The 70,612-nt window shown below is 51.9% G+C and overlaps 2 protein-coding genes and 2 pseudogenes across 4 annotated transcripts in view; 2 read left to right on the top strand and 2 right to left on the bottom strand.

The window, feature by feature from the left end:
- Positions 1–20,333: 20,333 nt before the first annotated feature.
- LOC309600781 (olfactory receptor 14C36-like) lies at positions 20,334–37,427 on the top strand (the record flags this gene model as incomplete). The annotated part of the gene is made up of 2 exons (XM_082333369.1): positions 20,334–20,428; positions 36,734–37,427. The coding sequence occupies 2 exons, from the start codon at positions 20,334–20,336 to the stop codon at positions 37,425–37,427; spliced, it is 789 nt and encodes a 262-aa protein (XP_082189495.1).
- On the bottom strand, positions 25,054–25,990 carry LOC309600815 (olfactory receptor 14A16-like; annotated as a pseudogene). The gene has a single exon. The product of its transcript is annotated as an olfactory receptor 14A16-like (transcript).
- A 22,972-nt stretch (positions 37,428–60,399) lies between the features above and the next one.
- LOC309600782 (olfactory receptor 14C36-like) lies at positions 60,400–61,320 on the bottom strand (the record flags this gene model as incomplete). Its single annotated transcript, XM_082333370.1, has 1 exon — positions 60,400–61,320. Exon 1 carries the CDS (start codon positions 61,159–61,161, stop codon positions 60,400–60,402), a length of 762 nt encoding a protein of 253 aa, XP_082189496.1. The 5' UTR covers positions 61,162–61,320.
- A 9,152-nt stretch (positions 61,321–70,472) lies between these two features.
- Positions 70,473–70,612, top strand: part of LOC309600783 (olfactory receptor 14C36-like) — a 1,709-nt pseudogene continuing 1,569 nt past the window's right edge. The window contains exon 1 of the transcript in view: positions 70,473–70,612. This exon is cut by the window's right edge and continues 792 nt beyond it. The product of the transcript in view is annotated as an olfactory receptor 14C36-like (transcript).

Genomic DNA, 70,612 nt, shown 5'->3' on the forward strand with positions numbered 1-70,612 from the left:
CTTAGTACCTGCGGAGGGTGGGGGGAAGGACAGGACTCAGCAGGGGGTCTCTGTCCTGCTGTACTGCTTTTGGCTGGCATAGAGTTCACCACAGATTTGACCAGAGTGTAGTAGAGGGAACTTATAATTGTGATAGCTGTTGAACAGTTGCTGGTTATGATATTGACTTCTCTCTCCCCAACATTAGTTTATCGGATCTGTGCCATGCTCCCTTTTTTGTTGTATATGTTAAAGGCTGGCTTTGGCTTTTGCTGTTTGCTGTGCTCTGTAGCGCTTGGTGGTGTTTTCTCTGGCAGGTATATTATAAAAGTAGTGGCCTTGAGCTTAATCTGGTCTTTGAGCTCTGCACTGATGCCACTACTCTACTTTGGGAACCATCTCATGGGGACAATCAACAATTACACTTTTCACCTTTTCTCCTCCAAGAGCTTTTTGGTGGAGGAAACACAGAATGGCACCTTCACCACCTTTCCCTGTGTGGCAGATGTTTTCTCCCTCGTTACAACAACTCTTCAGTATCTTGGACATCCTTGGGGAACCAAAATACTTCTATTGGTACTTCTCAAGACTAGTATTTCAGCTTTCTCTAAAGTTAACCAACTATTTTGGAGCAACACCCAGGCCCTGAGGCAGTGTGGTTACAGGTTGCAAGGCATGTTGGAGAATATGGGCAGGTACCTAGAAGGGTTGTCACTTTTGACGGTCTGGGACTTCAACCCAAACGAGTGCAGGATCCTGATGAAGTACCAGAATGTTTGAAAAAAAGGTGCCCTGGCCTTGGCTATGCCAAAGAGACACCGCTTGTCGCACTGTGCTGGGGCCTGGCCTCCGCCTACTGAGCACAATTTAGCTGGTTTGGGCCAGGGGTGCTGTGAGGGACTAAATTACTCTATTTTATTTTACTTTACTTCAATTATTAAACTATTCTTATCTCAACCCACGAGATTTCTCACTTTCACCCTTCCAAGTCTCTGCCCCATCCCACTGGGGCGGGGGGAGTGAGTGAGCAGCTGTGTGGGGCTTAGTTGCTGGCTGGGGTTAAACTGCGACACAGGTAAATGCTGCCTTGATGTCCTGTGGGATATCTGAAAAACCAAGGACATGTAGTGAGCAACCCAGACTCAGACTATGTGGACTTAATCTGCATTTAACGCAAGAGGAATTCAAGGATGCTGTGAAGGTTGACTGCGGTTTGGAAGACATGAAACAAGCAGATTAAGAGGAAGAATCTATTGGTTTGCAATGTTGAAAACAAGATATGGGAGAAGCGGGCGGTGCGTGTGAACTATTGTTATGAACGAATCAGAATATTGCTCGTAGCTCATGAACAGCATATTGCCAACCATAGTTAACCAATTAGCGATAAGTTTATGCATGATTAGGAAGGCAAGAAACTATATTAACTAAGCTGTGTATGTAATAAACTGACATTTTGCTTGATCACATTGATCGTGTGCTGTGTCCGTGACTTCCGTGTCAGCAGGTGGCGCCCGAACAGGGACCCTCAGATCGGAGTTGGATTTTCTGACGAAACCGAGAATGGAGGGGGCGGAAGCCGGCCGAAGGTGAGTGCTGCCCCGGCACTCGGGAAACGCTAGCGCGAAGGGTGGAATCTCACCCTGATCAGGTGAGCGGCCGGGGAGGAGATGGGGGCTACCATGACAAAAGAAGAGTCAGCGGTGGTTAAGCTCCTCCAACATATCCTCTCAACGAGAGGTATAAGTTGTGACTCGTCTACTCTGAAAGCATTATTGCTCTGGGCAAAAGGAAAGGATTTGATCCCCACGGTTGGAGTTGCCTTTGATGCTATGACATGGGAGAAAATAGGGGCAGAACTGTGGGAAGAAATAAGTAAAGGATCCAAAGAGGCGAGCAAATTCCCCACTGTGTGGAGACTGATTCATGAAACTTTAAAAAGCGTGGGGGAGGAGCGGCAAGTCGCTGCATCGGCATTCGCGGCTTTGACTCCAGGGGGCGGGCCCACCTCTGCAACCAGTATGTTGTTTTCGGGTCCGACAATCCCTGCAGCGACCCCAGCCCGCGTTGCAGGAGGGGTCCGGATCCTAGCAGGGACTGCAACTGCAGCTCCCACCACCACCGAAGTGCAGTCACCAGAAAAAAACGCTGCGGAAGCCACTCCACCATCGCCCGATGTACCACAGTCGGACCGCCCTCCGAGTTATGATGAGGCCGATCCACCAAATCGACCTCCCTCACCGGTGGCGACCTCACTTTACCCTCCTTTGCCACCAGGTGGCAAAGAGGAGGAGGAAAACAATGGTGTTCTAGAGGAGAAAGCTGAGTTACAGGAATTGATAAAAAGACTAGAGACTTTAGAAGCGCAATTGGCGGCCCCGCCAGAAAACCCACCAACGTCACTGTCCGCATTATACCCAGGACGGTCAGCACCCAACGTTTTTGCTCCAACTAGGACACCGGTGGAAACTGGTGCTTTTCCGTCTTTGCCACCACAACAACCATCGGGGGGGGGGGGGAGTGTGTATTCGGGCAAGGGATGTTGGTGGGAGGAGTTGGGGATCCGTCAATGCGATGGAAAGGTGTTATCCGAGATGCCATGATAGAGGGACAGGTGTTACCCATGGCTTTTCCTGTTGTAGTTGATAATAATGGGACAGGTGTATGGGAAGCACTGGACTGGAAAATATTGAAAGAAGAGAAAAGCGCTGTTACTCAATATGGTTTAAAATCACCATATACTCAATCTATATTACAGCACATTTTTTCAGCACAGTTATTAACTCCTTATGATTCTAGAATGATTGTCCAGATGCTACTACCACCATCGCAACAACTACAATTTTTCCAACATTGGCAAACTGCCTGTGATAGGGCAGCTTCAATACCTCGACAACAAGGTGATCCGTCATTCGGAATCCAGGCTCAAATGTTAATGGGCGCAGGGCCTTTTACGCGACCTGATTGGCAAGCGCAGTTTGCTACCGAGGCATTGCAATTGAGTCAGGAGTTAGCTTATAAAGCTCTTATTAACATGCATGATGAGAAAATTAGACCTGCTTTTACCGCTGTAAGGCAGGGACCCACTGAATCATACGGCAAGTTTAATGATCATTTGCACGCTGCAATTATGGCTCATCCAGATATGGATGAGGGAATGAAAGTAAAGTTCTTAGATATGCTTGCTTTTGATAACGCTAATGAAAAAACCAAAAGAGCACTCAGTGTGTTGCCAAGAGGATCCAGCACAGGACAGTCGCTAGAGGCTGCTGAGCGAATGTTAGAACAAGAAAAGGCTGCGGTTATGGCCGCAGCTGTAGGTGCAGCAGTGAAGCCGTTGGTATCAAAAAAGCAAGGGGGAAAAAAGGACAAGAAGTGCTTTAATTGTGGAAAACTAGGCCATTTTAAAAAAGAATGTAGGAGTCCAATTAATACGGAGGGTCGGAAAGAAAAATGGTGTACGAATTGTAAAAAAGATAATCACGACACCCAAGAGTGTCAAAAATCGGGAAACACGGCACGGAGCGCGCCACACCCACGCGTGAAGACACAAGTGCAGGGTGCTTGGACCGCTGCGCAGCCGCCACAGCCGGTAGCGCCGGAGTGGACCTGGCAACAGCAGTAGACATAACCTTAACAACGTCTGAGGTTAAATTAATTGATTCAGATCAACAAGGACCTCTAGGGCATGGGTTGAGTGCATTGCTCATAGGCCGTTCTTCAATACCACGAAAAGGTATATTTATAGTACCAGGACTCATCGATGCGGATTTCTGCGGAACCATAAAGATTATGGTATATACCTTAACGCCACCACTTACGATACCAGCACAGTCTAAAATAGCTCAATTAATACCATTTCATGCGTGTGTCCCTAAAGCGCATTCAATTGTACGTGGGCATGGAGGTTTTTGGATCCACAGGAGTACCAAATGTGTTATTAGCAATAGATATTGCCAAGGGAAAACCTGAAGAAAGGGTAACATTAAGACATCCTAATGGACAATCTTTAGTACTGTCAATGTTAATTGACACGGGGGCAGATGTAACTATTGTCCCTATCACAAAATGGCCTCGTAATTGGCCACTGGTACCTGCAGCTACCAGTGTTGTGGGAGTCGGGGGGGCACAATGCACGATGATTAGCAAATTACTGATAGCATTCAATTTTGAAGACGATGCCACTGTTACCACAAGGCCATATGTAATGCACTTGCCTGTAGCTCTTATAGGTCAGGATATATTATCCCAAATGGGAGCCAAACTTGTAACCCAGCATTTTTAGGAGCGGCCATGGTTGAGCAGCCCATCTTAAAACTCACCTGGACTACGACAACGCCAGTGTGGGTAGACCAGTGGCCGCTGAAACAGGAGAGGCTGCATATTTTACAAAATTTAGTTAAAGAACAGTTAGGAGCAGGTCACATTGTGCCTTCCACAAGCCCTTGGAACACACCCGTTTTTACCATCCCCAAAAAATCTGGAAAATGGCGATAGTTGCATGATTTACGAGCGGTGAATGCTGTAATGCAAAATATGGGGGCATTACAGCCAGGATTACCCTCCCCTGTGATGATCCCAGAAAATTGGGACTTCCTCATCATTGATTTGAAGGATTGTTTTTTTACTACTCCTTTGCATCCTGAAGATGCAGAAAAATTTGCATTTACAGTACCATCAATCAATAAACAGGAACCGGCAAAAAGATACCATTGGGTGGTACTACCTCAAGGAACGAAAAACTCACCTACTCTGTGTCAAAATTTTGTAGCATGGGCCTTACAACCATTCCGAATGAAACATCCATTTTTACTAGTTTTTCACTATATGGATGATATCTTAATTGCTGGAGAAAAAATGGACGTGGAAGGAACTTTACAAAGGTTAATAGAAACCTTAGAACCGAAAGGTCTTAAAATTGCTCCAGAAAAGGTACAAGGACAAAATCCATGGCAATATTTAGGATGGACAATTACTGGGAGCGCAGTCAGACCACAAAAGATCATACTCAAAACAGACATTAAGACGCTCTCAGATGTTCAAAAATTAATGGGAGATTTACAGTGGGTAAGGTCAGTTAGTGGAATAACTACTGATGATCTAGCTCCCTTGATGCCTCTGTTGGGAACCTCAACCAGAGCCGATGAACGACGAAGCCTGACGAAGGAACAAGAGCAGGCATTGGATCACATTATAAAAAAGGTTTTGACAACAGTTGTACAAAGAAAAATTAGTGATTTGCCTTTGCAATTTTTAATTGTTAACTCATCACCCAACCGAAAACACTTAATAGGACTGATAATCCAAATAGATAGCCCACGCATCAACATTTTAGAGTGGGTATTTTTATCCTATCAGCCAAAAAATACCGTCTGTACACAGATTGAACTATTAGCTAATATGACCATCAAAGGTAGAAGAAGGGTTTGTGATCTGACAGGACAAGAACCTGAAACCCTGTTTGTACCTATAGCACAGAATTATTTAGATTGGCTTTTAGCAACATCAGAAATGTTTCAAATTGCTTTAGCCGTATATCCAGGTACTGTACCCAATAACTATCCTTCCACGAAAATTTTGCCGCTTTTACAAAATCAGGACTTTGAAGACATCCCTTATAGATCAGAAGTACCAGTTGAAGGGCTTACAGTATTTACTGATGCTGGTAGAAAATCGAAACGAGCTGCTATTGCTTGGTATGACAATAATCAATGGAATCATCAACTTCTTACAGGTCATACCGCCGACTCCTTACAAACCCTCGAGCTGAGAGCGGTGTTATGGGCCTTTCAACGCTGGCCTGACAAAACTCTAAATGTAATTTCAGATTCGCTCTACGTAGTAGGAACGGTACAGCGCCTAGAACGCGCTATGATCAAATCACTAAAGAATAACACCTTATATATGTTATTAATGCAACTTTTATTTTTATTGAATCAACGCACTAAACACTATTTTGTGACACATATTCGTAGCCATCAATATGATCAAGGCTTGTCAATTGGAAACAACATAGCCGACAAGTTGGTTGCTACCATCTGGAAAAATCAAAATATTAACCTGTTTGAGCAGGCCCGTTTATCTCATGAATTTTTACATCAATCTGCAAAAGTATTGGTGAAACAATTTGATTTAAAAGTATCAGATGCCCGAGGCATCGTCCAATCCTGTCCTGCCTGCCAAAAATCAGGATTTGGTTTAGGTCTAGGGGTCAGCCCTCGAGGTCTGGGAGCCCTACAATTATGGCAAATGGATGTCACCCACATCATAGAGTTTGGACGGCAAAAATATGTACACGTTAGCATTGATACTTATTCGCCTGCAATCTGGGCCACTGCTCAAACAGGGGAAACAGCCAAACATGTTGTAAAACATATGTGTGCAGCCATCGCTGCTTTGGGGATTCCTCAAGAGATAAAAACAGATAATGGTCCTGCATATATCTCTAAAACATTCGAACATTTCTGCCACTTGTGGGGCATTCGCAGAATCACAGGCATACCACACTCTCCTACAGGACAGGCGATCATAGAACGCGCACATGCTACGTTAAAATCGCTGTTGCAAAAACAAAAGGGGGGAGAAATAGCCCCTGCTGAACGTCTTGCAAAAGCGATTTACGTTTTAAATTATTTACGGTTAACAGGGGACTGTGAATCTCCTCCAATTGTTATACACCATATGTCATTTCAATCGGGAATACAGAAGATCGATTCAGCATCGGTAAAAGTACGATATCGTGACTTAAAAACTGGAGAATGGAAGGGTCCTGCAGAAATTAAGATGACAGGTCGAGGATATGTTTGTGTTTTGACAGACAAAGGTCCGAGGTGGGTGCCTAGCCGCTGGGTGAAACCATGGAGAGAAGAGTCGGGACCACAACAGGAGTTACCAGGATAGGTTTTCTCACGTCATTCTTCTCCATCATTGGTAGTGGTCACTCATGGATTTCAGTACAACCACGTACAAATGTTTGGGTAAGTCTAGCTAATAAAACAGGGCAAGATTCAATCTGTTTAGTGGCAGCAAATGCAGGCAACCCATTTATGACATGTTTAGTGGGGACTCCGATTGGCGGTAAAGAGTGGGAGTATGTTTGTAACTCCTCCACCATCAGGCATGCATGCAGAGATATAGCTAACGACGTCAATGATTCTGAATATTAAAAACCAAACCCACAGATCTTGAAGAAGTATTGAAAAATATTCAAAGGATTGTAAGTCAGATTTAGATTTCTGGACAGCAGATAAAACAACTGTAGAAAGACTAGCTTTTTAGGTTTTAATTCATCGTTAGCTGGGTTAGGCATTTCAGGTTGGGGAAAAGATATAGTTATCCATGGGTTTATATTATTATTGGGATTATTATTAACTATACTTATATTAAGATGTGTTTTTAAATATTTCATGAAAGCTGTGGAGCGTATGATGAATGGAGTCTGGATTGCTCAAAAACAAAAAGGGGGATTTGTGGGATATCTGAAAAACCAAGGACATGTAGTGAGCAACGCAGACTCAGACTACGTGGACTTAATCTGCATTTAATGCAAGAGGAATTCAAGGATGCTGCGAAGGTTGACTGCGGTTTGGAAGACATGAAACAAGCAGATTAAGAGGAAGAAACTATTGGCTTGCAATGTTGAAAACAAGATATGGGAGAAGCGGGCGGTGCGTGTGAACTATTGTTATGAACGAATCAGAATATCGCTAGTAGCGCATGAACAGCATATCGCCAAACATAGTTAACCAATTAGTGATAAGTTTATGCATGATTAGGAAGGCAAGAAACTATATTAACTAAGCTGTGTATGTAATAAACTGACATTTTGCTTGATCATATTGATCGTGTGCTGTGTCCGTGACTTCCGCGTCAGCACAGGTGCTTTCCCTGGAGCAACCCCCTGGTCTCCTCACTCACACAGCAGAGCCTCTGCCCTTAACGGCATGGGGACTTGGTCATGAGTTGCCCTACCCAGCAGCCTGACCATCAAAGAGGAGAAAAACTCAAGTGTGTGACAGAGTGTCCCTCTCCTACCTCCCTTGGCAGGGCTCCTTTGGCATGTTCTCCTCTTCTCCCTAACGCCCTTGTTCTCACTGTATACACTCACTGGTGTGGGGGGGTGAGGATTCACGTGCAGCTCAGACACCAATGCTGCGTGTGCTGTCATGCACATATGGCCTTGGGGAAAAAGCATCCAGCTCGCACCCTGTTAACCTGTGGGGCTCTGGGTACTGCAGTGTGTGTGGCTGGCAGCGATCTCACCCTCCCTTCAGGACATAACAAATTCAGGAGAGTTGACTCTGTCCTTGGGAGGTCCTGCTGGGCTGCAGGCTGCCCTCCCATAGGGCTCAGCTCTCCCAGGGCATCTCTGTGTTTTGCAGGAGCCCCCTGGAGAAGACACCTCGGTTCTAAGGCCATTGAGATGCTGGTGGGTGGCTGCATACAGGCAGCTGTAATCAGCCCTCTGTGTCCCTGTTTGGGAGGACAGAGCTGAGATCCTCCTCAGGTACAATGAGATGGGGTGAGGGTTTGGAGATCTGCACTTGGAAACTGGATACCTCTGCTCCCAGCAGTGGCCTCTTTCTTTTGGGGGGAACACCTGAGTGCGATAGTCCTCCAGGTGGAAGAGCTGCCAGCACAGGGCAGCTGAGAGCAGGGCTGATGGACAGAGCGGCTGTCCTCACTCTGCACTAAGGGACAGTCCCTGTGCCCAATCTCAGCACCCACAAGGTTTCCCTTGCAGTGCAGCAGAAATGCCAGGCATTGCTGCATTCAAACCACTCCTCAGCTGTGCTGGGGCAACTAGAACAGAAGACAAAAAAAACCCCACAGCTCTGCTCTGCAGTCAGGTGAATTGGGAGTGACAATGCTGAAAAACTCCTTGATATCAAGATTGGATTTAATCTGAGATCACCCCGTGTTCCTGTTTACCTATTGCTGTAGGGCAGGACTGACCCCTGCAGAGCCCCCAGCAGAGCCTCCTGCTCCCTGGGGCACCCTCAGCCAGCACCAACCAGAGCTCACCAAAGCTCTTCCTGAAAAGTGAAAGGCAGTTTGGGGGCTTTCTGTAAGAATTTGAATAGATTTTTCTGAAAGCAGTCAGCCCTAACTTCTCCCTTCCTTTACCTCCTTGAACAGATCCCGATGCCCAGAGGGACAAAATGTCCAATGACAGCTCCATCACCCACTTCCTCCTCCTGGCATTCGCAGACACACGGGAGCTGCAGCTCTTGCACTTCTGGCTCTTCCTGGGCATCTACCTGGCTGCCCTCCTGGGCAACGGCCTCATCATCACAGTCGTAGCCTGCGACCACCGCCTCCACACCCCCATGTACTTCTTCCTCCTCAACCTCTCCCTCCTTGACCTGGGCTGCATCTCCACCACTGTCCCCAAAGCCATGGCCAATTCCCTCTGGGACTCCAGGGCCATTCCGTACTATGGTTGCACTGCACAAGTCTTTCTGTTTATCTTTTTTATTGCAGCTGAGTTGTATCTTCTCACTGTCATGGCCTATGACCGCTACATTGCCATCTGCAAACCCCTGCACTACGGGACACTCCTGGGCAGCAGAGCTTGTGTCCACATGGCAGCAGCTGCCTGGGGCACTGGGTTTCTCAATTCTCTCCTGCACACGGCCAATAGATTTTCACTCCCCCTCTGCCAAGGCAACGTTGTGGACCAGTTCTTCTGTGAAATCCCCCACATCCTCAAGCTCTCCTGCTCACACTCCTATCTCAAGGAGCTTGGGCTTATTGTGGTCAGTGTCTTTGTGGAATTTGGCTGTTTTGTTTTCATTGTGCTGTCCTATGTGCAGATCTTCAGGGCCATGCTGAGGATCCCATCACAGCAGGGACGCTACAAAGCCTTTTCCACGTGCCTCCGTCACCTGACCGTGGTCTCCCTGTTTATCAGCACTGCCATGTTTGCCTACCTAAAGCCCCGCTCCATCTCCTCCCCATCCCTGGATCTGGTGGTGGCAGTGCTGTACTCAGTGGTGCCTCCAGCAGTGAACCCCCTCATCTACAGCATGAGGAACCAGGAGCTCAAGGATGCCTTATGGAAACTGATCCAATGCGTGCCGTTTCACTGACAATAACCTGCCTCCCCTCCTCCGCATGTCTCCCCGAGTTTCTCTTAGGCCACAAGCTTCCTTTTTTTCTCCTGTGATAATTCTACTTAGGGGTAGTTTTCTGGTTTTATACTCCTGTGGAAGTTTGATCCTGTTGTGTCTGACCCTTGCACAACACCATGTCAGATGTGGCCCATCAAATTGTAGCTTTTCAATTAAAGGGCACCTCCTGGGTGCAGTGCCTGAAGGCTGGGCTCTTCTTCCAAAGTTCATTCCAAGAAAATGTCCAAGGAATTGGTCTTTTAAAGTTTCTGTTCTCCTTTTGTTCTCAGTGGTTTTGGGGTTAAGCGCATGGTAACACTGGGTTCCACTGGACCAAGTGTTCTGATTTAAAGGAGCTCTTCTTGGTGTCCAATGGCAGGGGAGATGCTCCATCAGCTCCCCATTCTTTCCTCAGTTTGCTTCATGTATGAGAGGACTGATGGCATGTACCAGACTCTCTGGAAATGAATTTGGAGGGGTCAGAAGAGGATGGGGACTCACCACATAACTGATGTGGGATTGGAATGACTGGAAACGCAGAAGATGGAACACCCTCAAAGGTGAAGTCTGTTCAAAAGTAAAGCACTAAACTGACATATGCACGAACATGGACTCTGCAGTGCCATGGGAATAAGAGGGGACTCAGCAGGCACAGGGAAGGAAGAGTGGAGAGCTGCAGGAGCTGCCTGAGAACCCCCAGGGCCAGGATGCTGGTGCTGTCCTGGGGAGTCAAGCTGGTGGGAGCAGAGGAGGGGGCAAATTCAGTTGGGGCTTGGGGATCAGCTAAAGATGAATTGAGGAGAGCCAGAGAGTGCCTAGCCTCTGGTTCCTCATGCCCTTGTGGCCAGCAGCAGCCGTGGGGGCTGATGGGGAGCCTGAACCCCGCTGTCTGCCCCCCAGCAGCTGCTGTGCCCTTCAGAGGGGCTGGGGCTGTGGGGTGAGTGCCCAGAGCTCTGCAGCAGCCTGCGCTGGGCAGTGCCATGGAGCCAGCCCAGGCTGGGCTGCTCTGCTGGGCTGGGCTGGGCTGGGGAGTGGGCAGGGGAGGTGGGGAGAGGTGGGGAGGGGCTGGGCTGGAAAGAGCCCGGGAGAGAAAAACACCAGTGTAGAGCTAAGGTGTGTGAGTGTGCAGGGTAGGGGCAGCCAGCACTCACAGTGCGGAGCCAGGTGTCATGGTGAAGGAAGCAAGGCACCAAAGGTGCAGAAGAGAGGGGCCTGGTCTCTGCCATATTTCCAGGACACCCTGGGGAAACTGCCCCAGGAAATTTGTCCCAGACCAGTCCCACCCACCGGCCATTTCCATCTCTGGCCATACACCCCAGCCCTGAGGAGGATCCTTTGCTGCATGGTCACCCCCATCATCCTGTGGGTCTTAGTGATACCCAACTCCACTGCCATTAGTAATCAAAAGGAAACGAGTTTCCTCCTGACACTCATTACACACCAAGTCCCACAGCTCTTGCCGCAGCTGGACTCTCAGCCAAGCCTCTTCTCAGACAGCTCCAGCCCAATCAGGTGCTTGTCTCAACCAATTTTGAAAATCTCCATTGACTGAGATCTCCCCAGCTGGCCTGGGTCCTTGCTCTGGTGTTTGGCTCTGTGGGATTTCTGATAAACCCAGCTCTCTCAGCCTCTCCTTCTCCATTATGTGCTCCAGGCCCCAGCCATCCTTCCGGCCTCTGCAGGACTTGCTTCAGTCTGTCAGGATCTTCCTTGTGCTGCTGAGCCCCAGGCTGGACACAGCAGTCCTGCTGTGCTGGTCCTGTAGTGGGTTAGCCTTGGCCAGCAGCCAGACACCCACCCAGCTGCTCACTTGCATCCCCAGCTCAAAAGGACAAAGGCAGAAGATAAGGTGGACTAGCTCATGCATCAAGATAAAGACAGGGAGATCACTTACTCATTACTGTCATGGGCAAAGAAGAGCTGACCTGGGGAAGATCAATTGAATTTATTGCCAATTAAAAGAGATTCAGATAGAGAGAAAGCATAGCAAAAATATTGAAGACCATTTCCCCACCCCACTCCTTCTTCCCAGGCTCAAATTACTCCATTGCTCCCAATTCTTCTACCCACCCCAACCCCAAGAGGAGCTGGGGGGATGGTGAATGGGGCTTACGGTCAGCACAGAACATCTCTGCCACTCCTTCCTCCTCACACTTCTCCCCTGCTCCAGCGTGGGTCCTCTCCACAGAATCCTACTCTGTTTGCCATCAAGACTGTGTGTTGTTCCTTTCTTTCCATCTTACTTTTCTCCTTCACACTCACAGAATGACAGAGATGTTGAGATTGGAAGGCACCTCTGGAGTTCATCAAGTGCAACTCCCCAGCTGAGACACGGTCAGCTAGAGCAGGTTGCTCAGGACCTTGTCTAGGAGGGTCTGGAATACCTCCATGGATGGAGGCTCCTCAGCATCTCTGGGCAACCTGTTCCAGTGTTTGACCACCCTCACAGTGGAAAAAGTGTTTTCTTGGGTTCAGATGGAATGTCATGTGTTTTTATCTGTGTCCACCACCTCTTGTCTTGTCAGTGGGAACTACTGAGAAGAGTTTGGCTCCCTTGTCTTCATTCCTTCCCATCAGGTATTTATGCACATTCGTAATACCCACCAAGCAATGTTTTCTCCTGGAAAATTAGTGAAAAAAAATATAGTTTTTCTAATTTTTCTCCAGAGCGCTCCATACAGGAAAGATATGGACCTGTTGGAGCTGGTCTAGGGAGGGCCACAAAAATGATCAGAGGGATGGAACACCTGTGCTGTGAGGAAAGGCTGAGAGAGTTGGGGTTGTTCAGCCTGGAGAAGAGAAGGCTCTGGGAAGGCCTTACTGCTGCCTTTCGGTAATTAAAGGGGGCTTAGAAGCAAGATGGGGACAGACTTTTTAGCAGGGCCTGTAGCGATAGGGCAAGGGGTAACGGTTTTAAACTAAAAGAGGGGAGATTCAGACTAGATAGAAGGAAGAAATTTTTTACGATGAGAGTGGTGAAACACTGGAATGGGTTGCCCAGAGAGGTGGTAGATGCCCCATCCCTGGAACCATTCAAGGTCAGGTTGGACGGGACTCTGAGCAACCTGATCTAATTGAAGATGGCCCTGCTCACTGCAGGGGGGGTTGGACTAGATGACCTTTAACGATCCCTTCCAACCCAAACCATTCTGTGATTCCATGATTCTTTCTGTGATTCTATGATAAGTAAGTACAGTGCTGGGATATCTTAGGTGACTGAGAAGCATTAGCTTTGAAAGCAGCTGGATGTGTTGCTTGGGGATTCACAGCTTTGGCAAATCCCCAGAAAACCACAGCTTTGTGTTAGAAGCAAAAGGCAGGGAGCACAAAGAGACATTTGTAAAGCCTAGGTACACAGTGAGGTGGGGAGTCTGGGGGGTGGCCAAAGTCTGCAGGAGAACTGCTGCAGGCATGGGGCAGCATGGGAGAGCTCGTGCTGGGGATGACTGAGGGCCTTGGTGGGGCTGGGGCTTGCCCAACACAACCAAGGTCTCTCTCCTCTCAGCTATCAATATTGTCACTGCCACCAAGAGCCACGAGGGGACACCATTTCCTTACAGCCCCATGGCCTTGGTGCCTCCTCATCCCCCCACAGAGTCCAGGCAGTCCTAGGGTTGTCCTGCACTCATCATCGCACACCCCCACATCACACTGCTCCATCAAGAGTCCTGAGCAACACAGGAGGAAAAGGATCTCCCTTCCCAGGTGCCAGGGATCAGAGCTTGCCCATCCTTCTGGATGAAACCCATCAAGGGCTGACGTGGCAGCAGAGCCACCTGCACATTGCCTTGGTCACCTGGAACCAGTGCTGACCTCTTGCCAGTTTAAGGCAGCCCCCAGGGAGGGGTACCTCCACCCGTGCTTCCCTTCATGGCTTCATCTGTGATGGCCCTCAGGGCGCCCACTGACACCCTCAGAGTCCTGGAGATTTGAATCACATTTTAAAGGCTTCTTCAGGGGCTTGTTCAATCTCCTTTCAGTAGCTGCAGTTCAGGAACTTGGCAGCAGAGGGCTCATGGAAATGCAGATACCCTAACATGCCATGGCCCTCTGCAGTTTTCTTTAATGCCTCCCTTCTTGTGTGGTTCATTAGGGAGAGTTCAGGAGTATAGTCTAAATGAGAAGATGTCAAAAAGAAATAACACTTTGAAAAGATTTATGCATTTTCATTATTTTTCTGCTTAGAGAATAAACAATACAGACAATCTCCAAGGCATATTGATCCCGAGGGTCTCATGATGAATTATGAACATTCAGGAAAAGCAAGACGCTTTCTGTCAGACACTCTAGAGACACTCTTCATCCCACCCACCCCCCTCCAACCTGCCATTTCTCTCACCAGTCACCTGAAACTCACACCACTCACATTAAAATCGAAGCTTTTCCCACTCAGGCTGGAGCTGAATGTCTCAGCCTCCATTTCCTTCTGCTTTCCTTGGAGAAGTGGCTGCACAGACACACGGCATTTCTCTTAGTTAACAAGAACAAAAACAAAAAAAGGAAGAGCGGTTCAGTGAAGAAGAAAAAACATTCCTCTGGTGTCCATGAAGTCCAGGTTGCCTCCACTAAATCCCACTTGTACTTTTGAGGGGAAAATCTGCAGTGAGATTAGTAGGAAAGGGCAGAGAGAAAGGCAATGAAGGAGTTGGCTACAGAGACAGTCAGGAGACAGGAGCAGCAAGCTTTCAACTGCCTGAAGCTCCAAGCAGCACCTGGGTACTTGGGAGGGGTCTGAGGGAATGGAGAGTAATGGGAGGAGGAAAACCAGAGGGACACTCAAAAAGGCATCTGTGCAGACAGTCTGCTGGAGAAGATGACTTGAGAAATGGTCAGTTGAATCAGGACATGTGGGAATACCTAGAAGATTAGTGAGATTCAGCACACTCCATACTGGACAGAGCAGTGGTCAAGCAAGTGCCGGGAAGATCAAGGTTTCTTCTCCCGAGAGCAGTACACATCCTGGAGAGTTTCATGATGGCAGCACAGGAAAACATTCTCTCTCTATGAAAAGTATTCAAACATTTCAGCTGATGAAAATGTTCCCGTACTACATAATTGTTGAGAAAATGTTCTCATCTTTGCAGGCCGATCTCAGTTCCTGACCACAAGCCTCCAGTGCCACTTCAGGAGGTCCTGGTGTGCCTGATACACTCACCTGGGACTGGGAGTGACCAGAAGGGGCCATGGGAGACCTGGACCCTCCAATGGAAACTGCAGATGGAGGGTGACACCAGGCATCTCTGCTCCTGTTACTAAACCCTGGTTTCCAAAATTGTTCTTTTTTTAAAAAAAAGGCACTCCTATTTCTAAATTCCTCAAACTGAAGTGAGTCTCTGCACCCTCCTCCTCTCTGCTTCCATTACCTATGGAGCTCCCTCATCCAAGAAGTTCCCTCTTCACCCAAGCTGGTCTTGTCAGCTATGTACTCACTGCTGCTCTTTGTGGGTGATTCTCTCGTTAAAGACCAGCTGTACTGAGTTGTGCTGCCCTTCCCTGCTGCCCATGGGATCCCCACTAAAAGCCCCCTGAACAGGCCAAAGTCTTCCCCTCTGAGGTTTGACACCTGCACTCTGCTCCTCTCCCTCCTCAGGCTGCTCAAGAGCTGCACCCCCCTATTTCATGGCCACTACAGTCAAGGATGACCCTGGTTTTCACATCCCTGACCACTCCTCATGGTTTGCAAGGACCTGATGCAGGTGAGCATCATCTCTGTTGGTCCAGCTGGGGGCTTTGCAATGAAATTACTCCAACACCCTCCAGAAACCTATTGGTCTGTTTTCACAGTGCTGCGTTCCCCCTCCAATGAATGTCAGGGTCATTGAAGTCCCCATAAAGAGCCCCATGTCACTGACCTGGAGACCTCCTTGAGTTGCTTAAGTAAGAGCCTGTCCACCTCCTCCCCTTGATCACCAGTTCTTTATCTCCCATCACGATGTCACCCTAACGCCTCTCCTCCGATCCTCACCCACAAGGGCTCACCCAACCTGTTGAATTCCCAGCAAGGAGCTCCACACATCCAAGCAACTCCTTCACACAGAAAGTATTCCTCTTCTGATGCTCCCAGCCTGTGTCTCATGAAGAACCTTTATCCATCCATTGCCGCACGCCAGCTGTGGGAGGTGTCCCACTGTGCCTCAGAAGTCACAGCTTGTGACAGACCTCGGGGCTCCAGCTCCTCCTGGCTGTTCCCAGAGAGTGTTGCACATCTGGGCTGCAGCCCCCGAGTTGTGGCTCCAGGCCAAGCTCAGCCTTGTCATGGTGAACAGGGACACCAAGCACCCAAGAGCCCACGTATGCAAAAGCTTTGCTGCATGGCAGAGACATGCTGGAGTGGATGGCAGATGGCATTGTAAGAGACATGAGGTGCCCCAAAAGAGAGCAATGCCTGCTGTCCCCAAGGTCCGAGAGAAACAGGGCTGGGCTGGGCAGCCCTGGCAGGAGAGGCCATTGCTGTCTGCGGTGTCTCTGCAGCCCTGGAGGGCCTTTGGTGGAGAGAGGCACTGATCTCCTGGAAGGACAAGGTGCTGCTGAAAGCGTCCTTGGGTGTGGACATCCTGTGATCTAGGCACACTCAAAATTCACTGGGATCTTTGAAGACTTTATCGTCCAGAGGGTGAGTAAAGAATGGGGCAGAGGAGAACTAGAAGAAGCTGAGAACATAGGCCCACAAGTGGAGAGCCCAGTGCAATGTGCTTCTTATCATGCAGTGCCTTGCATCTGCTGGATAGAGATGGGACAGCGCTGGCCTCACTGCAGGGGTGGCAATCAGTCACTTGCACGCAAGCACCGAAGGAATCTGAGATGGTGCCTGGGGTGTCTGTCACGCACCCGCTCTGAGGGGACGTGGCTTTCCTTTAGGTCCTCTGCTGTCCCTGCCAGCCACACGCAGTTTTGGTGGAGAGCCTTGGCGTCTCACGTAGCCCTACAGGCCGGTGTTTGGCCATTCAATGAGCAGCTGCCCTGAATTAGGTTAGGCTCCGTGGGGCTGTGTGAGACAGCTCTTGTTACAGGCAACGGACAGCTAGTCAATACAGGTAAAGGAGGGGAGAAAGAGAAAGACTTCCCTCTCCCTCTGGCACAGACCTCCATTTGGTCAGCTGGACACCTCTCTAGGCGGCCCTGAACAGCGTGAGTAGGGACAGGGCATGATGTCCTAAATGTGGGCATCTGCCGTCATTTCAGCTGGCATCCTCACCAGGCTGCAGGATGATGCCCCCAGATGTTTCCCAGTCTCTCAGTACTGCTCCATTATCGTGGACAACATCTGGCACCTCAGATGTCACCAGGTGTTTGTGTGTGAACTCCTGGTCTCCATCTCCATCAGTGACCATGGGACCACAGAAAAGGAGTGCAGGTGCCGATTTTTAGCAGACACCATGACTGAAGCAAGAGGAATCCCACCTCCTGGGGGTTTGTGGCAGGCATGGGAGGGAGCTGAGGTCCCTTCCAGCCCCAGGGCTACAACTCCAGGAGGAGATGCCTCCATTGCCTCAGCTGATTGCCTTCTCTCAGCATGGGTAAAGGAGATGCCTCCCTGCCAGTGCCCAGGTGTCCTGTCTCATGATGGGCCAAGGAAGGGGGATTCTCAGACCTAACTGTGTCTCTGAGAGGAGAATGGCCACCGCTGCAAAGAAACATCTCTGCAGAGGTGAGACAGGCAACATCGGTGATTCCTTCAGTCTCTTCCCAAGGAGGTTCCTGGAGAGCCCCAGGGACACCTGGAGGGAGCGCCAAGTGGGGTGGGGGGCAGAGCAAGTGACGTCTTGGGCAGGTCCCCTCCTCCGGGGCTGAGACAGGCTCCTGGGATGGAGGGAGCTCATGGGTAGCAGGCAGCAGTGCAGAGAGACAGCTCGGCCAAGGAGCAACTCCTCTGCCAAGCGCAGCAGGGCTCTGGGCAAAGGAGTAGGGCAGAGCGAGATTAAAGGCAGCCTGGAGTGGGAGGAAAGAGGAAAGCTGCAAGGGAAGAAATCTTTCCAGCCCTTGTCACGGTGAGTCTCTTGGTGCAGGGCAATGCAGCTGCCGTTCCTGGAAGGGTCTCCTAAAGCTATCATAGCCTACAGCCTATGGGATCTGTCAGGAGACCTCCCAGCCCAGCGGCTCATGGTAGACAAGGGTGAAGGGGTGAAGGCAGGGTGTGCAGCCAGAGCTGCCCAGGGCATTTCAGAGGGGACTTTTCCAGAGGAAGAGCAAGGCAGGGGATCCCTGAAAGGTAAAGAGCTTTCCTGAAGCTGTGCTTTCAGTTTCCTGCTGTTTCAGGAAAAAGGGGAAAGGTGCTGCTACCTTTGGAGAGGGAGGCTGAGAGTCCTGAGCTGCTACACTGAGAGATCAGTAGGTCTGGTGGGAGCCAAGTCAACTGCTTCCATCCCCGCCTCTACCTCCAGAGAGCACCAGCATCTCCTTTGCTGTCCTCATCAGGGTTTGTCTGACCTGCTCCTCACTGCTTGCAAATGGGGAGTACCTCTAGAGAGTGCCTGGAACGGGGAGGTTTCTTCAGGTGAGAGCTGAGCAGACAGGAGTTGGTGATGGGGTCTGTGATCCCAGACAGGGAAAACTTGGAGGGAGAAAACAGTTCCCAGCAGGGATAGCTCCAGGCTGCAAACACATGGGGAGAGTGTTGTAGGAAACTCCAACCCGCAATGTCATGGGAGGGAGACTTTGGAAAGCTCCCTGTCATCCCCTCCAATGCAGACACCTTCCTCTGAGCAAGACCCCTGCTCTCGTCTCCCACCCAGCACAGCCTCTGCCCTCAAGGCTGTGTGGTCCAGGGCAGGAGCTGCCTCCTCTGCAGCCAGAGCTCTGGCACAGCAGAGGGGCATCTCCCCTGACACGGGGCCACTTCCCTCTGCAGGGCAAAGGGGCTGAGAGCGACTGCCCTGGGCTTTTGCTAACCGGGAGGTGCTGTGCTCTGCTGGGTGAGGAGAAGGCTTTCCTGAGTGCCCGGCTGCCTCTCCTCTCCTTGCTTCCCTTAGGAGGAGAGTCACAGAGCTTTTCTTTGTTTCTCCACCTGCTTGTGCTGCTCTTCTTCCTGCTCGTGGGGTCCCTGGCAGTAACAGTGGTGGTGTGGGGCAAGGGGTGGGGGTGCTGAGTTCCTGCTGTGGCACTGACCTGGAGGGCGCTGCCCTGGAGGTGTTTCCATGGGACCAAGGTGCCCAAGCTCTCTTTTCATTTTCCAGCCTCGAGACACTGCAGTGAGTGGTTGGGCAATGAGACACTGCTTCCCTTAGCAGACATCACCTTCAGACACCTGATCATGCTGGAGAGGGAGTCCTGCGGGGCTGTGAGCATCCCTCCAGAAGGGCACAGCTCTCCTGTAGGACCCTGGTGATAATCTGAGAGCACTCGATCTGCCCATGCCAGTCAGCATCCTTGTCCTGTGCTCTCCATCCTACTCTGCAGAGCTGTGCTGGAAAGGAGAGGTGTTTTGAAATCTGCACCTTGAACAGAACCCCTCTGCTCCCAGGACAGACCAGGGTTTTTTTGAATAACCTCTGTATGCAGTCCTCCTCTAGCTGAGAGCGGTGCAAGCACAGAGCAGCTGGGCACCAGGCTGATGGACAGAGCAGCCCTCCTGGATGGGAGCACTGACGCAGGATTACACTGAGAGCAAAGGGGCAACGGGGGAATTTCACCCTTTCCAAGAACATCTCCCAAGTGGGATGGGGGTGTCTGAATACTAAACCACAGCGTAACGAGACACATTCGCTGCACCTCAGCTCCCACCTTCCTCGGGGGAAGAAAGTGTCCTTCGGAGCTTTCACCCTCCGCTCTAGTGCAGCACAGGGAACTCCTCCCCAGGAAGCCTCCCTCCAAACACACTGCGCTGTTGCTGCCTGCATGGGTCATTGCTGTAAAGCAGGGCTGACCCTCAAGGAGCCCCTGGGGAGAGGGCACGGCTCTGCACAGCACACTCAGCCAGCACAAACCAGAGCTGAAGCCTCGGAGCTGCATAACAGTCCCTCAGGAAAGAAAAGCTCCCTTAGGTATTTCACAATGAAGGAATCAAATTTTGCTCAGAGAAGCTTCTCTGAATTTTTCTGTTTTGTCTCCTTTGGCAGTTTCCATGCCCAGAAGCAGCAGATGTCCAATGGCAGCTCCATGAACGAGTTCCTTCTCCTGGCATTCACAGACAGGTGGGAGCTGGAGCTCTTGCACTTCTGGCTCTTCCTGGCCATCTACCTGGCTGCCCTCCTGGGCAATGGCATCATCATCACCACCATAGCCTGCAGCCACCACATCCACACCCTCATGTACTTCTTCCTCCTCAACCTCTCCCTCCTCGACCTGGGCTGCATCTCCACCACTCTTCCCAAAGCCATGGCCAATTCCCTCTGGGACACCAGGGCCATCTCCTATGCAGGATGTGCTGCCCGGGTCTTCTTTGTATTCTTCCTGTTTGGTGCAGAGTATTCTCTTCTCACCATCATGGCCTATGATTGCCATCTGGAAACCCCTGCACTATGGGACCCTCCTGGGCAGCAGAGCCTGTGTCCACATGGCAGCAGCTGCCTGGGGCACTGGGTTTCTCCATGCTGTGCTGCACACTGCCAATACATTTTCACTCCCCCTCTGCCAAGGCAATGCTGTGGACCAGTTCTGTGAAATCCCCCACATCCTCAAGCTTTCTTGCTCCGATGCCTATCTCAGGGAAGTTGGGCTTGTCATATGTAGCACCTTCTTCAATTTCGCTTGTTTTGTTTTCATTGTGCTGTCCTATGTGCAGATCTTCAGGGCCATGCTGAGGATCCCATCACAGCAGGGACGGCACAAAGCCTTTTCCATGTGCCTCCCTCACCTGGCCGTGGTCTCCCTGTTTGTCAGCACTGGCACATTTGCCTACCTGAACCTCCTTCCATCTCTTTCCCATCCCTGGATCTGGTGGTGGCAGTGCTGTACTCAGTGGTGCCTCCAGCAGTGAACCCCCTCATCTACAGCATGAGGAACACAGACATCAAAGAGGCCCTGAGGAAACTGTTTGAACACAGATTACTGCAGCATCAGTAAGGTGGCCATCACCCTCAGGAAAAGCTCGCATGCTCTTTTGATCATATATTTCTTGGTTTTGTTTATTTTGCGTCATATATTACTTCCACTTAAATAATATTATTATTACCCCCCTGCCAGTGTTTTCTGATGCAAAAGACCCCACATAGATATGGAGCCAGGCTCCCTGTCTAGGGAAACACAATAAAGAATCCAGCAGAAAATTCTTTGACTCTGCTTCCATCCCTTACAACTCCTCTGGAGCTGGGGGTGCAGCCCCAGCATACAGGAGGGGTCAAGGAGCCACGAGCCCAGCTGCCACATGGAGGAGCAGGCACTCGTGGACCTCAGGGATGCCCCTCGCTGCTTCAGTGGGCAGATCCTTTCTGCCACCTTCACGTTGGGGCTGCTGCTTCCCTGGAGCCATGGCTGTGGACAACAGCAGGACCTGGTCTCTTTAGAGCAGCACTGCCAGCTCAGGGGCCTGTGGAGAGCACGGGGTGGGAACCAAGACAAGTTGGCCAGGGGAAAGGGATGGCCAGGGAAAAGAGCAAGGGAGCATTTCTGTGCCTGCAGGGAGGAATCCATGAGAAAGAGAAACCTCTTTCTGCAGGCCTCGACTTGGGGCACACTGCTCTCTGCCCTGACCAGGACTCTTGTGCTGGCCTGGGGAGGGGGACTGGCAATGATGGGGCATGGTCAGTCTGTGGCATCTCCTGGACCAGAGACCATGCTTCCTGCAGTTTCCCTAACCTCCATTTCCTCATGCCAGGGTGAGCCTCCAGCCCTGGGGCTGATGGGGAGGCTGACCCTTCTCTGCTCCCTTCAGAGGGGCTGGGGCTGTGGGCTGCGGCGGGCACTGCTGTGGGGCCAGCCCAGGCTGGGCTGCTCTGCGGGGCTGGGCTGGGGAGAGGGCAGGGGAGATGGGAAGAGCCAGGAAAGGTCTGGGCTGGGCTGGCAAGTTCCCAGGAGAGGACACCACCAATGTTAGCTGAGCTGTGCGACCAGTTCGTGGAGAACTGTCTCCCACGGGAGGGACCCCACGCTGGAGCAGGGGAAGCGTGTGAGGAGTGCCCCCCTCCGAGGATGAAGGAGCAGCAGGGACAACGTGTGATGAACTGATCACAACCCCCATTCCCTGTCCCCCTGCACCGCTCGCAGGGGAGGAGAAAATCGGGAGGGAAGCTGAGCCTGGGAAGAAGGAAGGGGTGGGGAGGGAAAGCCTTTTAAGATTCTTCTTATGTCTCATTATCTTACTCTGACTTTTGATTGGCAATAAATGAAATTAATTTCCTCGAGTTGAGCCTGTTTTGCCCATGACAGGAATTGATGGTGAACTCCCTGTCCTTAGCTCGACCCACGAGCCTTTTCTCATATGTTTCCCCCCCTGTCCAGCTGAGGAGGGGGAGTGATAAGAGTGGCTTGCTGGGCACCTGGCATCCAACCAGCATCAACCCACCACAGAAGTAGAACATTGCCTTCCCTTTAAATTGTTCCCTTAATTTCTTCATTGCTTCTTTTTATTTTTTTGACATTTTCTGAATTGTTCTGTCGTGATCAGGCCTATAACATTAAAAAGAGTATGTTTGTGTCTCACATGGAGTTCAGTGCCCTCAAACACTCCCTGCCCAGGACTGGCCTTGCCACTGCTCGCCCTTTCACACAGCCGGTCACACTCTGAGGGGCTGAGCTCTCTCAACCGTTCCAGAGAAGAAGGGTGACCGTCTTCAGGGAAACGCTCTCTTTCTGCATGGCCAACATATTTGTGTTACCAGCACTTCTGGAAGGAGTCCCTAAATCAGCAAGACACACTCCCTTCATATTCCCTCCGCGGTGCATGAATTGTCACTCTATTTTAGGTGCAGAAAGGGACAAGGTTGTCCTTACCCAGCACCAAACACCTCAACGCAGATGTCTACCTCTAATCGAGTTGCCTAGGCTTCCCTTGGCAGTAAATGGAGAGACAGAAGATGTCTCAACCGAGATGCCTGGAGGTTTCCTGGTGACCAACTAATGCTCCAGAAGGGAGCCCTGGGTCACATTTCCAAGCACCTTATGGGTACATCTGTAACCCCAGGGCAGCTCAGACAGCAACAGCCTCTGCATGTGGGCAAATGAATCCAGACCTGAACGTAGGTCTTAGTCTTGAGTTAAAACCTACTTAAAACTTATTCTCGGCAACAACTCAAAACAATCTTCATTTGCAGAATGTCAGGTATTTTGGCTGAGTGCTAATACTGTTTTCCTCTTTTTATTTTTGTATTTGGGAGGACCACGTGAGCACAGTACCTTACTTCCCCTCTGCCAACATATTTATATGCAGCTGTTCATCAAAATACATTTCCTACCAGTGCTCTCAGTGGAGAAATTTTCTTCTGAAAAACTACTCTATCTATAGTGACCTATTTCCCATCTCTTCTTCAGCCTCTCTGCCCTTTCTCCTTCCTGTACCTCGTTTGTCTTTACAGAGAACTCCAGGTAAAGATTGATTGAGTAATTCAATGTGGGAGATATTTCTGGCCATCATCCAGTTCCCCTCCCTGCCCCCTACTCAATGGAGGGCTCCCCCCAGTTATGTGCCGTCCACAAACACGTCAAGGGTGAACACTGTCCCATTGTCCAGGCCACCACTAAAGATGTCAGACAGCATTGGCCCCAGCACTTCCCCAGGAGGGACGCCTCTAGAAACTGGCCATCGGTTGGACTTTCTAACAAGGATCCTTATGTTCCCCCCAGCTGCCATGACATTTCAAAGCCAAAGGGCAGCAGCCTTGCAATGACAGCAGGCATTTCCCCCAGCCCCCTTGGCTGCATCCCCTCTGCTCCCAAGCATTTGCCTGTGTCCAGCTGGCACTAGTGCTCCCCAGCTGCAGCTTGCTCTCACATGGCTGAAGCTTTGCTACCCCAGAGGCTGCTGGGGGCCTCAAAGACCAGGGAGACTTGGGGGCAGACCTTACCATACAAGGGGTGGGGAAGTGAGGCAATGAGATCCTCAGCCTCTTCCATGCCTGTGCAAGGCCTTTTTGGACAGCACTGGTGGTTCAGGTAATTGAATCTTGCTGGGATTAATCTGTCCCTCACTGTCAGGAGGGTATCTCGGGCCAAATTAGCCTCAGATCCACACTTGGGACTTCATCTTGGGAAGAAGAGCCCAGGAGTGAGGAGCTCAGCCTCACACTGAAAAACTTTTCTTATCTCCAGGCTGAATGCTCATTGTTTTTTTCCTCCCAACCATCACTAAGAACACAATCATTAAGAGCCTGGCTCTGTATTCCCCATGACCTCCTCGTAGGGACTGGCAGGCTGGGATGAGGTTCCCCCTCAGCCTTCCCTTCTCAAGGCTGGACAAGCCCAGCTCCCTCAGCTTCTCCTCACCAGCAAAGTGCTCCAGTCTCTGACTATCCTGAGGGGTCTTTGCTAAACCCAATCCAGCTTGCCAATATCTTTCCGGAATTAAGGATCTGAAATCTGGATGGAATATTCCAGAGAATCCCTTCCCTCCATCTGCTGGCCATGCTCCTGATCACACAGCCCAGGATGCTGGTGGCCTCCCTTGCTGCCAGGGCACACGGCTGCCTCCTGTCCAGCTCGCTGACCACCAAGACCAGTCCCATTCCCTAACACATCGCCCCATGCCCTCCTCCCCTCAGCCCATGGAGAACACCAGCACAGCAGCACGGCCTTGTGGGGGGCAACTACTTCAGGCTGTTCCTGACCTCAGCTTTGAAAAAGAGCCCAACCTCCAGACACCAGCATTGAGGAAATCCCCTTTTATTACAGAGATGCGAGACAGGAGGCCAGCTGTACCATCGGGCCAGACAAATGTGCAAAGACCTTTGAGTCAGACAGACTGGGTTCATGCCTCTGGAGAAGTGGAGTGCATGCAGACATTCCTGGGGAAACACAGTTATCACAGATCAAATGCCCAAAGCACAGGAGATTCCCCAGATACATGGGAGATCATTTGTGAAGAGACACGGGCAGCTTATTGCTGCTGAAAGACTACGGATTGAATGAGCTTCTTCAGTGCATCTTTGAGCTCCTGGTTCCTCATGCTGTAGATGAGGGGGTTCACTGCTGGAGGCACCACTGAGTAGAAAATAGCCACCATCAGATCCAGGGATGGGGAGGAGATAGAGGGGGGCTTCAGGTAGGCAAACATGGCAGTGCTGACAAACAGGGAGACCACGGCCAGGTGAGGGAGGCACGTGGAAAAGGCTTTGTGGCATCCCTGCTGTGATGGGATCCTCAGCACAGCCCTGAAGATCTGCACATAGGACAGCATGATGAAAACAAAACACACAAAGCCCACAAAGACACTAACCACAAGAAGCCCAGCCTCCCTGAGGTAGGAGTGTGAGCAGGAGAGCTTGAGGATGTGGGGGATTTCACAGAAGAACTGGTCCACAGCATTGCCTCGGCAGAGGGGGAGTGAAAATGTATTTGGCAGTGTGCAGTAGAGAATTGAAAAAAGCACTGCCCCAGGCAGCTGCTGCCATGTGGACACAAGCTCTGCTGCCCAGGAGGGTCTCGTAGTGCAGGGGCTTGCAGATGGCAATGTAGCGGTCATAGGCCATGATGGTGAGAAGACAATACTCTGCTCCTACCAAGAAAGCAAAGATAAAGATCTGGGCAGCACATCCCAAGTACGAGATGTCCCTGGTGTCCCAGAGGGAATTGGCCATGGCTTTGGGGACAGTGGTGGAGATGCAGCCCAGGTCAAGGAGGGAGAGGTTGAGGAGGAAGAAGTACATGGGGGTGTGGAGGTGGTGGTCACAGACTACAGCAGTGATGATGAGGCCATTGCCCAGGAGGGCAGCCAGGTAGATGGCCAGGAAGAGCCAGCAGTGCAAGAGCTGCAGCTCCCGTGTGTCTGTGAATGCCAGGAGGAGGAAGTGGGTGATGGAGCTGCCGTTGGACATTTCGTTCATCTGGGAATGGAGCACTGTCATGGGAAGAAAAGACAGTGACAAGTTACAGTAGACTTTTCTGAGAACAACCAATTCACTTTCATAGAAACACTTCTGCCCTGTCCCCACCTGCCTCTCCCATTTCAGAAAGACCTTCAGCAGGTCCCTTGCCATAGCTTGGCCTGGTGCTGGCTCAGGGTGCCACTGGGAGCAGGGGGCTCTGCAGGAGTCAGTCCTGCCATATAGACAGAGGTAAATAGGAACACAGGGTGATCTCAGATTGAAGCCACTTGTGATATGAGAAAGCTTGCCAGCATTGTCCCATCCAATTTACCCCACTGCAGAGCACCACTGTGGGGATTTTGTTTTGTTCATTTTGTTATCATTTCCTCACCACACTCGAGGAGTCTTTTCAAGGCAGAAATCCTTGAAGTTTCTGCAGCACTCCAAGCGAAACCTTGTGGGTCCAGAGTGGCAAAAGGGACTGTCCCTTAGTGCAGGATGAGGAGAACCAGTCTGTCCATCAGTCCTGGTCTCAGCTGCTCTGTGCTGGCACCTCTTTCAACTGGAGGGTGATCACACTCATACATTCCCTGAGAAGAAACGAGACACTGCAGAGAGCAGAGGAATCTCTTTTCCAAGTGCAGATCTCCAGACCCTTCATCCTGTCTCATTGCACATGAGGAGGATCTCAGCGCTCCCCTCCCAGCCAGGGACACACAGGGCTCGTTACAGCTGCCTGCATACACGGTTCAGCAGCATTTCCATACCCTTAGCATCGAGGTGTCTTCTCCACGGGGCTGCTAGATAACACAGAGAGGCCATCAGAGAGATGTGCCCTTCTGGAGGGCAGCCTGCAGCTGAGCAGGACCCACCCCCAAGATCCAGGGAAGCAGCTGAATGTCATAAAGATGGGGTGTCCTGGAGGAAGGGTAAGCTCACTCCCAGCCCCATACACTGCATTGCCCAGGGCCCCAATATTAGGAGGAGACGTGGATGCTCTTCCTCCATGGATCCATCTGCACGAGACAACATGCAGCATCGCTGTCTGAGCTGCACCTTAATCCTCACCTGCCACACCAGTGATTGCAAAGGGAAGAACAAGGGCAGCAGGGACAAGAGGGGAAAATGCCAAAGTACTCCTGCCAAGGGAGTCAGGACAGGGAGACACAGTCAGACACTTGAGGGTTTCTCCTCTTCTGTGGTTGGGCTGCTGGGAAGGAAGCTCATGATCAAGTCCCTGTGACATTAAGGGTGGGAGTATCTGCTGGGTGGGAGAGGAGACCAGGCATTGCTCTGGGGAAGGTGTCAGCACTGCAGGGAATGGCAGGGAGATGCTGAATCCCCCCTCCCATGGCATTTCTGGTAGAAGCTCCCTCTCACTCCCTGCCCATGCCTCCGCTGCCTGGAGCTCCCCCTGCCAGCAGCTGTTTCCTCATCCCCATGTCTCCTCCCTGTCAGTGCTCACAGAGCCCATCCCACCCACTGTGTGCTCAGCTCTGCCCTGCAGGCACCTCCTGGCAATGGGGCACTCCCCGGACACAGCTCTGTGTGTGCAGAACCTAAGGAGCAGCTGAGAAAAGTTGTAATGAGAACTGGGGTCTCAGTGCCCTCTCCAGAGTGGAGAAAAAAATTCCCATCTCCTAATGCCCACCCAGCCAAACAGGAGGAGAAAACTCAAAGCACAAACTCGTTCCCTTTCATGTGTTTCTGTCCTGTGTTTCTGCGAATGACCAGAGAAGGAACTGGGTGATGGTGCTGCTGTTGGATGGTTGCTCCCTCTGGGCATGGGGTCCTGTTCTTAGAGGAAGAGTCAATGAAGAGTTAAGGGAAAGTTCGCTGAGAAAAATCAAAGCTTTCTTTTAGATTATCACTCTGATACAGTCTGCCTCATCCCCCACCCACCCAATTCTTTTTCCAGGAGAACTTACTTCAGCTCTGTGGCTGCAACTCTGGCTTGTGCTGGCCGAGCAATCTGTGAGGAGCTGGACCTCTTCCCGCTGCCTGCCGAGGAGTCAGCCCTGCTCTGCAGCAGTGAGTTCATGGGAACGGTGGGAGAAGGGGACAGTCCTGCTGTTCGACTTTGAGAGATGAAACTGCTCCTAACTTAGAAGGGCTTGCCAGCACCTGCACTCCCAGTGCTAAGAAACAGGGATTGATGAAGGCAGCTTGAGAGGTTTGGGTTTTTTAATACTCCCCCCATTTCACCTGTGGAGTTTTCTTGGATGTCAGAAACCCTCAGCATTTCTGCTGCACTCAGGGAGAACAAAGGGAGTCCTGTGAAGCAAAAGGATTGCCTGTGGCTTAGTGTAGAAGGAGGGGAGCTGGTCTGTCCTGATTAAGGGAAAACCAGCTTATTCCCCAGCCCCACACACTGCATTGCCCACAGCCCCACAGTTGAGATGAAAGCTGGGACACTTGTTCCCATGGTCACAAATGCATGAAAGGACCCACAAAATCAGTGTGTGAGTCTGCAGCGGAAACTCCACCTCCCCAGAGAGCCTGGCAGGAACAAGATAACAGTAGCAATAACACAGAACAGTGGAGAAACAAGGCAAAAGACAGTGAGGGTGTGGCTTAGAAAGGCCAGGGCAGAGGCATTGGGGCACTCAGACAGCGTTCCCCTTCCCCAGCTGTGCACGCCACCTCCCAGACACCACCATTGCCGGGCAGCTGCTCTCAGCCCCTGTGCTCTGCACAGGGAACTGGGCCCGTGGCTGCAGAGCTGCACCCCGGCTCTGCTGGAGCTCTGGCTGCAGAGGAGGTGGTTCACGCCTTGGAGCCCCCAGCCCTGAGGGCAGAGGCTTTGGTGGGTGGGAGAGGAGGCAAGGGGGCTTGCTCAGAGGAAGGGGTCTGCATTGGAGGGGATCATATGGAGGTTTCTGCATTCGTCCTCCCACAGCACTTCTGGTTTTAGTTTCCTCTCATTCCCAGATCATATCCGTGCTGCCTTGAGATTTTCATCCTGGGAGGTGTTTCCCTGTGCCATGTCTTTTCCCTGTCAGCACTCACAGACCCCATCCCAACCTCTGTGCACTCACCTTGGCCCTCCCGAAACCTGCCTGTTTGCAGGGCACTGGCTGGGTGCATGTTCCTGTTTGCTCATGGAAAAAAGGACAGGTCCCTAACCCCAATGTGTCCAGCAGAGGTGATTCTGGTGCTGCCCATAGGCAGAGGAGTGACTGAAAACACATCAGAAGACTCCTGGAAGACCTACTGATCACTCAAATTTACAGTTCAGCAAGTCCCCTGCCATTTCCCTCACAGCAGGAAATTAAAACACAGACTCAGAAAATTTCCTTATCTTTAGAGTAATTCTTGTCTTGCTCTTCTCCTTGAAACCTCCTCTTGGAAATATTCTGGAAGTGAGCTGAAGCTCTGAGCAGCCCTGACCCACACAGCACCCTCTTAACAGCAGAAGGACCCTGCCTTGCTGGGGGTCACTCTTTCCACGCACTGCTTCTCCCTGCAGAACCATGAGGAGCTCCCCGGGCAGGCTGAGTGCTGACTCTGGCAGGCGGCAGAGTCCCTGCCCCAGCACACAGCCCCTGGGCTGCAGGGACCCTGCTCGGAAGGACAGCCCTGGGCACCCCTGGCTGCACACCCACCTTCACACCCCTGCAGCCGTCCCTGGGAGAACGCAGCCATCACAGCCAGTCCTCTGAGGGTGCAGCAGGGAATCCCTGCTCTGGAGCATGTCCTCCTCCTCTGCACTAGAGAAACTCTGAGGGTCCTCCTGACAGATTCCATAAGCTGTGGCATGTGCCAGCTTTAGGAGGTCTTTCCAGAAACCGCAGCTGCGCTGCCTTGCACCCAGAGACTTACTGTATTTAGGGCTGTGATGATTTCTCCCGTAGTGAGCTCTGAGCTCTCCTTCCTCTCCAGATTGCCGTCTCTCTCTTCCTCACTCCTCTCCCATCCGTGCCTGCAGGCAGTGCCCTCAGCCCTGCTGCCCTTTGCAGAGGAGCTGCTCCTGCGCAGAGCTGTCTCTCTGCAGGGCTGCCCACTTGCCAGCAGCTGCCTCCATCCCAGGAGCCCAGCCCAGCCCAGCAGCAGAGGCCCAGCCCAAGGCAGCACTTTCTCTGCCCCTCTGGGCTCCCTCCAGGTGTCCCTGGGGCTCCAGGGGAACCTGCTGGGAAACAGGCTGAAGGCATCACTCATGTTCCCTCCCTCAGCTGCAGGGAGACGCTTACTTCTAGCAGTGTCATTTCCCCTATCAGGAAAGGACTTGGGCATGAGAATCCCCTTTTTTTGTCCCATCATTAGGCAGGACACCCAGGAAGGTGACAAGGAAAGATCTAATTTCTTCAAGCCTGGGACTTATCCTCAGTTCAATGAAACAGGCATTTCATGCTGGGTCTTTAGAGCTGGGGCTAGAAAGACATGCAGCTCTCTTTTGTTCTTGCCTTCTCTCTGCTCTGAAGAAAAGCCTTTGCACCCATGGGGTCTTGGACATTTGGTACCAGGGTTTCTTATGGCAAATATGAGCTTGCCTGGTTGCACAGCTGCAGTGCTTCAGCCCAAATGTGCAGCAGTGCCCTCAGCCAGGGGCACAGGCAGGAGGAGCTGGAGCTGTTCCTGAGCAGACAGAGCTGTGACATGGTGGCAGAGCTCAGGACAGCTGCTCTTCAAGGACAGCATCCTCCAAGCTCTGCAAGGGTCCAGATCAAAACTCAGTCTAAACTTGAAAGGCAATTGAAGGGCACATTGAGAGTTTTTTTCTGCTTCAGGAACAGTTAAAGAAGAAACAAAGATCCTGTGTGGCCAGTGCTGAATTTAGGAAGAGCAGGTGTAGATAGATGTGAGATTCTGTGTGTCCTCTTTGCCTCAGCCTTCCCCAGCAAGGTCTCCCAGGCCTCTGTGACTCAGGGCAAGACTCTGGAGGAGATCAACCAGCAGTGGATGGGGATCAAGTCAGGGATCACTTGAGCAAATGCTTCCCAGTGCATGGGACAGGAGGGGCAGCATCGCAGGGAGATGAGTGAGCAGGCCAATGGCACAGCCAGGCCACTCTCCAGCATCTTCAAAGTCCATGGAGTCTGTGCAAACAACCTGACAATGGGGAAAATGCAAACGTTGCAGGCACCTTTCAAAAATGCCCAAATGATGCACTGAGGAGTGGAAGGCTGTGCCCTAGATTGTGTTCACTTGGATCCCATTTCAGGGTGTCTGAAAGAGAAGGGACTGGATTTACCCAGGGCTGCTTGTCTCTCCCCATCCCCTTTGCTGTCTGTGCTGAAAGGACATTACTGCTGGACCCTGGGAGAGCAGTGGTTGTCTTCTGACCTGGAAGTCAGTGAAGTTCTCAACATCACCCCCCTCCAATATTCTTGTGCCCAAGTTAAGATATTCTGCTCTGCCTGGGTGGATGTGGAGATGGGTAAATAAGCAGACAGATTGTTGGGCTCAGAAGGCCTTTATCTGTGTCTGGTACTCTGCCTGGAGGCACCTAGCTAGTAGGGTCCTGCAGGGGTCTGTCCTGCCACCTGCCCTGTTTAATGTGTGTTTAATGACCTGGAGGGGATGAGAGGGTGTTTTTCATAACGTTTGTACAAGACACCATATTGAGGAGAGAAGACCTGCCACTGCAAAGGACAACGATAGGCCAGAGGGATGGGCAAAATGTGACATCATGATTTCCTATAATGACAAATTTGAAGTCCTGCCTTGAGGTGCACTAATCCCGGGCAATGACAGAGGCTGGCGGCTGTGTGGCTGGGTAGCAGCTCTGTGGGAAAGGCTCTGGTGGTCCTTGGATTTCATTAGGCAAAATGGGAGCCATCAGCAAAGAAGCGTCTTCCTGGGGGCTTCAGACGGGGGCTTCAGACTGGGCCTCAGGTAAAACTGACTAGGAGGGTGATGCTGCACTGCAGCAGGACACCCAGAGCCTCTCTGTGATCTCCATCTTTGGAGGCTTTCAGCTTTCAGCTCTACAAAGTCACAGCTGACCTGACCCGCATTTGGTGGTTCCCCACCCTTTGGTGGGAGCCTGGACAGGAGACCCCTGTAGTCCCTTTTCCCACCATCTGTTCCACGCACTTGTGGCTTGCAGTGTGCCCCAGGAGAAAGGATTCAGCTGGAAGTGAGGTTCTCTCCAGCACTGGCTCCTGGGACAATTCAGGGTGGAATTGTTCTGTATGCAGGAGGTCTCTAGTCCTACCTTTCGTTCCAAGCAGGGCCAGCTCTGAGGTCCAAGCAGGTTGCTGAGTGAACGTCAGCATCCCTGTACGCAGTCTGCACATGAGCCAGGCATCGATGCCACCATTGCAGCAATGGAGACAAGGCATTGGACCAGCTCCCTGAACCCAGGAATCGGTGCGCCATGCCTCCTGAGATCCCTGGGAACACCTCAGCATTTTGTCCAGAGGAGCATACCTTTTCTTTAGATGTCCTGTGAGAGATGTCCCATGAGCTCACCTTGCTCTCCATCCCTCCTTCACTCCCCACACTTGCCTGGACTTCAGGAAACATCCATGAGCCTGAAGGATGGATAAGCCTCTTGGGCTGAGGTGAAACAGGTTGAGTTTTGATTCTGAGGCAGCAGGAGAAGGAGGATGTGCAGTTCAGTGCTGGGATATGGCGATAAAGAGAGGATTCAAGTGAGTCCGTGGGCTGGGACATCTTGGGTGATTGAAGAGCATTAGCAGGGCTTTGGAAGAAGCTGCTCAGGTTATGGGGAACTCAGAGCCATTGGCAAAACCTCAGAAAACCACAGCATGGAGACCACGGTGTGATGTTCCTCCTAGCCCTCCTAGGGCTGCCCTACATCCACTGGATAGAGAAGGGACAGGCCTTGCCCCACTGCAGAGCTGGCAATCAGTTCCTTGCACCAAGGCACCGAATCTGCCTGCGATGCTGCCAGGTGTCTGGCACACACTCACTCTGAATGGGGATGGCTTTCCTGTACAGGACCATCGCTGTCCCTGCCAAATGCCTGTAGCTGCGTGTGAGAGCCTTGGCACCTCACATGACATTATGGGCCTGGAAATGGCATTACACAGAATAACTGCCCTGAATTTGATGAGGCAATGGGAGAATGTTCTTCACGCCACCGCCATTAGAGTCAATGGAGATCTAGTAAACCTGGCTGATGAAGAGACAGAGGGAAACTTAGCTCTGCCTATGGTACATGACTCCATTTCAGCAGATGAATCCCTGCATAGGCTGCACAGAACGTAACAAATAGAGACAGGTTCTATCGTCCTGAAAGGGGGCATCTGATGTCATTTCATTTGGCCGAAGATTCCCCACCAGCCTCCAAGAAGATGTCTCCAGATGCTGCCCTGTCTCTCAGCATTGCTCCACGAGGGCTTGCAGCTGGCTCCATGTACCTTGGAGCACCTCTGGAACTTCAGGTGTCACCAGGTCTTTGCATCTGAACACCTCAGGCCTGGCCTCCATCTCCATTAATGAGCATGGGAGCAGAGCCAAGGAGCTCACATGCAGGTGTGTATTGTGTGCGCCCCTGAACTGAGGCAAGAGGAATCCACCTCCTGTGGGTTTGTGCTGGGCATGGGGGAAGCTGAGGACTACAGACATGGAATGGGGGCTGAATCCCTTCCCTCAGCAATGGTAAATGAGATCATTCCCTGTCCTTGCCTGGGTGTCCTGCCTAAAGATGGGACAATGATAAGGTGATTCTTGGACCTAACTCTTCTTCAGATGGGAGAAATGACCCTGGTGGAAAGCAGTGTCACTCCCCAGCTGAGGGAGGGAACATGAGTGATGCCTTCAGGCTGTTTCACAGCAGGTTCCCCTGGAGCCCCAGGGACACCTGGAGGGAGCCCAGAGGGGCAGAGAAAGTGCTGCCTTGGGCTGGGCCTCTGCTGCTGAGCTGGGCTGGGCTCCTGGGATGGAGGCAGCTGCTGGCAAGTGGGCAGCCCTGCAGAGAGACAGCTCTGCCCAGGAGCAGCTCCTCTGCAAAGGGCAGCAGGGCTGAGGGCACTGCCTGCAGGCACGGATGGGAGAGGAGCAAGGCAGAGAGAGGTTAAAGGCAGCCTGGAGTGGGAGGATGCTGAGAGGTCACTGGGGGAGAAATCTTAACAGCCTTTGGCACACTAAGTGTCTGGCTGCAGGGCAATGCAGCTGCATTTCCTTGAGGGGTGTCCTAAAGCTGGCACATCCTACATATTACAGGATCTGTAAGGAAAACGCTCAGGGTTTCTCTAGTGTAGAGGAGGAGGATATACTCCAGAGCAGGGACTCCCTGCTGCACCATCAGCGGGACAGAACAGGACAGCTGCCTTTTCCCAGGGATGGCTGCAGGGGTGTGAAGGTGGGTGTGCAGCCAGGGGTGCCCAGGGCTGTCCTTCCGAGCAGGGTCCCTGCAGCCCAGGGGCTGTGTGCTGGGGCAGGGACTCTGCCGCCTGCCAGAGTCAGCACGCAGCCTGCCCAGGGAGCTCCTCATGGTTCTGCAGGGAGAAGCAGTGGGTGGACAGAGTGACCCCCAGCAAGGCAGGGTCCTTCTGCTGTTAAGAGGGTGCTGTGTGGGTCAGGGCTGCTCAGAGCTTCAGCTCACTTCCAGAATATTTCCAAGAGGAGGTTTCAAGGAGAAGAGCAAGACAAGAATTCCAAAGATAAGGAATTTTCCTGAGTCTGCGTTTTAATTTCCTACTCTTGGGGAATGGCAGGGGACAAATGATATAGGAGTTCTTAATTTTGACAAGTCACTGAGACTGCTGAACTGTAATTTTGAGTGACCAGTAGGTCTTCCAGGAGTCTCCTGATGTGTTTTCAGCCACTCCTCTGCCTATGGACAGCACCAGCATCACCTCTGCTGGACACATTGGGGTTAGGGACCTGTCCTTTTTTCCATGAGCAAACAGGAACATGCACCCAGCCAGTGCCCTGCAAACAGGCAGGTTTCTGGAGGGCCAAGGTGAGTGCACAGAGGTTGGCATGGGGTCTGTGAGTGCTGACAGGGAAAAGACATGGCACAGGGAAACACCTCCCAGGATGAAAATCTCAAGGCAGCAGGGATATGATCTGGGAATGAGAGGAAACTAAAACCAGAAGTACTGTAGGAGGAAGAACGCAGAAACCTCCGTATGATCCCTTCCAATGCAGGCCCCTTCCTCTGAGCAAGCCCCCTTGCCTCCTCTCCCACCCACCACAGCCTCTGCCCTCAGGGCTGGGGGCTCCAAGCCATGAACCACCTCCTCTGCAGCCAGAGCTCCAGCAGAGCCGGGGTGCAGCTCTGCAGCCACGGGCCCAGTTCCCTGTGCAGAGCACAGGGGCTGAGAGCAGCTGCCCGGCAATGGTGGTGTCTGGGAGGTGGCGTGCACAGCTGGGGAAGGGGAACGCTGTCTGAGTGCCCCAGTGCCTCTGCCCTGGCCTCTCTCAGCCACATCCTCACTGTTTTCCCTTGTTTCTCCACTGCTCTGTGTTATTGCTATTGTTGTCTTGTTCTTGCTGCCAGGCTCTCCGGGGATGGGAATTTTTAGCTGCAAAGTCACAGGTGGATCTTGTGGGTCCTTTCATGCAGGTGTGTCCATGGGAACAAGTGTCCCAGCTTTCATCTCACCTGTGGCGCTGTGGGCAATGAAGCCTGTGAGGCTGGGGTATGAGCTGAATCTCCCTTACTCAAATGCCATCGTTAGCACACTTGGCTATTGCCTTGAGGATTCCTTCCAAGCTGTGAGCTTCCCTCCAGGATGCAAACCTGTCCTATAGCACCTTTGTGTTATCTGAAGGCACCATGGAGAAGATCAGAGATGCTATGACAGAGAACGTTCTTTTGGGTTTGTGAAATGAGCTATGTGTGTCCTTGGCTAGAAGTGGGGTGATGAGACCTTAGGAGAGGGTGAGAAATTTAGTGGTCTGCAGTGGATACCTCTGCTCACAGCAGCGCTTGGTGGCTTTTCAGGGTAGTATGGGAGTGTGATCACCCTCCAGCTCAGAAAGGTGCAAGCCCAGAGAAGCTGGGAACAAGATGGATAAAAAGAATGGCTCTCCTCACTCTGCACTAAGCCACAGGCACTCCTCCTGCCTCGCAGGACTCCCTCTGTTCTCCCTGAGTGCAGCACAAATGCTGAGGCTTTCTGACATCCAAGAACACTCCCCAGGGTACGAGGGGAGGAGGAGCTGTAAAAAACCCCAACCTCTCAGACTGCCTTCTGCCACCTCAGTTCCTTATCACTGGGAGTGCAGAAGCTGACAGCCCCTTCTGCACTAGGAGTGGTTTCATGAGACAAGGTCGAACACCAGGACTGGCCCCTGCCCCCACTCTTCCCATGAACCCACTGCTGCAGAGCAGGGCTGACCTCTCGGCAGCCAGCGGGCAGAGGCCCTGCTCCTCATGGCACATTCAGCCAACATCAACCAGGGATCCAGCCGCAGAGCTGAAGGAAGGTCTGCTAGAAAAGGAAAAGGGCGTCTGCATGTAGCAGGGAGAGGGTATATGAGATATGGCTTTGACTTTGCTCAGAGAAGTCTCCCCTAACTTGTCACTGTTTTTTCCTTCTTGGACAGTGCCCATGCCCATAGACAGCAAATGTTCAACAGCAGCTCCATCACTGAGCTCCTCTTCCTCACGTTCACAGAGACGTGGAAGCTGCAGCTCTTGCACTTCTGGCTCTTCCTGGCCATCTACCTGGTTGCCTTCCTGGGCAACGGCCTCATCATCACTGCTGTAGCGTGCAACCACCACCTCCACACCCCCATGTACTTCTTCCTGCTCAGCCTCTCTGTTCTCGACCTGGGCTCCATCTCCACCACTGTTCCCAAATCCATCGCCAAATCCCTCTGGGACACTAGGGCCATTTCCTATGCAGGATGTGCTGCCCAGCTCTTTCTGTTTGTCTTCTTGGTAGGAGCAGAGTATTACATTCTCACCATCATGGCCTACGACCGCTACGTGGCCCTCTGCAAACCCCTGCACTACGGGACCCTCCTGGGCAGCAGAGCTTGTGTCCACATGGCAGCAGCTGCCTGGGGCACTGGGTTTCTGTATGCTCTCCTGCACACTGCCAGTACAGTTTCACTCCCCCTTTGCCAAGGCAATGCTGTGGACCAGTTCTTCTGTGAAATCCCCCACATCCTCAAGCTCTCCTGCTCACACTCCTACCTCAGGGAAGTTGGACTTCTTGTGGGTAGTGGTTTTCTTTTTTTGGGATGTTTTGTTTTCATTGTGCTGTCCTATGTGCAGATCTTGAGGGCCGTGCTGAGGATCCCCTCTCAGCAGGGACGCCACAAAGCCTTTTCCACGTGCCTCCCTCACCTGGCTGTGGTCACCCTGTTTATCAGCACTGCCATGTTTGCCTACCTGAAGCCCCCCTCCATCTCCTCCCCACCCCTGGACTTTGTGGTGGCAGTGCTTTACTCAGTGGTGCCTCCAGCAGTGAACCCCCTCATCTACAGCATGAGGAACCAGCAGCTCAAGGATACAGTGTGGAAAGTAATAACTGGATGTTTTTCTGGAGCAATAAACTTCCCATCATCTTCTGCCTAGCAGCTGGTCACGGTTTAATAATGATAATGTTGTCATCCCCTTTCTAATTCACTGGTTGCTTTGCTTTTCTGATTGAGTGGCTGTGTAAATGAGGAGCTGTTCTCTCTGTGTGTTTAAACAAAATAAAGGGCCATTGAGTGACTTTTTTTTTTCCTGATATCTTTCCTCCAAGGCCTTTTTGGAGCTGCAGGGACAGTTCCTGTATGCATGGGTGGAGCAGAAAAGAGTCCCGTCATGGCAGCACTGCCAGGGAGCACCAACACTTGGTCTTCCAGCGCTGTTCTCTTGCCACTTCCACACTCTCCTTCTGATCCCTTGTCAGCCCTGAGTGCTCTGGCAGCTTGGTCACAGTCGTGCTGTGTGGTCGTCCTGTGACCGCAGGCAGGGACAGGCAATGGGCACTTCTGTGACGGAGCTGGCCTCCGTAACAGCGCTTCCATAAAGAAGGGTGATCTCCTCAGGGCAGTGCATGAAGGCTTAGGTATTCTTCCAAAGTCGCTGTCAAGAACAAGGTCTAGATAGTGCCCCATTAACGAAAACACCAGTGAACATCCAAAGTGTGTGAGTGTGCAGGGCTGGGGCACACAGCAGTGTCCCTTGCACAGCCAGGCCTCCTGCGAGAGACTTGGAGCAGCAGAGCAGGATCTGGTCTGTGACCTTGTTTGCCTGACACCCTGGGCAAGGTGCCCCAGGGCAATGGCCACAGACCAGCCCCTCACAACCACCATTCCCAGCACTGGCCTCTCACTCCAGGTCGGAGAGGTTCTTTGCACCTCCATGGAAGGTCACCGAATGACTAGGTCAGAAGTCCATGTTTGCATTGTACAGAGGAGATGTAAGCATGCACATCACGTATGTGAGGTGAGATGGTCCTGAGTGAGCACAAATGCCATCCGCTATTCCTTGGGGGTTCCATGGAGGCCTGTGGGACAGACAGCACCTCACGATCACTTCTTGATGGGAGCAATGTCCCATGGGAAACTGCCTGAAGGCAGCAGTGGGATGTGCTTCCTTGAACTGCGCTCCCCGTGTCCATTCCTCATGACAAGGGGCATCTCAGATGAATGCAGAGCAGGGCGATACACCGCAGGGCTGAGGTGCCTCCCAGGCTCTGGCAGTGGCAACAGGAGGCCACAGAGTCCCTATGCCTGCTGCAGTGCCGTGCCTCTGTGCTAAGAGGGAAAGACTGTGTCTCTGAACACCCCTGGGTGCATAAGGAGTCCACGAGGCCAGCTCAGATGTGGACGCCCGACAGAACCCTGTGTGTGACTCCATGAACAAACCCCACTGGCCCAGGGAGGTTCATCTCCCACGCCTCAGACAGGCTCATTGCAAATGCTCCTGTCTGCTCACGTCACCCTTTCTGGATTGTGCCCTCAAAGGTGCCAGAGCCATCAGAGAGGTTCTGAGGTCCCTGGAAAAAGCAGATATCAAACCTTTCTTCAAGAAGTGCAAGAAGGAGGACTGGGAGAATTACAGGCTGGTCAACGTCACCTCAGTCCCTGCGAAGGGGATGGGCCAAATACTGCTGCAGCCATTTCCAGGTACTTGTAGGACAAGAAAGGAATTGCTGAACCTGTGCGGGTAGTGGAAAGAAGGGGATGTTTTGGTCCTGGACCTTAGCAAGGGTTTTGACACTGTTTCCCATAGTCTCTTTATGGCCACATTGGTGATACCTGGATTGAAGAAGTGGGTGATGTAGTGGGTGGGGAGCTGGCTGGTGGATCCAGCCCATATGTCACCAGTGGTAGAGTCCTGCTGGTGGCCACTTCCTAGTAGCATCCCTCAGTGCAAGCACTGGGGCCAACACTCTTGAGTGTCTTCATTAACTGCCTGGATAATGTGCCGGAGTGCCTTTTCAGCTCCTTTGTGGATGATGCCAAACTGGGCAGAGCCCTTGAGCAACCTCATCTTGTTCACCCTGCCTTGAGCAGGATAGCTGGACAAGGTGCTGTTCAGGGGTCTTTTCCAAGCTAGAGTTATTCTAGGATTCAATGAATGTTTTCCTTGGAGAGCTTTTTGAAGACAGAAGAGACAGAAGAAGAAGGAAAAACAGAGAGGCAGAAGTAGAGGCATAAAATGCACCAATATAAATACAGCAGTTCCTCTGAAGAACGTTTCTCCACTCAAACCATTGGTCAGAAATCTATTAGATAAATTTGGTGAAACAAGCTTACTTCTGTCTGCTCACATACTGGGCCACAAAGAGAGTGATGGCTGGGTACAGTATCCTGTGGTCACTTGTGTCTCAGGAACTCATAATCCACTAGAAGCCAATGGCTGTGAAGGGGGCTGTGAGGTCACTTCTGCCTCTGGAGGTGAGAGGCCAACAGCAGGAATGTGTCTGGGAAAGGCACTGTGAGGTCACTTCTTTCTGAAACAGCCGATAGGTCAGCCCTTGACTCGTGGCTGGGATATGTGCTTCTAAACTCACCTCTGCCGGTGTCTGTGACAGGCCAGCAGAAGGCACCTGGTTGGCACACTGTCTGTGAGACCCCCTCTGCTGAAGGACCTAGGCTCACTCCAGGAAAGGGGCTTCTATTTTGGCTGTCCTGTCTCTTCTGTCTGAGTACAGGATGGGACAGCAGCAGGCACGCAGCTTGGTGATGTCTATCCAAGAAGCAGAAAGGCTCACAGCCTTGGAAGATCACGGTGAGGTTACTTCTGCCTGGTCAGGAAAAAGCCCACAAGAAGGCTGATGGGTTGGGGTGCCTGCTTGAAGGGTTGCTTCCTGGATGGTTGTGAAAAACAGCAGGAGAGAGAAACAGTGCCACACAGTGCAGCTTGGATGGTGGAGACTGGACATGAAAGAAGAAATGTCACTGAAAGAATAGCATTGTGGTACATGAAGTCCTCCAGAAGGAGTATGTGGTCAGTCCATCTCCTTGTGTTTGAAGGAACAGAGTGTGAAGGTGGACAGCCGTCGGTGAATGTATGGAAATGGCAGGGTGAGAGCAAGGTGAGGAAGCGAGATGGGTGTCTGCAGCCTGTGGGGCAAAAGAAGCAGCTGTGGGACAGCATAGGACAAGCTGTGGTGGAGATGGCAAAGAGTGCTGGCAAGGCTGGAGGTCGCCAAGAGAACCCAAGGCTTTGTCCCCCTGGCTATAGCAATCGTCTCTGTCACCAAGGCCTATGAGAAGACATGTTGTCCTAAGGCACTGGGGGTCCTCATTGCCTCCTTGCACACCCCCAGTAAGGCTGGGAGCTGTCATAGCCTTGTCCTGCACTCAGCATCACCCCCCCACATCCCACTGCCCCAGGAAGAGCCCTGAGCAATGCGTGAGGGACAGGACCTGCCTTCCCCGGGGCTGGGGGTCAGCGCTTGGCCTTGCTGCTTCATAAAACAAAGCCAGGGTTTTCTCAGCATCTGAGCTGCCTGCACATTCCCTTTGCCTGCCTGCAATCATGGCCTCCAATTCTCTGCTCTAACGAGTCCCTGGGGAGGCTTCACCAGTAATGGCCCTTAGTGGGGCTTATGAATACTTCAAGGTACTTTGGGTTTTGCTTTTGATGCTGACTCTTGGAGAGGTTTGTGCAATCTCCTCTCAGTGCCTGAGGTTCAAGGACTTGACACCAAATACACCACAGGGCTTTTTAAAATAAAGCAAGCCCTAACAAGCTATATCTCTTCCTGTAATTTTCCTCTACTCTTGTACAGTTTATTAGAGAGGTTTTCCTAGTGCAGTTATGGAGAAAGACTTAAAAGAAATTCCAATAAAAATTAATTTTTATTTTAAAGGGTGTAGTTTATTACTTTTCAGTGTAGAGAAGAGGCGATAACAGCATTCTCTGATTGATATTGATGCAGGGTCTCTCCTCAGGAGGTCTGGACTGGCAGGAGAAGCTGTCCCTTGAGGTCTGACACAGCATGGACAACTTGCTCCTCACCTCCCCAGCCCCCTCATGTCTCTCATCAGCCAACTGGGACCTATACCCTTACAGCAGACTTCTCCTCTGCAGTCTGCAGCTGGATGTTACAGCTCCTTTGCAGCAGCCCCCGCCTGCTTTCCTTAGAGACCTGGCTGCACAAAGGCAAAGAGGGACTTTTCTGATTTTTGAACAAACAAACTAAAACTGATAAGATTCACCATTACAGTAAAATACACTCCTCAACTGTATGCCAAGTACAAGCTGCCACCAATGAGGTTCACCTTCCACAAGGGATAACCGTGCAAGAAATGTTTTACACAGAACCAAAATTATAAAATAAACACAATTAAAGTGTTGGCTAAAGACAGAATTAGACAGACTGCTGAAAGATAGGCAAGCTTTTAACTGCCTGATGCTCAAAGCAGCTACTGGATTGTTGAGAGGTATCTGACTGATCCAAGAGTAAAAGGAAGGGAAATCTAGAGAGCAATTGCAAGTGGTTATGTGTGGATAGGCTGCTGGAAAGGTGACTTCAGACATGGTCAGTTTAGCTAGGACAGGTGGAAATAGGTGAAAGATGAGGGAGATGAAATGCACGGCCTAAGAGAGAAAGTACTGACAATGCAAATATAGTGGAAGGTCAACAGTTCTCCTCTTGCGATTAATGTACATCCTGAAAACCCCTCAGTTTCATCTCATGGGAAAACACTGACTTTTTATTAAAAGTATTCAAGTGTTTCAGCTGATGAGGTCATGCGCATAGTTTTAAGTGCGTGTAAAAATTTCTCAGGTTGTCAGGCAGCGCTCCGCTGCCTGACCATAAGTATCCAGTGCTGCCTCTGGAGGACCCAGTGTCTCTGAAATGCCCAGAGCCTGGGCCTGGCAGTGTCACAGAGGAGACACTCGGAAGCTGCAGCTGGAGCCTGTGTCCCTGTAACTGCATCCCACCCCAATTTTAGGACCACTTTCCTTTGCAAACAAAGGCAGTACACAAAATCCCCCAGAGATCAGTACATTAAAACAAGACAAAACAAAGCAAGGAGGAGAACAACATCAACAATGTCTGAAGCTTAAAATTGCAATAGGACATCTCCTTCACTCTACATCTTTCATTCTGTTTCTTTGTTGCTTCATTTTTTGATAATGGTCTCAACATTTCCATCATCCTGAGGCCTACAGCATTAATTTTTGTGGCTTGCACAGAGCCCAGGGCCCCAAAACACTCCCTGTCCTGGACTGTCCATGCCACTTCTAACTCTTGGCACAGAGTGAGTCACGCTCGGAGGTGTTGACCACTCGTGCCTGATGGAGGAAAGCAGGGTACAAAGCTTCAGTGAAACACTCTGTGTTTGGATGGCCAAATTTGCACAATTCTCATCAAATCTGTGTTATCTGTCTTTCTATGTGAGTCTATGGAAAAATCTATACTTCTGTCCATGTAATGTAAATCTAACGTATAGAAAAATGTATAGGTGTGTCCAGTTACTCAGCAAAATACATTTCCTACCAGCACTCTCAAGGGAGAAGCTTTGTTCTGAGGAATTACACTATTGGTACTGGCTTTGTCTCTCCATCCCCTGCCCCACTGGACACTGGGACCAGGGTTCCCTCAGCTGCCTTCCTTGTGCTGACAACACATTTAGAGAAGCCCTTCTGGCTGCCCTCCCCACGCATGGCCATTTCCAGCCACCACTGAGCTTTGGCTTTGCTGGCTCCATCCCTGCACCCACAGGCCAGGGGTCTCTGCCTCCTGGGCAGCCCGTTCCCCCTCCAGCCTCCCTGCACTTCCTTCACGAGTGTGACCTCCTAAGTCAGGAGGGTCCCTGTTCATCCTCACTGACCTCTTGCCAGGCCCTGCTCGACCCCCTGCATCAGACTGGCTTCTTCCTGGGCTTTGAGGATGTTGTCCTTGAAGATCCAGGAGGGACTCACAGCCCCTTTGTCCTCCAGGACAGTCCAAGCAGATCCTCAGCTAACTGAAATCAGCTCTCCTGCAGTCCTGCACTGTCATTCTGCTCCTTGTCCTACTTCTCCACCATCCCATGGTCATTGCAGCCATGGCTGCCCTCATGCTTCCCAGCCCCGGCCAGATCCACCTTGTCTGTCAGTAAGAAGAGACCAGCCTCAGTGAGCTCATCGAGTGTCTGTGTCAAAATGTTGTCTTCCACACCTTCCCAGAATCTCCTGGGTTGCTTGTGCCCAGCCCTGTTGCCCTCCCAGCAGATCGTGGAGTGGATGAACTTGCCACGGAATTGAGGACCTGTGACCATGAGGCTTCCTCCAAGGCCAGGCTCTGTGCACGCCAGCCTCCCCATTGCACAGAGCTCACCTTCACCTCCTCACCCACCTACCTGCCTTCCTGAGGAGCCCTTGCCATCCGTGGCTGCCCTCCCACCACTCCAGCTGTCCCAGCAGGGCTCTGCAGTCCCTGGGGAGGAGCACGCTGCTGCCTGCCCAGCAGAAATGACAGCGCTGGGGAGGGGAGAGGAGAGGCAGGTAAAGGGGAAGGGTTCTGGGAGGCTGGCTGGGAGGTCACTCCTGTTGCCAGAAGAGGATGAGGCAAGGAGAGGCATCGTAGCTGGCAGGTGGCTTCTGAAGTCACTTCTTTGGGAACAACCCAATTGGCCAGGTGCTGGGGCAGGCCCAGGGATGTCGCCTGGGTTGTCGGAAAACCCCTGCAGCGGTGCTGAGAGCCTGGGAGAGGGGAGATGCAGAGGAAGGTGAAGATGACATGGCTGGGGGGTGGATTGTGATGCCATTTCTCTTGCAGTAACCGGACTGACTTGCGGCAGGCAGGCAGATACTGTGACATCATCAAGCGCATCACAAACCCCAACATGACACAGATGGCTGCTCAGGCAGTGGAAAGGGGTAGAGGCAGGCAAAGCCAACATGCTTGGGCTGTTGCTTGTGAGGTCACCTCATGACAGCAATGTGATTGGCCAGGAGCAGGCAGGTGTCATGAGGACATCAAGGACACCACATGGGGAAGGCTGCAGGCAGATGACTGGGCCCCTAGTCAGGCCCTGCCCTGGGGTGAAGGCACCTGTACATGACAAGGGAACCTATGGGACGCGGCATGAGAAATTGCGGGATGTGACAGAGAACAGCGTGAGAAGGGACCAGAAGTATGGGCAGCACTGTGTGTCCCGGCTGGGTCACGCAGGTGGCTGCAGATGGGAGAAGTGGCCAAACTGCACAGAGGGGAGCACTGGGGACCTTCCTGGCAGTCAAGTCTTGCAAGGTCATCAGTGCCTGGGGAAGCCATCAGTGCTGCCATTGAAGTCCCAGAGGACCTAGGCAATGGTATCCAAACTATCAAATTTGGGTACAAACGGAGAAAACCTGAGGCCATTGGGGAAAAAGAAATTGCTGAGGGTTATGAATTGGAGAGGAGACTTGGGCAGAGAGCAGCAGGAATCAAGGTGGATCATGGAAGAAGCAGCCTGTGGAAGAGTAGGGAGGAGGAGGATTGTTGGGGCCAGGTGCCCATGGGGAGGTGGCTGGTCAGTGGTGGTCTGGCCAAACCCTGTGCCTGATCACCGTGGTCTGTCCTGCTTATTATACTGGTTTGAGTTGGGGTAGAGTTATCTTCATAGTAGTTTGTATGGTGCTGCGGTTTAGATTTGTGATGAAGAGAGTGTTAATAACACACCGATGCTTTAGTCATTGCTGAGCAGTCCTTGCACAGCACCAAGGCGTTTTCTGCTTCTCATGTTGCCCTGCTAGAGAGTAGGCTGGGGGTGCACAAGAAGCTGGAAGGGGACACAGCTGGGACAGCTGACCCCAACTAACCAAAAGGATATTCCAGACCATAGGACATCACGCTGAGCAATAAAAGCTGTGGGGAGGAGGAGGAAGTGGGGATGTTTGCAGTGATGGCATTTGTGTTCCCAAGTAACTGTTAGGAGTGATGAAGCCCTGCTTTCCTTTAAATGGCTAAATATCTGCCTGCTGGTGGGAAGCAGTGAGTGAATTCCTCATTTTGCTTTGCTTGTGTGTGCGGCTTTTGCTTTACCTATTAAACTATCTTTATGTCAGCGCATGAGTTGTCTCACTTTTACCTTTCTTGGGCTCACTGGTGTGTGTGTACATGTGTTTGGGCGTGAATGTATGTACATGCTTTGCTGGTCAAGTGGGGCTAGCAAGGAGGAGGAGGACCCCAGGATCTGGAGAGACCCAGGGCTGGAACTACAACCTGGGTAATATCTGTGAGTCTGGGCAGATCTAAGCCCAAGCCCACACTGGAGGGACTGCGGGGGGGTGTGAACCTGCGGGTAAGTTCTGCTGGGAATGCACAGACCACTCGTGCAACCTTCACACCAGATCAGCCTGAGAGGGGGGACGGGATGGGGCCAGTTGTGTTGCTCATGGTTGTGTAAGTGCTGCTGGTGGTGTGGTGGCTGTCAAGGCGCTGTGGCCTGTTGGAGTTGGTCTGTGTAGGGTTGGCTGTGTCCATCTGTGTTTCCTTGCAGATACCTGGATTTAGTGCTTTCCCTCTGGTTGACTCCACCTCGGGTGATCTCTCACTTTGTGGGGCTCCAGTCAGTGACCACCCCAGGCACACGTGGTCCATGCACATGTCGTGGGCTCTCTAGGCAGCTCCAGATTCCTCTCCTGGAGGATGTCCTCTGCCCTGTCATGCATTGGGACAGCATGGTATGACAGCATCTCAGTGACCATTCACCATCTCCACTATCAATACAGAGCAAGGGATGTGTCCTAAATCCAACCCTTGTTCTCTAACAGCTACCAAGATGACAGTGAGCTTTTAACTCAGGCCCTTTTGAGGTGAAATTCCCAGGCCTCTTGTTCACATCAGCTTTGGAAGAACAGCCAAATCTTCAGGAACTGCATCGGGGAGAAATGTCATTTTATTACAGAGATGCTATGAGAGAGGCAGCTCTGACACATTTATACAGGTTTCAGTGACAGAAAGAGATGAGTTTATTACTCAGGAGAGTACGATGAATGCAAATGATTATGTAGGAACATAACAAGCATAAATAGCAGAACAGGCATTGCTAACAATAAAAAAGGATAAATCAATAAACAAAGAAGAGGCCTGCTTTGGAATACACTCGATTTCATTTCTGGAGAGTGAAGGAAAGTTTATCAATATTGACAAACCTCCATGAAAACATTTTCTTAATGGAATCCTTGAGCTCCCGGTTCCTCATGCTGTAGATGAGGGGGTTCACTGCTGGAGGAACCACCGAGTACAGAACTGCCACCACCAGATCCAGGGATGGGGAGGAGATGGAAGGGGGCTTCAGGCAGGCAACCATGATAGTGCTGATAAAGAGGGACACCATGGCCAGGTGAGGGAGGCACATCGAAAAGGCTTTGAGACTTCCCTGCTCAGAGGGGATCCTCAGCACAGCCCTGAAGATCTGCACATAGGATAGCATGATGAAAACAAAACATCCCAACACTAAACAGACACTAACCACAAGTATCGCAAAATCCCTGAGGTAGGATTGCGAGCAGGAGAGCTTGAGGATGTGGGGGATTTCACAGAAGAACTGGTCCACAGCATTGTCTTGGCAGAGGGGGATTGTCAATGTATTGGCCGTGTTCAGCACAGCTGTGAGAAACCCACTGCCCCAGGCAGCTGCTGCCATTCTGAGACAAGCTCTGCTGCCCAGGAGGGTCCCGTAGTGCAGGGGTTTGCAGGTGGCCACATAGCGGTCGTAGGCCATGACAGTGAGCAGATAAAACTCTGCTGACATCAAGAAGGCAAACAGAAAGAGCTGGGCAGCACATCCCTGGTAGGAGATGTCCCTGGTGTCCCACAGGGAATTGGCCACGGCTTTGGGGACAGTGGTGGAGATGGAGCCCAGGCCGAGGAGGGAGAGGTTGAGGAGGAAGAAGTACATGGGGGTGTAGAGGCGGTGGTCAAAGGCTATGACTGTGATGATGAGTCCGTTGCCCAGGAAGGCAGCCAGGTAGATGGCCAGGAAGAGCCAGCAGTGCAAGAGCTGCAGCTCCCGTGTGTCTGTGAATGCCAGGAGGAGGAAGTGGGTGATGGAGCTGCCGTTGGACATTTCGTTCATCTGGGAATGGAGCACTGTCATGGGAAGAAAAGACAGTGACAAGTTACAGTAGACTTTTCTGAGAACAACCAATTCACTTTCATAGAAACACTTCTGCCCTGTCCCCACCTGCCTCTCCCATTTCAGAAAGACCTTCAGCAGGTCCCTTGCCATAGCTTGGCCTGGTGCTGGCTCAGGGTGCCACTGGGAGCAGGGGGCTCTGCAGGAGTCAGTCCTGCCATACAGACAGAGGTAAATAGGAACACAGGGTGATCTCAGATTGAAGCCACTTGTGATATGAGAAAGCTTTCCAGCATTGTCCCATCCAATTTACCCCACTGCAGAGCACCACTGTGGGGATTTTGTTTTGTTCATTTTGTTATTGTTTTCTCACCACACTCGAGGAGTCTTTTCAAGGCAGAAATCCTTGAAGTTTCTGCAGCACTCCAAGCGAAACCTTGTGGGTCCAGAGTGGCAAAAGGGACTGTCCCTTAGTGCAGGATGAGGAGAACCAGTCTGTCCATCAGTCCTGGTCTCAGCTGCTCTGTGCTGGCACCTCTTTCAACTGGAGGGTGATCACACTCATACATTCCCTGAGAAGAAACGAGACACTGCTGAGAGCAGAGAAATCTCCTTTCCAGGTGCAGATCTCCAGACCCTTCATCCTGTCTCATTGCACATGAGGAGGATCCCAGCGCTCCCCTCCCAGCCAGGGACACACAGGGCTCGTTACAGCTGCCTGCATACACGGTTCAGCAGCATTTCCATACCCTTAGCATCGAGGTGTCTTCTCCACAGGGCTGCTAGATAACACAGAGAGGCCATCAGAGAGATGTGCCCTTCTGGAGGGCAGCCTGCAGCTGAGCAGGACCCACCCCCAAGATCCAGGGAAGCAGCTGAATGTCATAAAGATGGGGTGTCCTGGAGGAAGGGTAAGCTCCCTCCCAGCCCCATACACTGCACTGCCCAGGGCCCCAATATTAGGAGGAGACGTGGATGCTCTTCCTCCATGGATCCATCTGCACGAGACAACATGCAGCATCGCTGTCTGAGCTGCACCTTAATCCTCACCTGACACACCAGTGATTGCAAGGGGAAGGACAAGGGCAGCAGGGACAAGAGGGGAAAATGCCAAAGTACTCCTGCCAAGGGAGTCAGGACAGGGAGACACAGTCAGACACTTGAGGGTTTCTCCTCTTCTGTGGTTGGGCTGCTGGGAAGGAAGCTCATGATCAAGTCCCTGTGACATTAAGGGTGGGAGTATCTGCTGGGTGGGAGAGGAGACCAGGCATTGCTCTGGGGAAGGTGTCGGCACTGCAGGGAATGGCAGGGAGATGCTGAATCCCCCCTCCCATGGCATTTCTGGTAGAAGCTCCCTCTCACTCCCTGCCCATGCCTCCGCTGCCTGGAGCTCCCCCTGCCAGCAGCTGTTTCCTCATCCCCATGTCTCCTCCCTGTCAGTGCTCACAGAGCCCATCCCACCCACTGTGTGCTCAGCTCTGCCCTGCAGGCACCTCCTGGCAGTAGGGCACTCCCCAGACACAGCTCTGTGTGTGCAGAACCTAAGGAGCAGCTGAGAAAAGTTCTAATGAGAACTGGGGTCTCAGTGCCTTCTCCAGAGTGGAGAAAAAAATTCCCATCTCCTAATGCCCACCCAGCCAAACATGAGGAGAAAACTCAAAGCACAAACTCGTTCCCTTTCATGTAACCACACCTTGCCCTTCCTCTTGAGAAGTCCCCTTGGAAATGTCCTGGCATGATCTGGAGCTGCGAGCGACCCCGACCCATGCAGCACCCTGCCCTGCCCTGCTGGGGCTTGCTCCTTCCACTCACAGCTTCCCACAGTCCCAGGGGGAGCAACCCAGGCAGGCTGGACACTGACCCTGGCAGGCAGCAGAGTCCCTGCCCTGGCACACAGCCCCCTGGGGCACAAGGGACACTGCCCAGAACAGCCCTGGACACCCCTGCCTGCAGGACTGGCTTCACACCCCTGCAGCCATCTCCAGGAGAGTCGAGATGCCCTGTCCCTCTGATGGTGCAGCAGGAAAGCCCTGCTCCGGAGCATGTCCTTCTCCTCCACACCAGAAAAACCAGGAGAGCCATCCTGACAGGTCCTGTCCTCTGTGGCATGTGCCAGGTCTCGGAGACACTTCCAGGAACCCGTCTGTATTGCCCTGCAGCCAGGGACTTACCGTGTCAAGGGCTGTGAAGATCTCTTCCACAGTGAGCTCTCACCTGTCCTCCCATGCCAGACTGCCTTTAACATCTCTGTTACTTATCTCCTCACCCCTCGGTGCCTGCAGGCAGTGCCCTCAGCCCTGCTGCCCTTCGCAGAGGAGCTGCTCCCAGGCAGAGCTGTCTCTCTGCAGGGCTGCCCACTTGCCAGCAGCTCCCTCCATCCCAGGAGCCCAGCCCAGCTCAGCAGCAGAGGCCCAGCCCAAGGCACCGCTTTCTCTGCCCCTCTGGGCTCCCTCCAGGTGTCCCTGGGGCTCCAGGGAACCTGCTGTGAAAGAGACTGAAGTAATAACTTGTGGTCCCTCTCCCACCTCTGGAGAGATACTTCTTTCCAGCAGAGTCATTTCTCCTATCAGAGAGAGAATTGGGCATGAGAATCACCGTTCCTTACTTCTGGTATGGGACAGGAAACCTGGACAGTGACAGAGCTCCTTTAGCCCTGCTGAGGGAAGGGATTCAGCTGAGTCAATTGAAGCTTCTCATCCTTTGTTTGTAGTCCTGGGGCTGGAAGGGCACTCAGCTCTCACCTACGGCTGCACAAACCCACAGGAGGTGGGATTCCTCTTGCTTCTGGTCAGGTGGACACAAAATAGGAACCTGGTTCTTGGGAGCCTCTTGTCTCAGCTCCCATGGTAATTGCTGGGGATGGAGGCAAGGAGTGAGCTGTTCAGACTCAAACACCTGGTGACATCTGAAGTGTCAGAGGTGGTCCAAGATCTGTGCAGGTAACTGCAAGCTGTAATGCAGCGGTTCAGAGAGAGGGCAGTATCTGGAGGCATCATCTTTGAGCTTAGTGGGGACTTCCTTTGGCCAACAGCAGATGCCCATGTTTAGGACATCTGAACTTTTCCCTACTCCTTATGTTCAGGGCAGCCTATTGAGGTAGTCAGGGGGGCAGATGTAGCCATTGCCATAGCCATCAGCCATCTTCTCCATCAGCTGCATATACTAGATCACCATGGACTGTAATGGCAGAAGTCTCATGGACATCCCTACATTGCCATTAGGGCAGCTACTCAACGGCCAAATACAGGCCTGTAGTGCTATGCGAGATGCGAGAGCTCTCCAGCACAACTGCATGTTTGACACCATTTGACATTGTGTCCCACAGCATTCTCCTGGAGTAGCTGGCCGCTCATGGCTTGGATGGCTGTACTCTCTGCTGGGTAAAAAACTGGGTGGATGGCTGGACCCAAAGAGTGGTGGTGAATGGAGTTCAATCCAGTTGGTGGCTGGACACAAGTGGTGTTCCCCAGGGCTCAGTACTGAGGCCATTTCTGTTTAATATCTTTATCAATGACCTCGATAAGTGGATCGAGTGCACCCTCAGTCAGTTTGCAGATGACACCAGGTTGGGTGGGAGTGTTGATGTACTGGAGGGTAGGAAGGCCCTACAGAGGGATCTGGACAGGTTGGGTCGATGGGCTGAGGTCAACAGTATGCGATTCAACAAGACTAAGTGCTGGGTCCTGCACTTAGGTCACAACAACCCCATGCAACGCTACAGGCTGGGGGAGGAGTGGCTGGAAATCTGCCCAGAGGATAAGGACCTCTGGATGTTGGTCGACAGCTGGCTGAACATGAGCCAGCAGTGTGCTCAGGTGGCCAAGATGGCCAGTAGCATCCTGGCTTGTATCAGGAACAGTGTGGCCAGCAGGACTAGGGTAGTGATCATGCCCCTGTACTTGCCACTGGTGAGGCCGCACCTCGAATCCTGTGTTCAGTTTTGGGCGCCTCGCTACAAGAAGGACGTTGAGGTGCTGGAGTGTGTCCAAAGAAGGGCAATGAAGCTGGTGAAGGGTCTAGAGAACAGGTCTTAACGGTTAGGGGAACTGGGGTTTTTTAGCCTGGAGAAGAGGAGGCTGAGAGGAGACCTTATCACTCTCTACAGCTACCTGAAAGGAGGTTGTAGGAAGGTGGGGGTCAGTGTCTTCTCCCAAGTAACAAGCAATAGGAGAACAGGAAATGGCCTCAAGGTTCACCAGGGGAGGTTTAGATTGGAGCATAGGAAAAATTACTTCTCTGAAAGGGCAGTCAGGCACTGGAATAAACTGTCCAGGGAAGTGGTTGAGTCCCCATCCGTGGAGGTATTTAAAAGAAGGGTAGATGTGGCGCTTAGGGACATGGTTTAGTGGTGGACTTGGCAGCGCTAGGTTAATGGTTGGACTCAATGATCTAAAGGGTCTTTTCCAGCTTCAACGATTCTATGACTCTTTGATAATTTGGGAAACATCTCTTCTACCGATCCGCAGAGCCACTGCAATGGCCTCCTTCCAATTTCCCTTTAAACCTTCTCTTGACTATCATGCCTACAGCAACATAAACTGTATATATGAAATGGAGGGAGAGTGGGTTCTATCAGCCCCTGCTCTACACCCCCTGCCTGCACTGGGGAATGAAGAAATGGGTTGAAAGGAGAAGTGATCTGGGGCCCAGCTTAGACAAGTGCAGGGTCATCCAGTCTACTGCAAAGTCAGGAGATCAGGAACAAGTCCATGGGCAGAGCTCAGGAAGGACCCTGAGGAGAAGGGCCTGGGCGTTTCGAGGGACACCATATGACACAGTGGCACATGCTCAAAGTTAATAAAGCCAAGTGCATCTAGGGCTGCTTTAGGGGGAGCATGGCCACCCAGACAAGGGAGTTACTATCCCCCTAGACCTAGCACTGGTGTAACCAAATGTGGACTAGCCTGTCTGCGTGCGAGGCTCCCTGTTCTGGAGGAAAGAGCAGGAACTGGAGAGGCTCCAGAGAAGATCTGCCAGGATGGGTTTTGGGCCCTGTGTGGAGAGGCTAAGGGGTATTCTTCAACCTGGTGAAGTGACACTATAAGAGTAGCCTACAGCTACTTGAAGGGTGGTTTCCAAGGTGATGGATCTTTTCTTGGTAGTGGTAAGAGAAGGAAACCTCCACAAAGTGCAGCTTGGAAGGTTCAGACTGGAGGTGAGGACAAAGAAATGTCACTCAAAAGGTAGACCTGTGGTGCAAGAGGTCCCCCAGAGGGAGTCTGGATCAGCCCATGGCTTTGTGTTTCAAGCAACAGCCAGCGATGGGTGGAGAGCCATCAGGGAAGGTATAGAAATGCCAGGGTGAGAGCTAGGTGGGAAAGCAAGACGGATGTCAGCAGCCTGAAGGGGAAGAGGTGCAGGCGTGGGACAGTGTAGGGCAGCCTGCAGACTGAGGGCTCTGACAAGGCTGAAAGGCCCAATAGAACCAGGGTCTTTGTCCCCTTGGCTGTGGCAGTTGCTTCTGCCACTGAGGCCTATGAGGAGAACCTTTATTTTGAGGGTTTCAGGCTCTGCTTTCCCAAGGGCTGTGGTCAGGGCTTGGCCTTTCTGCTTCATAAAACAAACCAAGATTTTTCTCACCATCAGGGACACCTGCATTTTGCCTTTGTCCACCTGTAATCACAGCCTCCAATTACTCACTCTAACGAGTCCCTGGGGAAGCCTTGTCAGTAAGAGCCCTCAGTGGGGCCTATTAATGCTTCAGGGTACTTTGGGTTTTGCTTCTGACTGGGACTTCTTGAGAGCTTTGTTCAATTGCCTGACAGCACATGAGGTTCATGGACTCAGCCCCAAATACACCATGGGGCTCGTTAAAATACTGACAAGCCATGTCTCAGCCAGTCATTTTTTTCACGTCTTCAAGACTTGTACAGCTAAGGGGGGAGGTTTCATAGTGGAGAAAGATTACAAAGAGCACCTAACAAAAATTATTTTAAAGGGTCTGTTGTATTACTTTTCAGTTTAGAAATTTATATTCAATTGATACTGATCGAGAGTGTCTCTTCAAGGGGCCTGGACAGTTAGGAAAAGCAGGCCCTTGAGGTCCAACACTGATGGACAACCTTACTCCTCACCTCCCCAGCCCCAATATTTCTCTCATCAGCCACCTGGGACCTGCGTTGCTTTTCCTTACGTCAGACTTCTCTGCTGAAGTTTGCAGCTGGATGTTACAGCTCCTTTGCACCAGCTGCGCACAGGCACAGCAGGGTTTTTCCTATTTGCAAGCAAAGACAAGTCAAGCATGATCAAGTTTCCTAAACAAGAAAATACACTCTGCAACCATATGCAAAGTACAAGCTGCCTCTAATGAGGTTACGTTCCTACAAGGGATAATCTTATGAAAAGTGCTTTAGATAGATACAAAAAGGTAGATATAAACATCATTAAAGAGTTGTCTAAGGAGACAATTAGGCTGTTGAAAGACATGTAAGCTTTTACTCCCCGAAGCTCAAAGCAGCAGCATAAGTGAGAGGAATCTGAATGAACAAAGAGTAAGGGCAGCAGCAAACTGGAGAATAACGGAAAGGGCCTCTGCGTAGACGGCCTGCTAAAAAGATGCCTTTAGAGATGGTAATTGTATCCTGGGCAGGGGAAAATATACAAAAGATTGGAGAAATTCAGTACGTGGCGTATCAGGCAGAATAGTGGTAGTGAAGTTACAAGGGAAAATCAACCTTTCTTTGGGACATCCCTTTTGAAAGGCTATTGGATTGGCAGAGGTCTCTTGTGAGAGAGGACAAGCAAATGTTGCACCCATCTTTGAAAAAGTGGAGCCCAGGGAGCCCCAGGCTGTACGCGCTCCCATTGGTGAGGAGTGGGCCATCAGTTAGAGTCCTCTTGGGTGACATTTCTGGGCACCTAAAAGAGAATAGCTGTCAGCAGGGACTTACAAAGAGTAAATCATGCCTCGCCAACCTGACAGCCTGCAGTTGTGCATGAGGAGATAAAAAGTGGATGTTGTTTACCTCAGCTTCAGAAAAACTTTTGACATGGTCTCCCTCGATATCCTGGTACCCACATTAGGCCATTACAGTCTGGATGGGTTGACAAAGAGATGGGTGAAACACCAGTTGGATGATGAGGCTGAGAGCGCAGTGGAGAAGGGGTCATACCCTACCTGGAGGCCAGTGGGCCATACTGGGGCATTGTGGGGCAGCACAGGGGACTCGCCTGAGCCCTGTGCAGTTTAACACCTGTATCCATGATGCAGAGGAGGCAACTCTCACCACGTTTGTTGATGACACTAAATTGGGAAGACCATTCCTATTCCTTAGGGATGCCGTCCAGGGCAGACCTGATAGGCAGTAGGACTGTCCCATCAGGAACTTCATGAGAGAGAGGGACAAAGGCCAGGTCTTACACCTGGGACAGCCTAACAGCCTGCAGTTGCAGGGGCTGGGGACTGCCTGGCTGGGGAGCAGCTGTGTGGAAAAGGCCCTGGTGGTGGTGGGGGACAGAAGGCAAAACAGGACCCAGCAGTGCAACCTGGTAGCAAAGGTGGCCAGCAGAGTCTTGGAGTGTATAAAGAGGACCCTCACCAAAAGAGTGAGGGCAGCGATTGTCTCCCCCTGCTCATCACTTGTTAGACAGTGATGATTAGACCAGTACACAACTGTGTCAGTTTTTGGGCCCCCAGTTCAATTGTGCTGGGTCTGGCTTGGGTGGGGTTAACTTTCTTCATAGCAGCCAGAATGCTGATATATTTTGCATTTGTGCCTAAACCACTGTTGATAACACACCAGTGGTTTGGCTGTTGCTTAAGAGGGTTTACACAGCATCAAGTTCTTCTCTGTTTCTCACTCTGCTCCCTCCCAGCGAGTAGGCTGGGGGTGGGCAAGAGTTTGGTGTGGGGACACAGCCAGGACAGCTGATCCCAACTGACCAAAGGGATATCCCATACCGTATGATGTTGTGCTCAGCAATAAAAACTGGGGCAGAATAAGAAGGAGGTGGGCTTTTTATGTCGTTCCAGGTTTCTGTTGCTGGGAGGCTGGCTAGGCATCAATCTGCTTGTAACAGGCAGTGAGTAATTGCTTTTGCATTGTATGGTTGGTTGGGTTTTTATCTCTTTCCTTCAGCTATTAAACTGTCTTTGTCTTGACCCACAACTTTCAGGCTTTATTTCTTCCTATTCTCACCTCCATCCCAGTAAAGAAGGGGAGAACAGAGTGAGAGGCTGTGTGGCTGCTGGGCTATTGGCCAGAGTCAACCCACCACAACAGGAAAGATGCTGGTAACTCAGAGCAGGTTCAGCAGAGAGCTGCCCAGGGGCTGGAGCACTTGCCTGGGAAGAGAAACGGAGGGAAAGGGCCTTGCTCAGCCTGCAGAAAGGAAGGCCTTGGGAACCTTGTTAGCAGCCTGCCACTCCCTAGGGGCAGGTTTTCAGGAAGGTGCAGCAGTCTTGTCACTGTGGTGCTGGGCAGAAAGATAATGGACAACAGGCAGATGTTGAAATAAGGATGGTTCAGGATGGAGATAAGGAATATCTCTTTCTCCATGAGGGTGTCCAAGCATTGGAGCAGGTTGCCTAGAGACACTGTGCCTTCTCTGTCCTTTGGTGTTTTCCAGCTCCCACTGGATAAACCCTTGAGCAACATGCTCTGACTCCACAGCTGATCCCACTGTGAGCAGGAGGCCGGACCAGAGACCTCCTGAAGTCCCATTCAGGAGACTGGGAACATAAAGGATGCTGTGGTTCCTTCCCCTCTGGGTCTGCTCTTGATGACAGTAGGGAAAGCTCTCAGGTTGCCTGTGACCATGGAAGTAAGTCAGATGTTAGTCCAGTCAGACTGGCTGCAGCTTTCTTGTCCTCCTCTAGGCAACGTTGCTCAGATGCAGGGGTGCTTCCCAGGTATCCCCAAACAGCACTGATCATTTCCTTTGCTGCACCTTTCACTCCCTTTTTCACTCAAGCCTTGCTCTTTAACCATCCTTATCCCCTCCCATGCAAAACCCCAACCCCTTTTCACCATTTCCTCACTGACCCTGGATTTGCTCGCTTTGCACCTTCCTTTGGTGTCTGAGACGGTTACCACAGTGCTTTCTACCTTGATTAGGAACCCCATTACACTACTACTCTCTTCTTAGCTGTAGCGTCCTGCAGCTACTGAAGTTCTGATCTTGTTAGAGGCACCACGACTCAGGATGAGCATCAGCACACGGACTTCAAAAGCTGGACTGTTGGAGGTTCAGTCCAGAGGCACCTTGACACACTGAGGGACTTGGCCAACAGAAACCTGAAGGTTTAGAAGGAAAAGCTGCAGAACAACTCCATGCAGCAGCTAAGGAGTGCCCTGAGGAGAAGAGCCTGGGCACCATGACAGATGCCATAGGGACCAGTGGGCCTCACATTTCAGAAGAAAGGTGGATAAACTGGAGAGAGTTGAGAGGAGGTGTGCCGAGTTGAAGCTAGGGGCCTAAAGCACGAGCTGCGAGGAGAGTCTGTCCCTCTCTAGCCTGCTGAAGTGCAGGCACGGGGAACCCTCTTAACAACCTGGAGAGATGACGGAGCCAAGCTCTCTTCTTCAGTGGCCAATGATAGGACAGAAGCAACAGCCACAAACTGTTTCTTGGGAGCTTTAGGCTGAGCCTTAGGAAAAATAAAATGGACTCGGAGGAGCATTGCTGTGATCTTGACTTTTGGAGTTCTTCAGGTTTCAGCTCCACAAGGTCACAGCCAGCCTGGAGGCTGGACTAGAGAACCCCAGCAGTCCTTTCCCCGCGAACCCTTCCAAGAACCTGTGCCTTGCCACGTGCTGGACGAGAAGAGAGGAAGCTGGAGGTGAGGGTCTCTACCTCATATGATATTTCAGAGTGTTGGGGAGTTCAGGAGTTCTCGAGTCCAAAGCCTAGCTCAAAGCAGGGCCAGCTCTGAGGCCAGACCAGGTTGCTCAGTAAATGGCAGCATCCACAGAGAGAGTTTACGCACGATCCAGGCATCAAAGCCACTGTTACGGAAATGGAGATGATGCATTTGACCACCTCGCAGAACAGAGCTATCAGTACGCCATGCCTCCTGAGATTCCTGGGAATACCTACCTTCTTGTCCAGAGGAGTGTGATTGTTATGCAAGTTTCCTGGCATATCTGCAGCCCACGGCGTGCTTTAGGCTGTAAACAGAATTGAAAGAAAGCCTCTGGCTTGGGTACTATCAACTTAATTGCTAAAAGAGAGGGAGGTGAAAGAATTTCAGAGCTTCCAGGTTCCTGCTGAAGATTTAAGGCCACAGAGATAGGAGCAGAAGATAACACTTTTGACCTAACACAGCCTTGAGATCATTTCAGAAGCGATGGCTCTGCTCCACCATTTCAGTCATTGGCACACAGAAGCCTCACCTGCTTTTCCTTCCTCTCCTCCCAAAACCGGACCAAGTGATGGGAAGAAAGGAAGCAGAAAGGCCCTAGGCCTCTGTGTATCAGCTGGGGCCTGGCACTTGGAGGGCCACTCAGTGAATCTCATTTCATTGTACACCCAATAAAGAATCAAGCTGGGAAGTGAGTCTGCAAGTCCAAATCAACAAGGTCCATGGACAGGCAAGGCTGTGTCTACGGCTGTGTCTGGAGACCCGTGCACTTCCAGCATAGATCAAGCTGGGGCTGAAACTCAGGCCTGGGCTTCAATGGTCTCCCTGCCCCACAGGCAGAGGTGTGGGTGGAGGCCCCAGGTGAGGCTGGTCAGGGCCATGAAGGCCTATGGATGCTCTCAGGGCCCTGACACTGCACCCATGGGCTCCCACCTGCCAGCGCCCTCATTAGGCCTGGTTCATTCCCCTGGTATCCAGGGTCTGTGCTCTGCTGGTCTCCCTCCCCATCTCCCTGGGCATCTGAGAGACCACAATTTCATGGTTGCTACAGCCAAGGCTGGCACTGGTCTTCACATCCCTGACCAGCTCTTCCTCTTTTGGGAGTACCAGGGGCAGGTGAGCACCAGACTGGGTGGCCCGTTTGGCAGCTGTGCTAAGAACTTTTCCACAAACACCACCAGAAACCTCCTGGACTGTTGGCATCTTGCTGTCTCACTTGACCAGTGAATACCGGGGAGACTGAGTCCCCCATAAAAGCCAGGGTCTGTGATCCACAGATTTCCTCAGGTCATTTAAATGAGACATTGATCACTCCTCACCCTGACTGTATGACCTGTAACTCTGTCCTGGATCTGGCTGGGTTGGAGTTAATTCTCTTCATAGCAGACCACATGGGATCTGCTTTGGATTTGTAGCTAAGCCAGCACTGATAACACACCAGTGTTTTGGCTCCTGCTGAGCAGTTCTTGCAGAAAATGTAGGTTTTCTCCTTTCCACACACTGCCTGCACAGCAAGTAGGCTGGGGGGACGCGGGAAGCTGGGACAGCTGACCCAAAATGGCCAAAGGCATATGGCATACCACAAAATGTCGTGCTCAGCAATAAAAACTCAGGGAAAAGAGGATGAAAAGAAGACATTCACGGTCATGATGTTTGTCATCTCATGTCACTGAGACACGTGATGAAGCCCCAATTTCCTGTAAACGGCTCAACCCCTGCCTGCCCATGGAAAGCAGTGAATTAATCCCTCATTTTGCTTTGCTTGCACACACAGCTTTTGCTTTCCATATTGAGCTGTCTTTGTCTTGATCCATGAGTTTTCTCGCTTTTGTCACTTCTGATTCTGGCCCCGTCCTGCTGGGAGTGTAAGCGGTGAGTGAGCAATTGATTCTGGGCGTTCATTGTCTGGCCAGGGCCAAACCAAAGCTAATTCTTACAACAATGTCCTTCTTTCTGGTCTCTCCCTTGACCCAAACACAAGCTCTCACCTAACGTGTTGCCTGTCCAATTGAGGCCCCTCTCTTCTGCACCTTGGATGCCTTGCTTCCTTCACCATGACACCTGGCTCTGCACTGGGAGTGCTGGCTGCCCCTACCCTGCACACTCACACACCTTAGCTCTACACTGGTGTTTTTCTCTCCCGGGCTCTTTCCAGCCCAGCCCAGACCCTCCCCACCTCTCCCCACCTCCCCTGCCCTCTCCCCAGCCCAGCCCAGCCCAGCAGAGCAGCCCAGCCTGGGCTGGCTCCATGGCACTGCCCAGCGCAGGCTGCTGCAGAGCTCTGGGCACTCACCCCACAGCCCCAGCCCCTCTGAAGGGCACAGCAGCTGCTGGGGGGCAGACAGCGGGGTTCAGGCTCCCCATCAGCCCCAGGGCTGGTGCTGGCCACAAGGGCATGAGGAAACAGAGGCTAGGCACTCTCTGGCTCTCCTCAATTCATCTTGTAGGTGAGCCCCGAGCCCAATTGAATTTGTCCCCTCCTCTGCTGCCACCAGCCCCACTCCCCAGGACAGCACCAGAGTCCTGGCCCTGGGGGTCCTCAGGCAGCTCCTGCAGCTCTCCGCTCTCCCTTCCCAGTATCTGCTGGGTTCCCACTGACTCCCATGGCACTGCAGAATCCTTGTTTGTAGATATGTCGATTCAGTGCTTTACTTTTGTGGGGCTTCACCTTTGAGGATGTTTCACCTTCTGAGTCTCCATTCATTCCAACCCCAGGGCACGTGGTCAACCCCCATCCTCTCCTCTTCTGACCTCTCCGAAGTATTTTCTAGACAGTCTGGTACGTGCCATCTGTCCTGTCATACAAGAAGCAACCTGAGAAAAAACGGGGAGCTGATGGACCATCTCCACTGCCATTGGACACCAAGAAGAGAGCCTTTAATACCAGAACTTTTGATCCAATGGAACCCAGCGTTACCCTGAGCTTAACCCCAAAACCACCGAGAAAAAAAGGAGAACAGAAACATTAAAAGACCAATTCCTTGGACATTTTCTTGGAAGGAATTATGGAGGAAGAGCCCAGCCTTCAGGCACTACATCCAGGAGATCGCCTTTACTTGAAGAGCTGCTATCTGACAGGCCACATCTGACACAGTGTTGTCAGGCACAACAGGATCAAGCCTCCACAGAAGGAGTATAAACCCAGAAAATTATCTCAAAGTAGAATTATGAAAAGAGAAGAAAGCAGACTTGTGGCCTAAGATAAACTCTGGGAAATGCGGAGAGGAGGGGAGGCAGGTTATTGTCAATGAAACAGCACCCATTGGATCAGTTTCCACAAGGCATCCTTGAGCTCCTGGTTCCTCATGCTGTAGATGAGGGGGTTCACTGCTGGAGGCACCACCGAGTACAGCACTGCCACCACCAGATCCAGGGATGGGGAGGAGATGGAGGGGGGTCTCAGATAGGCAAACACTGCAGTGCTGACAAACAGGGAGACCACGGCCAGGTGAGGGAGGCACGTGGAAAAGGCTTTGTGGCGTCCCTGCTGTGATGGGATCCTCAGCACGGCCCTGAAGATCTGCACATAGGACAGCACAATGAAAACAAAACACACAAAGCCCACAAAGACACTACCCACAAGAAGCCCAGCCTCCCTGAGGTAGGAGTGTGAGCAGCAGAGCTTGAGGATCTGGGGAATTTCACAGAAGAACTGGTCCACAGCATTGCCTTGGCAGAGGGGGAGTGAAAATGTATTCAGAGTGTGAAGGAGAGAATAGAAGAACGCACTGGCCCAGGCAGCTGCTGCCATGTGGACACAAGCTCTGCTGCCCAGGAGGGTCCCGTAGTGCAGGGGTTTGCAGATGGCCACGTAGCGGTCATAGGCCATGATGGTAAGAAGCCAATACTCTGCTGAAATAAAAAAGACAAACAGAAAGACTTGGGCAGCACATCCTGCATAGGAGATGGCCCTGGTGTTCCAGAGGGAATTGGCCATGGCTTTAGGGAGAGTGGTGGAGATGGATCCCAGGTCGAGGAGGGAGAGGTTGAGGAGGAAGAAGTACATGGGGGTGTGGAGGCGGTGGTCACAGGCTATGACTGTGATGATGAGGCCATTGCCCAGGAGGGCAGCCAGGTAGATGCCCAGGAAGAGCCAGAAGTGCAAGAGCTGCAGCTCCCGTGTGTCTGCGAATGCCAGGAGGAGGAAGTGGGTGATGGAGCTGCTGTTGGATATTTTCTCCCTCTGGGCATGGGGATCTGTTAAAGGAGGTAAAGGAAGGGAGAAGTTAGGGCTGACTGCTTTCAGAAAAATCTATTCAAATTCTTACAGAAAGCCCCCAAACTGCCTTTCACTTTTCAGGAAGAGCTTTGGTGAGCTCTGGTTGGTGCTGGTTGAGGGTGCCCCAGGGAGCAGGAGGCTCTGCTGGGGGCTCTGCAGGGGTCAGTCCTGCCCTACAGCAATAGGTAAACAGGAACACGGGGTGATCTCAGATTAAATCCAATCTTGATATCAAGGAGTTTTTCAGCATTGTCACTCCCAATTCACCTGACTGCAGAGCAGAGCTGTGGGGAGTTTGGGTTGTGCCTTCTGTTTTAGTTGCCCCAGCACAGCTGAGGAGTGGTTTGAATGCAGCAATGCCTGGCATTTCTGCTGCACTGCAAGTGAAACCTTGCGGGTGCTGAGACTGGGCACAGGGACTGTCCCTTAGTGCAGAGTGAGGACAGCCGCTCTGTCCATCAGCCCTGCTCTCAGCTGCCCTGTGCTGGCAGCTCTTCCAGCTGGAGGACTATCGCACTCGCGTGTTCCCCCCAAATGAAAGTGGCCAGTGCTGGGAGCAGAGGTATCCAGTTCCCAATTGCAGATCTCCAACCCCCTCACTCCATCTCATCGCACCTGAGGAGGATCTCAGCTCTGCCCTCCCAACCAGGGACTCAGAGGGCTCATTGCAGCTGCCCACAGGCAGCCACCCAGCAGCATTTCAATGGCCTTAGCACCGAGGTGTCTTCTCCAGGGGGCTCCTGCAAAACACAGAGATGCCCTGGGAGAGCTGTGCCCTACGGGAGGGCAGCCTGCAGCCCAGCAGGACCCCCCAAGGAAAAAATCAACTGTCCTACATTTGTTATGTCCTGAAGGGAGGGTGAGATCAGTGCCAGCCGCACACGCTGCAGTACCCAGAGCCCCACAGGTGAACAGGGTGCGAGCTGGATGCTTTTCCTCCATAGCCATATGTGCATGACAGTACATGCAGCATTGGTGTCTGAGCTGCACTTGAATCCTCACCCCCCACACCAGTGAGTGTACCAGTAAGAAGAAGGGCATCAGAGAGAAGAGGAGAACATGCCAAAGGAGCCCTGCCAAGAGAGGCAGGAGTGGGAGACACAGTCAGACCCTTGAGTTTTAACTCTCTTTGGTGGTCAGGCTGCTGGGAAGGTATATCATGACCAAGTCTCAATGACATTAAGGGCATAGGCTCTGCTGTGTGAGTGAGGAGACCAGGCGGTTGCTAAAAGGAAAGCATCGGCATGGCAGGGGATGGCAGGGAGATGCCTGATCCCCACATCTTCTCCCTTTTCATGCTCACAGAGCCCATCCCACCTGCTGTGTGCTCAGCTCTGCCCTGCAGGCACCTCCTGGCAGCAGGGCACTGCCCAGGGGCATCTCTGTGTGTGCAGGGGCTAAGGAGCAGCTCAGACAAGTCCTAGCAAGAACTGGGGTCTCATTGCTTGCTCCAGAGCAGAGAAATAAATTCCTATCTCCCACTGCCCACCCAGTCAAGTATGAGTGGAAAACCTCAAAGCAAAGCCTTCTTCCCTTGCTGGTAATCCGCTACCTTGACATCCATCTTTAAAATGACCCTCTGCAAATGTCCTCTGAGTCATGTAATACTGTGAGCATCCCTGACCCACGCTGCACCCTCTGGACAGCAGAAGGATCCTGCCCTGTCAGGGGTCACTGCTTCCACCCACAGCTTCTCCCCACAGCTCCTTGGGGAGATCCCTGGGCCGGTTGAGTGCTGACCCTGGCAGGTTGCAGAGTCCCTGCCATGGTGCACAGCCCCGAAGTGTGCAGGGACCCTGCTCTGAAGGACAGCCCTGGGTACCCCTGAATGCACACCCCTGCAGCCATCCCTGGGAGAAGGCAGCCGTCATGTCCTGTCCTCTGACATTGTGGCAGGGTTTCCCTGCTTTGGAGCATGTCCTTCTCCACAGTAAAGAAACCCTGAGAACCATCCTGCCAATGCCTATCTGCAGCACGATGTGCCAAGTCTAGGAGACTTCTCCAAGGCACTCATGTGCATTGCCCTGCTGCCAGAGACTTACTGTGTTCAAGGTGGTGAAGGTTTCTCCTCCGGTGAGCTCCCAGCATCACCCCACCCCAGTCAGCCTGTAACATCCCTCTTACTTCTCCCATCTCCCCTCGGTGCCTGCAGGCAGTGCCCTCAGCCCTGCTGCCCTTTGCAGAGGAGCTGCTCCTGGGCAGAGCTGTCTCTCTGCAGTGCTGCCCACTTGCCAGCAGCTCCCTCCATCCCAGGAGCCCAGCCCAGCTCAGCAGCACAGGACCAGCCCAAGGCACCACTTTCTCTGCCCCTCTGGGCTCCCTCCAGGTGTCCCTGGGGCTCCAGGGGAACCTGCTGGGAAACAGCCTGAAGGCATCACTCATGTTCCCTCCCTCAGCTGCAGGGAGACACTTACTTCCAGCAGTCACTTTCAGCAGTGTCATTTCTCTTGGCATGCACATCCCCTTCTTTCGTCCCATCATTAGACAGGCACAGGTGACAAGGAAAGATCTAATTTCTTCAAGATGGGGACTTATCCTCTGTTCAATGAAACAGGCATTTCATGCTGGGTCTTTAGAGCTGGAGCTAGAAAGACATGCAGCTCTGTTTTGTCCATGTCATCTCTCTGCTCTGAAGAAAAGCTTTTGCACACATGGGGTCTTGGACACTTGGTACCAGGATTCCTTACAGCAAGTCAGAGCTTGCCTGGTCCCACAGCTGCAGTGCTTCAGCCCATATGTGCAGCAGTGCCCTCAGCCAGGGGCACAGGCAGGAGGAGCTGGAGCTGTTCCTGAGCAGACAGAGCTGTGACATGGTGGCAGAGCTCAGGACAGCTGCTCTTCAATGACAGCATCCTCCAAGCACAGCAAGGGTCCAGATGGAAACTGAGTCTAAACTTGAAAGGCAATTGAAGGGCACCATAAGGAGTGTTTACTGCTTCAGGAACAGTTACAGGAAAAACAAAGATCCTGTGTGGCCAGTGCTGAATTTAGCAAGAGCAGATGTAGATAGATCTGAGATTCTTGGTGTCCTCTTTGCCTCAGCCTTCCCCAGCAAGGTCTCCCAGGCCTCTGTGACTCAGGGCAGGACTCTGGAGGAGATCAACCAGCAGTGGATGGGAAATGGAGTCAGGGATGACTTGAGCAAATGCTTCCCAGTCTATGGGACAGGAGGGGCAGCATGGCAGGGAGCCGAGTGAGCAGGCCAATGGCACAGCCAGGCCACTCTCCAGCATCTTCAAAGTCCATGGAGTCTGTGGGAACTCCCTGACAATGGGGAAAATGCAATCACTGCAAGCACCTTTCAAAAATGCCCAAATGATGCACTGAGGAGTGGAAGGCTGTGCCCTAGATTGTGTTCACTTGGATCCCATTTCAGGGTGTCTGAGAGACAAGGGATTGGATTTACCCAGGGGAGCTTGTCTCTCGCCATCCCCTTTGCTTTCTGTGCTGAAAGGATATTACTGCTGGGCCCAGGGAGAGCAGTGGTTGTCTTTTGACCTGGAAGTCAGTGAAGTTCTCAACATCACCCCCCCTCCAATATTCTTGTGCCCAAGTTAGGATATTCTGCTCTGCCTGGGTGGATGTGGAGATGGGTAAATAAGCAGACAGATTGTTGGGCTCAGAAGGCCTTTGTCTATGTGTGGTGCTCTGCCTGGAGGCACCTAGCTAGTAGGGTCCTGCAGGGGTCTGTCCTGCCACCTGCCCTGTTTAATGTGTGTTTAATGACCTGGAGGGGATGAGAGGGTGTTTATTCATGAAATTTGTACAAGACACCATATTGAGGAGAGCAGACCTGCCACTGCAAAGGACGATAGGCCAGAGGGATGGGCAAAATGTAACATCGTGATTTCCTATAAAGACAAATTTGAAGTCCTGCCTTGAGGTTCACTAATCCCGGGCAATGACAGAGGCCAGCGGCTGTGTGGCTGGGCAGCAGCTCTGTGGGAAAGGCTCTGGTGGTCCTTGGATTTCATTAGGCAAAATGGGAGCCATCGGCAAAGAAGCGTCTTCCTGGGGGCTTCAGACTGGGCCTCGGGAAAAACTGACTAGGAGGGTGATGCTGCACTGCAGCAGGACACCCAGAGCCTCTCTGTGATCTCCATCTTTGGAGTTTTTCAGCTTTCAGCTCTACAAAGTCACAGCCAACCTGACCCACATGTGGTGGTTCCCCACCCTTTGGTGGGAGCCTGGACCAGACACCCCCAGTAGTCCCTTTTCCCACCATCTGTTCCACGCACTTGTGGCTTGCAGTGTGCCCAAGGAGAAAGGATTCAGCTGGAAGTGAGGGTCTCTCCAGCACTGGCTCCTGGGACAATTCAGGGTGGAATTGTTCTGTATGCAGGAGGTCTCTAGTCCTACCTTTGGTTCCAAGCAGGGCCAGCTCTGAGGTCCAAGTAGGTTGCTAAATGAATGTCAGCATCCCTGTACGCAATCTGCACATGAGCCAGGCATCGATGTCACCATTGCAGCGATGGAGATGAGGCACTGGACCAGCTCCCTGAACCCAGGAATCGGTGCGCCATGCCTCCTGAGACTCCTGGGAACACCTCAGCATTTTGTCCAGAGAAGCGTACCTTTTCTTTAGATGTCCTGGCAAAACCTCAGAAAACCACAGCACGGAGACCACGGTGTGATGTTCCTCCTAGTCATGGACTGCCCTACATCCACTGGATAGAGAAGGGACAGGCCTTGCCCCACTGCAGAGCTGGCAATCAGTTCCTTGCACCAAGGCACTGAATCTGCCTGCAATGCTGCCAGGTGTCTGGCACACACTCACTCTGAATGGGGATGGCTTTCCTGTACAGGACCATCGCTGTCCCTGCCAAATGCCTGTAGCTGCGTGTGAGAGCCTTGGCACCTCACATGACATTATGGGCCTGGAAATGGCATTACACAGAATAACTGCCCTGAATTTGATGAGGCAATGGGAGAATGTTCTTCACGCCACCACCATTAGAGTCAATGGAGATCTAGTAAACCTGGCTGATGAAGAGACAGAGGGAAACTTAGCTCTGCCTATGGTACATGACTCCATTTCAGCAGATGAATCCCTGCATAGGCTGCACAGAACGTAACAAATAGAGACAGGTTCTATCGTCCTGAAAGGGGGCATCTGATGTCATTTCATTTGGCCGAAGATTCCCCACCAGCCTCCAAGAAGATGTCTCCAGATGCTGCCCTGTCTCGCAGCATTGCTCCACGAAGGCTTGCAGCTGGCTCCATGTACCTTGGAGCACCTCTGGAACTTCAGGTGTCACCAGGTCTTTGCATCTGAACACCTCAGTCCTGGCCTCCATCTCCATTAATGAGCATGGGAGCAGAGCCAAGGAGCTCACATGCAGGTGTGTATTGTGTGCGCCCCTGAACTGAGGCAAGAGGAATCCACCTCCTGTGGGTTTGTGCTGGGCATGGGGGAAGCTGAGGACTACAGACATGGAATGGGGGCTGAATCCCTTCCCTCAGCAATGGTAAATGAGATCATTCCCTGTCCTTGCCTGGGTGTCCTGCCTAAAGATGGGACAATGATAAGGTGATTCTTGGACCTAACTCTTCTTCAGATGGGAGAAATGACCCTGGTGGAAAGCAGTGTCACTCCCCAGCTGAGGGAGGGAACATGAGTGATGCCTTCAGGCTGTTTCACAGCAGGTTCCCCTGCAGCCCCAGGGACACCTGCCCCCCAGAGGGGCAGAGAAAGTGGTGCCTTGGGCTGGGCCTCTGCTGCTGAGTTGGGCTGGGCTCCTGGGATGGAGGCAGCTGATGGCAAGTGGGCAGGAGAGACAGCTGTGCCCAGGAGCTGGGCTGAGGGCACTGCCTGCAGGCACCGAGAGGAGGCACTGAAATTGCAACTCTTTTACTCTTCGAAGTGAATAAACCAGGCAGTATCAGAAGTCAACATACCGTGGCTTACAGACAGCATCAGTATCACTTTTCCAGCCTCATCAGGTTTGCTCTGAGGTTCCCATCAGAGCCTGCACACACAGAGATGCCCCTGGGCAGTGCCCTGCTGCTGGGAGGTGTCTGCAGGGCAGAGCTGAGCACACAGTGGGTGGGATGGGCTCTGTGAGCATGGAGAGGGAGGAGGCTTGGGGCCAGAGAAACAGCTCCTGGCAGGGACAGCTCCAGGCAGCAGAGACAGGGGCAAGGGGTGGGGGGACACTGCAAACAAGCAGTGGGGGAAGGTGCTCTCCGGCAGCTCTCTTGTTGTCTTTCACTGTAGGTGTCTTCTGGGCGTTGTCTGCTGGGCAGTGCTTGGGCTCTCTCTTGGGAACATGTCATCTTCGGGACCCCTGACTCTCTGCTTTGCCTGTCCTGCTGGGCTTGCGAGCTGCCCCCAGAAAGGCACAGCTCTCCTGTAGGATCCTAGGGAGTGCTGAGCCTTTCCTTGGGGGTTGGCACCCTCCTCTCAGGGTCCTTTGCTTCTCTCTGTGAGGGGTCCTGTCCTGCTCTCTTCAACGCAACTCCGTCTCTGGGCTGGGACAGAGATTACAGATCTGCCCATTGAACCAGTGCTCCCCTGCTGCCATACGAGTTCCGTTGTTTGGGATTTTTAAAGAGAAATTTGCGTGTGAAGTCATCTTCAAGGCAGCACAAGCGAAAGGGCAGCACAGATGGGAAAAAAGACTGGTGGGCAGAGAGAGCTCAGAGAGATTTGGCTGGGACTCAGGAATAAAAGGAGAGTTATGATCTGTGGAAGAAGGGGCAGGCAACTCAGGAGGACTACAAGGATGTTGTGAGGTTACACAGGGAGAAAATTAGAAGGGCCAAAGCCCAACTAGAACTTAATCTGGCTACTGCCGTAAAAGGCAGTTAAAAAATGTTCCTATAAATACATTAGCAACAAAAGGAGGGCTAAGGAGACTCTCCATCCTTTATTGGATAGTGACAAAGGCTGAGGAAAAGGCTGAGGTACTTAATGCCTTCTTTGCCACCATCTTTAATAGTCAGAGCAGTTGTTCTTTGGGTACCCAGCCCCCTGAGCTGGAAGACAGGGATGGGGAGCAGAATGAAGCCTCCATAATGGAAGGGGAAATGGTCAGCGACCTGCTACACCATGTAGACACACACAAAGTCTATGGGGCCAGATGGGATCCACCCGAGGGTACTGAGGGAGCTGGCAGAAGTGCTCACCAAGCCACTTCCAATCATTTATGAGCAGTCCTGGCTAAGTGGGGAGGTGCCAGTCGACTGGAGGTTAGCAAATATGACGCCCATCTACAAGAAGGGCTGGAAGGAGGACCTGGGGAACTACAGGCCTGTCAGCCTGACTGTGGTGCCAGGAAAGTTTATGGACCAGATCATCCTGAGTGCCATCACACGACACGTGCAGGACAACCAGGGGATCAGGCCCAGTCAGCATGGGTTTATGAAAGGCAGGTCCTGCTTGACCAACCTGATCTCCTTCTATGACAAGATGACCTGCCTAGTGGATGAGGGAAAGGCTGTGGATGTTGTCTGCCTGGACTTCAGTAAAGCCTTTGACAACTTTTCCCACAGCATTCTCCTGGAGAAACTAGCGGCTCATGGCTTGGGCCCACGTACTCTTTGCTGCGTAAAAAACTGGCTGGATGACGAGGCCCAAAGAGTGGTGGTGAATGGAGTTCAATCCAGTTGGTGGCCGGCCACAAGCGGTGTTCCCCAGGGCTCAGTATTGGGCCTACTTCTGCTTAATATCTTTATCAATAATCTGGATGAGGGGATCGAGTGCACCCTCAGTAAGTTTGCCGACGACACCAAGTTAGGAAGAAGTGTTGACCTGCTGGAGGGTAGGAAGGCCCTACAGAGGGACCTGGCCAGGCTGGATCGATGGGCCCAGGCCAGCTGCATGAGATTCAACAAGGCTCAGTGCCGAGTCCTGCACTTGGGTCACAACAACCCCATGCAACGCTACAGGCTTAGGGAGAAGTGTCTGGAGAGCTGCCTGGCAGAAAAAGATCTGAGGGTGTTGGTCGACAGCTGGCTGACTATGAGCTGGCAGTGTGCCAGGTGGCCAAGAGGGCCAATGGCATCCTGGCCTGTATCAGCAATAGTGTGGCCAGCAGGACTAGGGAAATGATGGTTCCCCTGTACTCGGCACTGGTGAGGCCGCACTTCAAATCCTGTGTTCAGTGTTGGGCCCCTCACTACAAGAAGGACATTGAGGTGCTGGAGCATGTCCAAAGATGAGCAATGAAGCTGGTGAAGGGTCTGGAGCACAAGTCCTATAAGGAGCGGCTGAGGGAGCTGGGGTTGTTTAGTCTGGAGAAGAGGAGGCTGAGGGGAGACCATATTGCTCTCTACAACTGCCTGAAAGGAGGCTGTAGTGAGGTGGGAGTAGGTCTCTTCTCCCAAGTAACAAGCGATAGGACAAGAGGAAATGGTTTAGATTGGATATTAGGAAAGATTTCTTCCCCGAAAGGGTTGTCAAGCAGTGGAACAGGCTGCCCAGGGAAGTGGTTGAGTCCCCATCCTTGGAGGTATTTAAACGACACGTGGACATGGTGCTTAGGAACATGGTTTAGTGGTGGACTTGGCAGTGCTACATTAACAGTTGGACTCAATGATCTTAAAGATCTTTTGTAACTTAAATGATTCTATGATTCCATGATTCTGTAACACTGCAGCTCTCCTGACTCTGCACTAAGCTACAAATATCTGAGCCCTTTTGTATGTCCTGTCTCAAGACTCTTACATTTTCAGTCCTAAAAATGAGGATTTCTATCCGGTTGTGATGGTGGAAAATAAAAACCACAAACAAAATTATTATAAAGACTTGTTAAGCTTCTTTTCTGCAGCCCACACTCTTCAGAGTCATGAGTGCAGATATTGAACTTTTCCATTAAAGGTGGATTACATCTGACATTCCTTGAGAGCAATGGAGCTGTCACAAACCAGCTCCCATGTAGCCACTGCAGCAGAGCAAAGCTGACTCGTCAGCAGCACGTGAGCAGAGGTCCTGCTCGGTACACCACACTCAGCCAGCGCAGACCAGAGAAAGGAAATGCACTTCACTTGGAGGGTATTGCGATGAAAAATGGAGTGGTTTTGCTCAGAGGAGTCTGTCTTGATTTTAACCTGTCCCTTCATTTTTTGAGTAGTGCCCCCATGTCAAGAAACAGCAAATGTCCAACAGCAGCTCCATCACCCACTTTCTCCTCCTGGCATTCGCAGACACACGGGAGCTGCAGCTCTTGCACTGCTGGCTCTTCCTGGGCATCTACCTGGCTGCCTTCCTGGGCAACAGCCTCATCATCACTGCTGT

Source organism: Platalea leucorodia, assembly GCF_965183815.1.
Source record: "Platalea leucorodia genome assembly, chromosome: 25".
NCBI lineage: Eukaryota > Metazoa > Chordata > Aves > Pelecaniformes > Threskiornithidae > Platalea > Platalea leucorodia.